This window comes from Phascolarctos cinereus, unplaced genomic scaffold, assembly GCF_003287225.1.
Source record: "Phascolarctos cinereus isolate Bilbo 61053 unplaced genomic scaffold, phaCin_HiC Scaffold_2;HRSCAF=192, whole genome shotgun sequence".
Lineage (NCBI taxonomy): Eukaryota > Metazoa > Chordata > Mammalia > Diprotodontia > Phascolarctidae > Phascolarctos > Phascolarctos cinereus.
This window is the reverse complement of record NW_027555625.1, coordinates 76,539,119-76,602,322: the sequence shown is the minus strand read 5'-3', so window position 1 is coordinate 76,602,322 and position 63,204 is coordinate 76,539,119. Positions and strand designations below refer to the sequence as shown.

Here is a 63,204-nt window from a genome sequence, read left to right as displayed (position 1 = left end):
CTTGGTTTGACTCCTTTGCTACCAAATCTCTTCTTGAACTGTTTTGCAGGGGATTTACCTTTTATAACAGAAATATTTTCCCCATTCTTTTCATTTTGTGCTATTGTTTCTTGTTCTTTCATGAAGTTACTGATATCTGTTTTGTCTCTTTTCATTTTCAAGGAATCTCTTACTTTTCAGTCAGTCAATAAACACATTAAGTGCCAATCCCTGTGCTGAGCACCAGGCATACAAATAAAAAAAACAGTCCCTGACTTCAAAGAGTTTATAATCTAACAGGGAAAGACAATACACAAAAGGAAGATAAAAAAGGGAAGGATGGAGGAAGTATGCAGCACAGGAGCATGCTGGATTGTAGTTTAAGGAATGTAGCTGGTGGGAAATGATAAATTTGCTGACTTGTGAACCTTCTTTAAAATGGAGACTTTGGGAGTTCCTAGCTCTGGCCTCCAGAGAGGCAAAGGGTACTGAAAAGGTATAAATAATGACTACTATGCTTTAGCATATAAAGCTAACGCAATCTCTCAAAATGATTAGTTTACTGGCAAAGATCTCTTAGAAGCATGATGATGGTGGAGGCCAAGGAGTACAGCTGGTGGGAAATGAAGAGTGTGCTATGTTGAGGTTTAGTACCATTTCCCCTAAGCTAGTTACTCTCCTTCTAGGACTAGGTATTCATGGAGAGGTCTTGTGGAAAGTCCATTTTCCCCCTATGAATCTGCTTGTGGCTCATATGGAGTCACTCATTCCTTATTTTGGGGGACCTCTAGATCCGCAATAATTTTTATAATGGTTGTTTTCTTTGTTTTAGATTTAGTTGTGTAATTGGAACTTTGTGCTAAGTCAAGGCTCTACCCCAGCTGTGCTTTTGGAAGGAGTGGTTGGCCCTGCTTGGTTGCTCTGAAAATTAGAATGGATCAAAACAGAAAACCAAGAGTAGAGAACAAACCTAACTTATATGGTAGTGGAGTGGAGGGGGACTATGGTACATACTGATCCCATCACAACTCATCCTTCAAAATTCAAGGAAGTAAGGCAATAGTTTATTACATACTGTGTCCTGAATCACTTGGGTTATTCCCTTTCACTACAGTCCACAAAATTTGAGCAAGCTAGATCCTGCATTTTCTTAGATTTGATTGCCAATCCTTTGTCTCTCTGGTTGATAACCATCATATTATGTCATCAGTGTAGTAGTAGATATCAGTGCTCTCAGGAAGAGAAGCCTTTTTCAGATCTCTGCCCACCAGAAGGTACCAGTAGTATTAGACAATTCAGTTAGCCCTGAGAAAAGATGGGGAAGATATACTAGATTCCTTCTTAAGTGTAAAGAAACTACTCCAGTCTATCCTCAGCCACAGAAATAGAGAAAAATGTTTGTGAAATTCATAAAGCCATAAAGATTTACCTTCCTTGTAAGAAACCAGTTGCTATCTGCCTTCTTCAAAAGCCACACAGAGTTGTCAGTAAAGCAAAGTATTCCAGTTTCCTGTATGTCCCCTTTAGTCAGAACAAGTCAACACATTTATTAAGTATCTACCACGTGCCAGACACTGTGCTGAAGGATAAAGAAAGGCAAAAACAGTCCTTGCTCTCAAGGAGAGGGGAGACATCATGCAAGCAACTATATATATATATATATATATATATATATATATATATATATATGTGTGTGTGTGTGTGTGTGTGTGTGTGTGTGTGTGTGTGTGTGTATGTGTGTGTATATATATATATACACACACACATAAATATATCAACATATATACTGTATATGCTGTATATACTGTAAATGGGAGATAATACTAGAAGAAAGGATCTAGCAATTAGGAGTCAATGGAAAAGGCCTCTTGCAAATTTGATCTGAGTCTTCAAGACAGGGAAGCAGGAAATAGAAGGAAGAAGAGCATTCCATGAATAGTGGACAGCCAGTGAAAATTAAATGGAGTTGAGGAGATGGAGTATCATGTGCAAAGAACAGCAAGTAAGCCACTGTAGCTGGGTTATAGAGTACATGGAAAGAAGTGTAAGAAAACTGAAAAAGAAAGAAAGGGTCAAGTTGTGAAGGTATTTTATTATTTAACAAGGTAATATGCATGGTAACTGCTGCTTCTGATTCCTTTGAAGAGTTACATTATATAGCTTTTGTTGCTACAAATTCTATTCTCACAAACGCCAAAAAATGAAACAGCCTAATGTAAACAGTCTTAATCCCCTTTAAGACTCAATGCCCTTCAGTTAAAGATCAGAACTTAAAACTTTTCCCCAGACCACATATGTTTATATTTTTACAAAGTGTATATAGAGGAGCAGCTAGGTGATGCAGTGAATAGAGCTCCAGGGTTGGAGTCAGGAGGACCTGACTTCAAATATAGCCTCAGACACTTGACACTTACTAGCTGTGTGACCCTGGGCAAGTCACTTAACCCTAATTTCCTCTTCCCTTCCCCCCCAAAAAGCAAAGAAAGTATATGTAGAAAGCTTATATGATTACAGCAGACTATACTACTAAACATACCTTAGTCAGAAGGAAGAAATTACTTAACAGCTCTAGTTCCAGAAATAAACCACGTATTTCCTTTTTTAAAAAATTTATTGTCTTTTATTTTTTTACATCATCATAGTTTTCCCCTGTATCTCTCTCTCTTCTCCTCTGAGGCAGCCATTCCATATAACAAGATAGTATTTTTTAAAGACAGAAAAAAAAGAAAAAATCAGCACAAGCAATTAATACTTTGAAAAAATTTTGAAAACATGTTCAATGTGCAACATTTACGGACTTCCTATCCCCATAAAGGTTGTCTATGAAGGAGTGGATTGGGATTGTCCTCTCATATCTATTCTTTTGAGCCAAACATTTTTTAAAATAATTTCATAACATTCACTTTTGACTTTTTTTATGTGATTACCTTTCCATTTATATTGTAATCATTGTGTACATTGTTTTCTTGGCTCTGCTTACTTCATTCTACATCACTTTACATAGATCTTCCCATGCTTCTTTGTATTCTGTATTAAATCACATTCATAATTTCTTATAGCACAGTAATATTCCATTACATTCATGTACCACGATTTGTTTAGCCATTCCCCAACTGATGAGTATATACTTTGTTTCCAATTCTTTGCTATCACAAAAAGTGCTGTTATAAATATTTTGCTTTATATGGCATCTTTTTTTCTCATCAGTGGCTTCTTTGAGGTATAAGTTAGTAATGGAGTTTCTGGTTCAAAGGGTATGGCCATTTTAGTTATTTTATTTGCATAATTCCACTGTACCATTCCACAGCTCCACCAACAATGTATCAGTGTGCCTATCTTCCCTAAACCTCTCCAACATTGACTTTTGCCATTTTTAGTCACTGCTGCCAATTTGCAGAGAGTGAAGTGAAACTTCAGAGTTGTTTAGATTTGCATTTCTCTTACTATTAGTGATTTGCAGAATTCTTTCATGTAGATGTGAATACTTATCAATTTTTCTTTTGAGAATTGTTTGTTCATATATTTTGACCACTTGTGTAAGTGGAGAATGGCTGTTGTTCTAATATATATTTATTGTTTGTATATCTTGGGGAATTCCTAAACCCAGCAACCCTTGTATCCTCCCAGAATTCTTTCCACTTAGGTCAATTTAACTGGAGGTCAGTAAATCAAGAGGCAAGTTTAGAAGAATAGGTGACTTGGGGGAGGGAACAGAATGTCTTAACCATGTGATATAATTTGTTAATCTTGGGTCACCCAAGATCAGGTCTGTTCCTCTCATTGGAAGATCTAGGTGGGCCTGAGATCTAAGATGGTGGAGGCTTCCCTTTGAGATGGAATCAGAATGGACTATAGACTGAGAGTCTGGTCACTATACAACCTTTGAGGCTCCATTTCTTTGACCTGTAAGACAACTGTTTTGGGGAGATGTTATCCCCAAACTCACAGAACACAGGTTTTGTCCATTTCTTCTATAATACCAAGGCCTTCTTAGAGAAATTTGATAAAAAGACTTCTTTCCTATTCAATTACTTATCCTCTATCTAGTTTAGCCCTTCTGCCAAAATAGTTTACTGGGGTGTGGCCGCTGAGCATGCTACAGTTTCCTAGAGTTACAGGTGAGAACTGGGTGGATCAGGTGGACACCACATGTAGAAAGCAGCCCTGAAATGGGTGGGGCAGCCCTCACACCAGTGGTGTGAAGGAAGTCTTCCATCACTTCCTGCAAGATTAGAACAGAGGGATGTCCTTGAAGTAGGTAATGGGCACCGCAGAGCAAGGTAAGCCTTTGTTGGCCTTTGTGCTTCTGAGAATGCTTTTGGTGATGTCTCTAAAGTTGGTGGTTTCTCACTGTGAGGAAGTTTATTTTGCTATGTTGTGCACAACTAGTTCACTTGGCTATAGAGCCTACCTAGGGCCTAGGATTTCCCAATCACCTGATGAATCAAGACCAGCTTGATTTTCTATCTCGAATGCGCACTGACGAGACGGGAGGCAGGATGGAAGAAACTCCGTTTATTTTTAGCAAAGCACTTATATAGTAAAATAACAGGAACTCTTTCTCAAGATACAATGACTTATAGCCCATGCTGTGCTCAAGGACAGTGCATGCATGTCCTATGCACTTATCTGACTCCAATCCCAGAATAGACTGCTAATGACCATACAATAACTAGGGGAGTTAAAGATTGTTAAAGATCCATACAATGGAGCACCAAACCAGGCGACCTTTGCTCAAAGATCAGCACCTGAGAGGGGCCTTCACCCATCAGTGAGACCTCTTGAACAGCCTGTGGCCCTCTACATCCTTACAGATCCCTAACATTGCTAGACTTAGAATAAACTGCCTGTGGTTTTCAGCAATAAGAGACCAATGTGACTAAGTTCTGCATCCTTCAGAACTGTACCTTGAATATGATTATGATAAGCTGTCTTTTAGGCTCACCTGCAATACTGATTCTACATTTTCCAGGCTAAGAATTTTATCATTTTCCAAACTGTACTAGAGGATTTCCTCACAGCACAATTTGCCTTTAAGCTACATGGAGGGACTGAATTTTGGGAGTCTGAAAGAGAGTTAGCCTTTTAGAAGATGTCATATTGAGAAGAATGAATTGTGCTCTGCATACTTAGGACTTTATGTCTTTGTATTGCTAGTGGTCATCATCACCCAATGCCTCAAAGTAGGCCCAATGCAAATGTCTTTTAGGGCAGAGGTTCCCAACTTTTTGTTGTTGTTCTGAGAACTCTTTTCAACAACAAAAATATAATTTAATATACTACTCATAATATTATTTTAAATTTATTCATTAAGTGCTTACAATAACTACAACGACAACTTTTGCTCCTCTCCCCATTCCAAATTAAATCAATCAGTAATCAATCAGTAAATATTTATTAAGCACCTCATAAGTATTAGGCATCATGCTAAGCACTGGCAATAAAAAAGAGGCAAAAGACAGTCTCTGCCCTCAAAGAGCTTAGAATCTAATGGGCATGATAACTTGCAAACAAATATATACAAAGTGAGCTGTATACAAGACAAATTAAGAAAGGGAAGGCACTAGAATTAAAATATAATGATAAATTTTTATTCTACCTATAACTATGAAAAAATATGAATTTAAAATTATAAAACTCTAACTGTAATTACAAATATCTTATATGAGACATTCTATAAGAAGTAATCCAGCAAGTCCTTATATGCTCACTATTACTATTATCTGCAAGATTTCATATAGTTATAGGAAAAATATCTCCCATTGAGTTCATGTGGTAGGTTACTGCTGCCAAACAAATCTATCAAAACACAGAAATTAGAGAGATTAAAACTTAGGTTTTATTATGCTTAAGCACAGGTTCAGGAGGTAAACGAATAACTCTGAACCCCAATTGGGGTTTGGACCAAATTAAAGAGAAAAATTATGTTAGAGAGGCAGAGGTTTGGGTTTTTTTTTTTAAACATATCAATTCAAGGTTGCCTAATCAGATTCATTATCTCATGTCTCCTTCAATTCAGGTTGAACTAAGAACAAATCAGTAAACAGACCAAGTTATGGATTTAAACAGAGTTTATAAAATCCTATACTTAGAAAACTATTGTTCATTCTTTTCAGTTGTGTCTGACTTTATATGACCGGGGTTTTCTTGGCAAAGATACTGGAGTGGTTTGCCATTTCCTTCTCCAATTCATTTGACAGATGAGTCCAAATTTCAACTCAGGTCTTCCTGACTCCAAAGCCAATACTCTACCCACTGCATCACCCATCTACCCTACACTTAGCAAACTACAAGGCCACATTTTAAAGAAGTCACAAGGGGCTGATTATGGGGGGGATATTTACATATCAAAAGATAAGTAAAGGGTCTACTTTCCTGGGAATCCTTCCACCAACCAAACCAGTCAAAAACATTAGTAAGCTCTGACTCCCTTTTTTGGCTGCTTATTTGAGGAATGTTTGAGACCTAAGTAAATTTTCACATCCCATGGGGCAGGTTTCTGTCAGCTCAATAATCTCCTAACTAGGAAAAACAGCCCTAATCTCCAAATAAAAATTAATTTACAATAGTAAATTTTAAAAACTGTCATATTATAAAATTTATTTTTTAAAACAAATTTTGTTGAATATAAATATCTTAATGGGAAGGTATAGTGGTCTGGAGTCATGAAGACTCATCTTCCTGAGTTCAAATCTGGCCTCAGACACTTACTAGCTGTGTGATGCTGGGCAAGTCACTTAACCATGTTTGCCTCAGTTTCTTCATCTGTAAAATGAGCTGGAGAAGGAAATAGCAAAGTACTGCAGTACCTTTACCAAGAAAATCCCAAATGGGGTCATGAAGAGTTGGACATGACTAAAACAACTGAACAACAATAACAAACCATTTTAATGAAATGAGTTACCACTTAAAATAATAATCTTATATAAATTTAATTTCAATGTTGGACTTTTTTGTTTGAACAAAGGTTTGCAATATTTGGTTCAACTCAAGACAAACAGTCTTAAATCTGGTTCCACATCTAATTTATTTCTGTATTTTGATTTAAAACAAGAATGAAATGAAAATGTTCATGCATACAACTATGTGCTGGGAAAACGTACAAGAATTTTATGACCTCTCTTACTATGAAATGGAAATTCATTTTTTTATTTTTACTCAAAAATTTATAAGATTGTCATTTTTAATGATGTTTATAGTACAAAATCCATTGATATATCAATAAAATTTTCTTTTTTTTTTTTTACCATTGTCAATACATTAGCCAGACATGTAAAAGACATATATCAAATGAGTTATGAATCCAATTCAGTTTATTGGAAATGTCAGGCATTAAAAGTCATTTCTAAAAATATTTCATTTGATCACTGATATCTTTCTTGAGAGCCTGTTCCAAAGACAATTCATTTCTTTTTTTATAATTAATTTATTTTTAGTTTTCAACATTCACTTCCATAAGATTTTGAGTTTTAAGTTTTCTCTCCCTCCTTCTCCTCCCCCCTCCCCAAGATGGCATGCAATCTGATACAGACTCTACTTATACATTGATATTAAACATATTTTCACATTAGTCATGATTAGAACTAATGGGAGGAACCATGAGAAAGAAAAAACAAAAGAACAAAAGAAAAGTAGAACAAATACTATGCTTCCATCTGCATTCAGACTCCAAAGTTCTTTCTGTGGATGTGGATAGCATTTTCCATAGTGAGTCTTTTAGAATTGTCTTCAATACTTGCATAGCTGAGAAGAGCTAAGTCTATCAAAGTCAGTCATCACACAATGTGGCTGTTATTGTGTATAATGTTCTCCTGCTTCTGCTCATTTCACTCAGTATCAGTTCATGTAAGTCTTTCCAGGTTTTCCTGAAGTCTGCCTGCTCATCATTTCTTATAGCATGATAGTATTCCATTACATTTGTATACCACAACTTGTTCAGCCATTCCACAATTGATGGACATCCCCTCAATTTCCAATTCTTTGCCACCACAAAAAAGAGTTACTATAAATGTTTTTGTACATGTGGGTCCTTTTCCCATTTTTATGATCTCTTTGGGCTACAGACCTAGAAATGGTATTGCTGGGTCAAAGGGTATGCACAGTTTAATAGCCCTTTGGACATAGTTCCAAATTGCAATCCAGAATGGTTGGATCAGTTCACAACTCCACCAACAATGCATTAGTGTTCCAATTTTCCCACATCTTCTCCAACTTTGCTCATTTTCCTATTTTGTCTTGTTAGCCAATCTGATAGGTATGATGTGATACCTCAGTCATTTGGATTTGCATTTCTCAAATCAACAAGTGATTTAGAGCATTTTTTTCATGACTATAGATAGCTTTAATTTCTTCCTCTGAAAACTGTTTATATCCTTTGACAATTTATCAATTGGGGAATGGCTTGTATTCTTATAAATTCAACTCAGTTCCCACCTTTATCAAAGATGCTGGCTGTAAATATTGTTTCCCGGCTTTCTGCTTCCCTTCTAATCTTGGTTGCATTGGCTTTGTTTGTGCAAAAACTTTTCAATTTAATGTAATCAAAATCATCCATTTTGTGTTTCATAATGTTCTCTATCTCTTGTTTGGTCATATATTCTTCTTTTCTCAGTAGATCTGACAGGTAAACTATTCCTTGCTTTCCTAGTTTGCTTACAGTATCAGCCTTTATATCTAAATCATGTACCTATTCTGAATTTATCTTGGTATAGAGTATAGGGCCTAGTTTCTTTCATACTCTTTTCCAGTTTTCCCAGAAGTTTTTGTTGAATAGTGAGTTCTGACAGTTCATTTTATAATAAGAAATTATGCTGTTGTTTGTCCTTCATTTTCAAAGAGGACCAATGACATTTGACTTTTTTATGAATCAGATTTAAGTAAGGAAGAGTTGCACAAAGTCATCAGCTTCATACTCTCTTCCAGAGTCTAAGATAAGATTACAAAGAAATGATGTAATATGCCACAACCACTCAGTATTGTTCTCAATAGCATGGTTCTAAAATTTTAATTTCTTAATTTTTTTATTTCATCTTGAATATCCAATATGTTTGCATTTTCACCCTGTAATATGCTGAGTTTGTAATTTTTAAAAATGAACTGCAGGAGCCAAGAAAATAATATACATAATAACTAAGACAATGTAAATGGAAAAAACAGCCACACACAGACACACACATACAATCAAAAGTAAATGTTTGATTTTTATAACAAAATTATAAAGATAAGTGTGACTTGAATGAAGAAATATGAGAAAGCATCCTCACATTTTTTCATAGAGGTGGGAGGTTCAGAGGTGTTATACATTGCACATTTTTTTAATGTTTCAATCAGTTGTACTGTTTTTTTCCTCTTTAAAATATTATTTGTTATTTTTTATGGCTCTTTAGGAGGGGCTGAGGGAAGGATATTATGGGAAAATATCTTATTTTTATTAATATTGTTTGACCCTAGCTTTATGTGGCTAAAAAATTGTCTAAGCCAGAGTTTACAGTAGAGGTCATGCTGACCAACTTCAGACACTCTGGGGAAAGCCAGATAGCAGCAGGGAATGCTTAGATTCCATTCATGTCTTATTTTGGGTGTTTTGGGTTGCCCAAATTTGAATATTTATACTTAACTGCTGATATACATCTGCCCTACTGTCCACATGTGGCCAATCAGACAAATATCTTTATGCTCTTGTCTGAACTCTATATAATATAACCTCACAAAGACTTGAGGAGAGAGCTAAAATCTTTTCCTGGCTCTCTTCTGCCAAATGAGTTAATAATAAATGAGTTTCTTTCTAAAACTATTTCACATTTTAGGGTTTGTTCTCAACTAACAATTCTGGTGTCAGCAGTGGGATTCCCTGATGGTCTCCCTGAGAAAATCTGAAGGTTCTCCAAGACCATGGAAGTGTAGTAAGTCTCTGTGATCTTAGGACTGAGAAAAGGTGGGACCTGACCAACATAGGATTAATTGGGATCAAATCAAACACAATGAAAACCTTGTGAGTCCCCTTGGATTCAGGTCACACACAGTCCTGGCTCTTGAGTAGGAGGATTAGTACTGAGGACTCTGGGTGTCCAGAAAATTAAATTTGGCCTTAGCCCAGGAAAAGACTCAGGCATGGTTAGAATTAGCTCAGGTGCCCTGCTTGATTGGCAAACAAATAATTTTGCTGGCATAATCAACTAAAGGCTTGGTAAACAGCTGCTACAATCTGGTTAAAGTTAGACTGGTCCTTTGGTAGAGCTTTCTTTTTCTTTTTTCTTCCTGTATTTCTCAATTGTCCTGTGATACCTTATTTGTGACTGATTTGTAGCCACTCTGATATGTGGATGAACATGGCTTTTTGATCCACCCCTCAAAAGCAAGGGTCATTGGTTAAACCTTGTACCCTACTGAGAAGAAACTGGGAACACTTTATGAGATATCTGTGTCTTGTCTTGTTCTGGTTAATTGATTGACTCTGATGATCCAGTCACCCAACATAAGTCTTACACTCATTCACTTAGGATGACCCTCACGGAGTAAGGGAAACTTGAATTTGGCAGGTAGTAAAGCAGGCTCTGACAAGGGCTTCCACTTCAGAAGATCTATAGTGTGCAAAAGGTCTTATTTACCTTGGAGAATTTTGAAGAGGAATACTCAGTCACCCATAAAGACTACTGTAAACAAGCACAGAAGTGGTACTTAGAATGGGGAAAATTAATTAAGCCTCATACCTAAAACATGTCTCCCAGGTATCAAGCACGGACTTCCTTCCACTGATTCTTTGGTTGGATTTTTTTCAGTGGGAGTTAAGAGGAAAACCTTCAAGTTATTGTCTTTTTCTCTGCCTGCACAACCTGGCTGGAGATTGCAGAGATAAAAGACAAGTATGAGAAGAAAGGAAATCTCTTTCCTGGTTTGTAGAAATTTATTGCATTATAAACTATTAGAGACTAAATCTGTAAGTGAAGTTTAATATCTTTACTGTGAATTTTCAAATTATGGTTTAAAGATTTTTGTAACTGCTAAAACATGGATTTTTGGGAGATTTGAAGCTAGGATTAAGTTTACTGGCAAACAGGCAAAAAATACATGCTTCTATTACTCTCTTCCCTTCCTAGAAGGCAACAGATGCATTGTTTTAGTAGGTAACTTCATTAACTAAAGAATAAACACAACTGAAGCTAGGCTAGTCTGAAATTATTCAACAGAATTTAGTAGTTTAGGTAAATTAGTAACAAAATCACCTAACTTGAAATAGACTATGCAACTAGAGAAGTAAAAATTTAGCAATTAATTGGTATTATATAAGGAAATCTCTACAGGATTGAGTGGAATGTTAGACTAGAGTATGATTGGGAAATAAGATGAAATGGATTTAAATAGTAAAAATCAAGTGTTAAATAAGATTTTAACAAGAAAGATGGAATTTTGAAGTTTGTAGGGCTTTAAAGTCCACTGGGAGGGAAAAAAATGCTACAAAAGAAGTTTAAGCAAGTAGAGATAAGAGGAAAATCAGTGGAACCTTAAAGAAAGGTGAATTCCCTTTATACTGATAATGTGAATGGAAGGTAAAGTGAAGTAAGAGTTTGAAGCTTTGGAAAAGAGATTGGAGAAGGTGTGGTTTTGTTTTGTTTTGTTTTTTGAAATCTCAAGATATGAAAAAACTTTTTGGAGAAATGCCTGTTAGCAATTTCAAACAGAATGTATTCTATCAAGTTAAAACATTTACCAAATAGATACCATATAAATAAATTTGCAGCATGAAATTTTTTAAGTATAACACACTAAAATTCTGGCCTTGAAAGACCATTAGAAAGATATGCCCCAATTTTTAGAGCCTATGGGCTCCAAAAGATGGGGATGGGAACGTAAGACTGCTACCATGAATCTTTGGAAGTAAGCTAATTAATAGCAGTGAGCTCTATAATTTGAAGTACTGGCAGCTAATGGTCCTTGGAAAAACTAAGATTTTGAATATTACCATTTGTGATTGTAAATCCAGTTTCAGTTGTCCTGAAACTAAATTATAACGTGGTCTTTTAAAGTGAGATGTCTTCTTTCATTAGGATAACTGTGGTAGATCAGAACTTAATGTAAAATACACTTGATGTTATATTAAGACCATATGCTTTGAAAACTGCACAGAATAGGAAAAGGTAAGATCCTTTTGACTCAGTTTCTCCATTGTGAGATTTCCTTTCTAAAAAGGAAAATTTCCTACCTGGTTCAAATCTAGCCTCAGACACTGTCTCCTGAGCAAGTCACTTCATTTCTGTTTACCTCAGTTTCCTTATCTGTAAAATGGGAATAATAATAGCACCTACCTTGAAGCATTGTTGTATCAAATAAGAAAATTGTAAAATGGTTAGCACAGTCCTGGCACGTAGTAAACACTATATAAATGTTAGCTATTTTTATTATTAAGTGTAATTAATCTATACTGGTTTTAAATGTGATTAGTTTGGAATGCCAAACTGATAGATAGATGAGGTGATTTTCTATTTAAGAGGATTCAGAAATAAATTCAACTGAGTTGGTGTCATTTGACTGGCAAAAAGTTTGCGTTATGTTCTAAAAATCATATTCTTTATGTCATTGTTAGGCTTCTTTTTCTTGTGTTGTGATTTTTTAAAAAAATGATTGTATGAGAAATGCTGTTCATTTGAAAAATGATACCCAGAGGGTGATACAATTTTATCATTAGAAAAGTAACTACTCTTAGTTCAAACATTGTGAGCAGAAAAACAGGCCTGGAAGGCTGGCGATTGGGCAGGAAATGGCCCAGCTCAGGAGATAGAAGATCCTCTTAGCTTCCCACTTACTTTTCTATTCCTTTAAGGTCAGGAGCAACAAGAAATGGAAGGCCAGAAGACAAAGAAAAGGTGCTCTGGTTTGCAGCAGAGGTTGTTCATGCCATGGTTGAGAAATTAGGCAGGCGGTGAGAGGTCAAAGTTGCCTTGTGCTGGCAGATGGAAGTCTGCCTGGCCCCTTGCTATTTTCCCTCAGGGATATAAGCACAATAGGCAGAAGGTCTGTCTCCTCTTCCCACCTGAGGAAGAGGCTTCTATCTGTGCCCCTTTCATCAAACTCCACCTTTTATCCTTGAAATCTCTTTCTCTAATTGCCCTGTCTTAAAAACAAACAAAAAACCCTTAGCCTTGCATTTTGTCAAACTACTATCAAATATTCTCCTCTCTCTGGTCATCACTTTTTTTTTTAAAGCAACTCTCTTCATTACTGTCTTCACCTCCTCCTTTTCCCTGACTTTTCAACCCTTGGAAGTCAGATTTCCAATCCCCACAATTGAATTAAAATGTTCTTTCCCAGGTTTCCAAGGATCACTTAAATGCTTAGTGTAATATCCTTGTCTCAGTCTTTCTGGACTTCTCTGCATTATTTAATAACATGCACCATTCTCCCCATCCCACCTCCTAAGAATACTTCCTTCTCCCTTAGCACTTCCTGACATTGTTCTCTCTCTCTTAGTGTCTGCTCATGCCTTCTTTAGTAAATTTATTTTGCTGGATCACATTAATAATCCACACAGCAATCATGAGTATCTCCCAAGGCTCTATTCTCAGCACTTTCTTCCCTATATATACCTTCATTTGTTGATTTCTTCAATTCCCAGGGGTTCAATTATCATTTCTATACAGATAACTCCCAGAGTTACATACCCTATATTAATTTGTCTCCTGACTTAATTTCTACATCACCAATGGCCGGCCAGACTATTCAGGCATCTCATAAGAATCTCTTACTCAGTATGTTCTAGATAAACTTTATCTCTGCCCCACTATAAACCCCATCCCTCTATGAAATTCTCCTGTTTCTCTTGAGAGTACCACCATCTTTTTCCAGTCGTAGTTGTGTAATTTTAGTGTCATCCTTGATTATTCCTCTTCTTTTAACCTCCATTTTCTATCAGTTGCTATGCATTTTTAGTCTGAACTCCACATATTTCCTATCCATTCCCTTCTCTTCATTCACTATTCTGGTTCAGGCCCTCATCATCTCTTGTTTGGGCTACTGAACTGGCTCCTCACTAGATTCCCTTCTTTTGGATCCTCTAGTCTCTAATCCAGGGGTTCCCAAAGTGGGTGATACCACCCCCTGGGGTGCACTGGACTGATCCAGAGGGTCTGTAGTAGCCTCAAGTATAACGGGTCCAGGCAATGAATAAAAATAAGGGGGTGGTAGAATCATAAGAAAAGAAAAGAAGAAAAATTTTAAAAACCATTCATATGTTTCATCTGTTGTGTAACAGAGTTAATGTTGTAGTGATTACATTATTTTCCAAATAAACACACAAAATGTAAATTATAACTAATCAGTGGTCAAGTCTGCCAACAGGTCTTAACAAGCAAGTGTTGGCAGGTGAGCATATCTTGCATTGTCAGGAAGTCCAGCATGCAGCAGCAGGGATATCTATGTGTAATGACTTATTTATAATACGATACTATATGTTTATAAGATGCAATACTGCATTATCCAAATTTCAATGCAGGAAAACCCCACACAAATTTATAATAAATTACTAAATTTAAGATGTCATTGAAAAAAATTATATTTTAAAATGATGCAAATTTTTTAAAAATGTTAAAGGGTTAAAGAAAGTAGATTTCCAGAGAAGTGCTGAGTAATTTTTTTAAGGGGGTGGTAGACCAAATAAGTTTGGGAACCTCTGCTCTAATCTTCCTCCAATTAATATTCAATATTCAAATGGATCTATGAACTCATCAACATGGATTTTTCCCCCAGCGTTACAGATTTCAACCTATCCATATCTGCCCATCTAGTATAATCCTTTTCTGTATCTTCCAATAAGTTTGCTAGAGGGAGATTCCATCCAATCTCATAGTCTTTTGGAATCCCATGGTTATAAGTGGAACTATTAGGCTGTGTATTATTTGTTTGTTTTTTCAAATGACCAGACCATCTATTTGGAGGGGGAAAAAAAGTTGTACTGAGGTCTTCTGTCTTTACATCACAGTCATTTCAATTTAGTTAAACAAAAGCATTTGATACAGTGACCCCACTGGGTCCTGTATAAAACATTCTGACCTAGGAGTCCCTTGGAGCAGTACAAATTGGAATTGGTACCGAATAAGATCAGCTGTGCTTTGAATTACAGCTATGGTACAATAAAAGTACCAGCTCTAGTGTACTCCTGATCCTCAAGAGTGTCTGCTAAGGAAATCTTGGCAGGTTCCATAGGTGACAAAGCCTTTATTCTGACCTCTTTCTGCTGGCTGGGAAGAGGTATGAGGAAAGGGAGAATTGATCCAGGCTCCAAGAAACCCTGCAGCTTGCTCTTTGAAAGCTTTTGTAGTTTTTCTTCTGCTAAGTCATCATTTTCTTGTCAGAGGGCCATTAAGAAAAAAGGAAATTGGTAAATCCTATGTATGGAGGAAGTAGGACAGTGAATGAGCAGGGAAGCTTACAAGTGTTGGAACAACGACTGAGAGCACAAATGAATGGGATGTTTAACTTTGTTAATTATCAAGCATATTTCAGGCCATACCTCTTTAGAGCTTGAGCAAAGGGGTACCCGCTGGTACAGAAGACATTAGAGCACAATTCACTGGGCACCAAGTACAACTAACGCTAGCGCAAAAAGAAAACTCTTACTACTCTGTGGAGTACATTGGTTCGGTGGCCTGAGGCTAGTGTCACCTGGTGGGCAAATTCTATACTATACCCCAATCCCAGCCCTCCTGGTGGGTTAATTAAATAACTGCAAGGCAGTCTGGGCACTCTGTAGATTGAAAAAAAAGCAGGGAAAAGACCCACATGTAAATGGCTACACCTTCAATCAGTCATGTTAGAACCTGCTCTAGGTGATGAGAATACAAAAACAAAAAAAGGTCATCTGCTGCTGTCGACTGCAAGACGCTTACATTCTATGGGTCAAAGCAACAAGTACCCACAAGTGAACATACCAAGCAAACACGTGGTCACTTCGGAGTGGGAGAGGGAAAGGCCCCACGTGGGAAGATGCGCTTCAAATGAGCCGGGAAGGAAGCTGGGAATCGATGGATTTGGGTAAAAGTCACAACCCAGCTGTATACTGGAAGCTCCTGGGGTCGAGACAGGGTTTTTGGTGTGGTCTTGGTGTGACCAGGGTCTGGCACAGGGCCTCATCCCAAAAGGAGGCTTAATAAACAGACCCTCGCCGGCGACTGGAAGAGAAAAGAATTTGCCGTCTCCCAGCAGAGCCAGCCTCTGTTCTAGGCATGCGCACAAACCTCCTCAGATCTACGACTCCACTTCCGGAAATCCCAGCCTCAAGATATCGATTCTGTCAAGATAGGGCGGGACCTAGCGGTTGCCACGGAAACATTAAGAGGTACCAAAGTGCAGAATCCTGGGGCTGCGGAGACAATTAAGGGAGCATGGCCGGAAGGGGCGGGAGGAAGGGCGCTCTGACGTCTCTTCCAGTTCCGCTCTGCTGTTACTCAGGTAGCCTGGCCTGATGGACTTGCTTTGTGTGTCTTCCGTCTTCCCTGTCCCGGTCCCGGGAGCTGGGGCTCCTCCGGCCTTCGGGCCTCCCTCCGACCCAACGTCGCCCTTGGCCTGTCCCTGCTCCTGCCTCTGCTGGCGAGCCGAGCTGCCCCCGGGGATCGGGGGTGTGCGCTGAGCGGAGCCGGCTGCCAGGCCCTGTCTCGGGGGTCTTTGTGAGCGCGGGGCCGGGCGATTCTCTCGGCAGGTGCCTGGTCTGGCCCTTTCCTGGGCTCGCCGCCCCGCGCCGGCCCTTGAACCCCTCTCGCTGCTCCGCGTCTGCAGGGAAGGAGAGCTGGGCGCAGCCGCGTGTTCTGCTACGCCTGAGCACCCGCCTGCCACGTCGTGGTCAGGCTCGCCGCGGTCCCCCACGGCGGGTTTGGGGCTGGAGCCGCCAGTGCTCCTCGTGTGCCCGGGCCTTGAACCCCCGGGGTCTGGGTGGTTCGTGAGCTCTGTCTGCGGGGGGAGTGGGGCGGGAGGGGCAAGATAGACTAATGCCTGTCTTGGGTCGTTTTTCTTTGCCAGTTCTGCCTTCTGAGCCCTCTGTCCTTCTCCAAGAGGGTGGGAATGGCCCCTGTATTCCTGACAGCGCCAGGCTGCAAAGTGAGTTCAGTTTGTTCTTGAATAAATAATTTGTTTCTTAATCTTTGGCCTAGAACCTAAGAAATGGGGTCTGTCTTGTTTGAGCCAGGCATTAAATCTCCTTAGGCTTTACTTTCCCCATTTGCAATTGAAGGAGTTGGGCTACATGGTGTCCAAGATCCTTGTCTCTGTTTCTGCATCTATTATTCTGTGATCTTAGCATTATCAGAAGGTAGAATTTTAAGCTAGAGTCTAATTCCCTCATTTTAGAGATGAAGAAAAAGCCCTACAGAGAGAAGTAATAATAATAGTTATTTATGTAACACTTGAAGGTTTACAGAATCTTTTCAGACAGCTCTTTTGGGTCTCGAAATAACAGATGACTCACATTATGTAAGAGGTGAAGTTTCATCCAGGTCTTCTTGACTCCAGTTCAGCACTTAATTCTCAATGTCACTTGACTTTTCTCTGGTTATACTGGTAGCAAGTAGCAGAACCAGGATTCTGTTACTGGTTCCTTGACTCTTGGGGCTCTTTCTCTTTTATATATCATTTTGTGTAACATTCTCCATAGCCAATGTGCTTTATACTTTGCAAGTATCCATTTTGAAGTTGATTAATCTCAGGCCTTTCTTCAAGTATAAATTGTGGGAAATATAAATTGAAAGTACATACCTCACAGGCCCTTTTCAAGATTCAAATGAGATAATATCCATAAAGTAGTTTGCAAACTGAAATTCTGTACAATGTTACCTATTAATGTTAAAGAAGAAAGTGCCATTTAGGGGGTTTTAATGATAGATGTTTGAACTAGTCTGAAATGTTCAAGCTTGGAAGAACTAGCAGTGGAGAATGTTAATCAACAGAAATGGTATTTGACTATTGAAGTATGATTGCTTTTTGCTTCTGATTGGGAATCAATAATACTTGAAATTTGTTACTATTAATATTAGGTATTTAGTTTAAAAAAAACAGTTGCTATCAAATGGACATTTGAAGGAAATGTTGCTTCTCCATTAAGAAGATGATGATGAGTGTGATTGGGAGTATGACAGCTATTCTTAAAAACATTTCTTCATCTGTAAAATAAAAATGATAATTCTTGCCCTGTTTCACAAGAAATTTCTTGAATAAAGTACTTCATAAACTAAATACATCCAACATAGATGTGTTTTATGTATGTATATATGTAAAAACATACACATATAACAGCTGTTGCTGTTGATAAATGGTGAAAGTTACATAGTTGATACTCAGTATGTAATTGTATTAAGCCTTAAACATCAGGAACTTCCCCCTAAAGTTTCTGCCAAATTTAGGTCCGAAAGGAATTGGTGACATTCAAGGATGTGGCTGTGGACTTTACCCAGGAAGAGTGGGGAAACCTGGACCCTTCTCAGAAGGAGTTGTACCGGGATGTGATGCTGGAGAACTATAGAAACCTTGTCTTCCTGGGTAAGGACAACTATCCCCAGTACCTCAGATTCTCTTTATTGTGGTACTTTTCTTCACTTATTAAAATATTCATTTTCTAAGTGGTAAACATTTGAGAGTTATTGTTTGGCATGCAAAGATCAGTTTGTTCTTGTGGCCAATGAAGATATACCTCTGCTCCTTAGTCTTAGATGAGTAGTCTTTTCTGTGTATGCCCAGAAACTAGCTGCTTGTTTGTGTTGCCTCTGAAGTTGTAACTTCCCCCATTCTCTGTCCCTTTAAGTCAAAGATTCTCCCCTCAAGGTCCAGAGCAGATTCTAAAAACAATAAAGTTTCATCTTCTTATGGGGGTGGGTCAAAAGTAATTTTTAATGCCAAATCCTCTGTAGGTAGCCCCAGTATTTGTCAGGAGCATAGTGAAATTGATTCTTCAGAGGCCCAGTAACATCCTTTGAGTGTACCTAGTGTGCTTCTTTGTTCCAGGGACTGAATGAGGGTATGATAGGGGCCTCTGGCTTCAATACTTTTCCATTTCCCATGAACAGGACTTACAGTTTGGAAAGCAGATGTGATCTCCCACTTGGAAGAAGGGGAAGCACCTCAGATCCAGGACAGAGAAGTAGAAAGGGTCCTCTGTCTAGGTAAGTCAATGAAAACCAGACATATGGAAGTTGTAAGCCACCTCTTAACTGGTCTTTCTGTGGAAGAACCAGTGAAATATTAGTATTAAGTCTCCTTAAGGCCTCTCATGTCTTGAGAGAAGAGCTGGAACTATGTCATATGAGCTCTTGATAAAATAGTTTACTTACATTTGTCCTCTCTTGAATTCCTCCATTTTAGGGGAAGAGTTTCCTTCAATGAAAAACAGATCTTTCTCTTCCATTTCTTCCTTGGGGTTATTTAATCTCTGGCAGCTATTCTTTTGCCTCATTTTCCTTCATTACTCCTTTAAAAAAATTATTTTTTCAACTAAGAAATTATTTTCTCTTTGTTTCCCTTCCCTTTGTTGAAACAAAAAAGAAAGAAAACCAGACCTGAAGCAAATTTGCATAGTCAAAATTGAACATGAAATGAAAGCATAAAAACAGACAAAGAGACAACTACCCCTATTTACTGATGAAATGACAACAAAAAAAAAACCTGAGAAAACATCAGCAAATAAACTTATCAAGAAAACACTGACAAAATCTTACTGAAACAGTCAACAGTTTCAGGGAACCAGGTTATAAAATGCACAAAAATCAAAGCACTTTTACAAAGGAGTAATAAAATCCAGGAATTATGAATAGAAAGGGATATCCCATTCAAAGTAACTACAAAAAGCATACAATGTCGGTGAGCCAGTCATTCAAGATCTATATTTGAAGAAATGAAAAATAATTTAAATAATCAAAAGATATTCACTGCTCATATTTTGTGATAATATTAAATGGCAATACTTAAATTAATTCATAGATTTAGTACTCTTAATCAAACTCCCAAGTTGTTACTTGATAAAACCAGACAACATAATTTCTTTAGAGGGACAAAAATTCAGAAATCTGAAGGGAAATTTTTTTTAAGTAGGAAGGAAGGGTGGGGGAGGGGAGAGGAGGGAGTAGCACTTCCACTTGTAATGAAACAGACATCAGCAAAATCACTTGTTTGTTAAAAATTACAAAAGCAATTCAGTGGGCAAGATTAGATGTTTCAGGAATAATCGCAATGAGTGTTAGATAAGCCTAAAAATAAAAATTAGTTGAAGAAAAACACCATTTTGTAAGATCTGCTGGAAAGATGTGAGAGAAATTGGACTGGAATTAGGTTTAGACCATCTTACACATTGCCACAATAAATTAAAAATGGATATAGAGTCATAATATTACAAATCATACTTGAAAACATTAAAAGAACAAGACCCAGGCTTATATCACAGAAATTTCTGGGAGTGGAACTTTAAGCAAATAATAAAGGGAATCACAAACTATAAAATAGATTCTTTCAGTTACATGAAATTGAAAAGCATTAGCATTACCAATCTAAGCAACTAGGATAAGAAAGGGTGCTGTCATTTAGAAAAAACATTTGATAATGGTATGGTATCTAAGTGATGTATGGAACTAACAAAAACATGCAATACCAAAAGCCTTTCCTTAAAGTATAAATGATTGAAGAATATTAAAAAAAAAACTCGAAGAATTATGGACTAGTATCAGAGATTTCCCCAACTGTCTAATAAAATGAGAAATAAAAATAAAAAGAACCGTTCCCTTAAGAAATTAAGAAAGGATAGAAATCTTAACCTAGAGTGAAATTGAGCAAGCCATAATTAAACTTCTAAAGGACAGAACAAAAAACAGCCCAACACGATAGTCTTGGTCAATTTAGAAGTGAATGCTCTCAGATGTTTAAATGCAATATGTACCTCTTATAAGTTTATTGTTTCCAAAAGAGAAAGAAAAGTACTGTACTCAGTTTCTCTTACCAAACAAATAAAATCCTCATGCCAATTCTAGGAAGAAATAAAATAGAGAAAGATGACTAAAGAAAAATAGCCCTGATGAATATTAATACAAAAAATATAAATGTTCTGTCAAATTTAAGCAAAGAATATATAGTAGTACATCAAGAAATGTAGATTTTTTTTTGATAGGGAAGTTGAGATAAGACTTAAGCTTTCAGATTCTACAACTCCCTTATGAATTTACTACCTAGTTCTCCATAGCATCTTTTCCAAACTTTTTCATCTCTTCTCAGACTTCCTGTGGCATCTCCTACTCCCACCCTCTCAAATGAGATCCTTGCTTCATATTTTACTGAAAAAATTGAAGCCATTCCCCAAGAACTCAAAAACCCCTCACTTGATCCTTATATCCCCACTATCCACCATCCTATAGATCTTCTGCCCTTTGTGGCTAAACTCCTTGAGAAGGCCATCTACAACAGATACCTCCCCTTCTCCTCTTACTCTCTTCTTAATTCCCTACAATCCAGCTTCTGATCTCAGCATTCAACTGAAACTACTCTCTCAACAGTTACCAATGATCTCCTAAATGCCTAATCAATGACCTTTTCTCAGTCCTTATTCTTCTTGACCTCTGTATTGTCTTCGACAATGTCAATCACTCTATTCTCCTTAATATTCTCTTCTCTCTAGGTTTCTGGAATACCACTCTCTCTCTGGTTCTCCTACCTATCAGTCCTTTCCTTCTCAATCTCCTCATCCAGGTCATGCCCAGTAATCATGGTTGTCCCACAGGGCTCTGTCCTGGGCCCTCCCTCTGTGCTACATAACTTGGTATTCTCATCACCTCCCATGAATTATTGTCAGCACATCTGTGCTAATGACTTTCAAATCCAGCTCTAACCTCTCTGCTGATCTCTAGTTTTTCATTTCCATCTACCTGTTAGACATCTCAAACTGGAAGTCCTGCAGACATCTTAGACTCAACAAGACTAAAACTAAATTAATTATCCTTCCCTTTAAACTCTCCTCCCTTTTAAACTTCCATATTATGGTTGAGGGTTCCATCATCCTCCAAGTCTTCCAGGCTTACAACCTAGGTGTCAGCTCTGACTCCCCACTCTCCCTCCCCCTATATCCAATCTCTTGCCAAGGTCTGTAGATTTTACCTTTATAAAATTTCTTGAATAAGCCCGTTGTCTCCTCTGATACTGCACCCGCACTGGTCCAGGCCAAGATCACTTTATGCTTATACTATTGTAGTATTCTGTTGGTGGGTCTGCCTGCCACCTATCTCCCCATACCTGTCCATCCTCTGGTAGCCTGTCAAAATGATTTTCTAAAATGCCACTCTGTCCATGTCATCCCCATAGTCAATAAACTCCAGTATTTTCCTACCTCCAGGATCAAACATAAAGTCCTCTGTTTGGTGTTCAAAGCCCTCCATGACCTAGCTCCTCCCTTCACCTTTCCAGTCTTCTTGCATCTTACATACCCTGTCCCACCATGTACTCTTTGATTCAGTGACACTGACCTCCTGCATGTTCCATGAATAAGATACTCCATTTCAGCTCCAGGCATTTTTTCTCCATCCCTGGAATATTCTCCCTCCTTGTCTCCACATCCTGGTTTCCCTGGCTTTCTTCAAGTCTCAGCTGAAATCCCACCTTCTACAGGAATCTTTTCCCATTTCCTCTTAATTCTGATTATTTCCCTCTGGTAATTGTTTCCTATTTATCCTGTACATAGCTAGTTTGTACATATTTATTTGGTTGTTGTCTCCCCTGTTAGACTGTGATCTCCTCAAGAGCAAGGACTGTCTTTTACCTTTCTTTTTATCCCCAGCTCTTAACACAGTACCTGATGTAAGTGCTTAATAAATGCTTGTTGACTGACTTTCAGAATTAATTGAAAACATTTACATTTTTGTTTCTTTCAGATGGGAAAACTAGGCCTGGAACTGAGGCAACTCAGGAAAGACGCAGAAGAAATAGTTTCCATATCTCTAAAGTGGAAGAAACCTGGGAATATTATGTCAGATTGGAGGGACTACAGAGGAACCAAGAGGAGAAACTTTATAGGCAAGTAAAACAGTCACCCAACAGAACTCAAAAAACATGGTGCTATTTTCAGGCAAAATTTAATACCTTAGCAGTTGTCCATATATGAAAATATCTCCATAAATGTGATATACATTAATAGAATTTCTAACAGTATTCAGGTTTAAGCAACTGAAATTTGAATATACTAAATATGAAAATTCCTTTAGTTTATATTTCAAATCTTTTTAATAATTTAGAGCAGTGGCCACTAATCCATACATAAGGATCCCTGAGAGCTCCACATTGACTTAGTTTTAAAATGTATTTTTATTTATTTTATTAAATGTTTCCCTATCACATTTTAATCTGGTTTCAGCCACATGGGAGTACTGTGGGCTGCATGTGGCCAGGGCCACCTGTTTGATACTTCTGGTTTAGAATATCTATATAGTAAATATTTTGTGAATATTGCACATGTAACTACAATTCATCCATTACTTCTCATTATGGAGTTCCTTTTGGAGAAAGTCTTCATAAAAGTAATGAATATAAAAGGGCCAACTGGAATACACATCTTTTTGAACAAAAGATAATTCATAGTAGAGAGAAGCCTTATGAATGTATTAATTGTGGGAATCCTTTTTGGTTCTAGCTTTACTCAACATCAGAGCTTATGTATTGGAGAGAGTCCTTATGAATATGGAAAGGTCTTCTGCTGGTGCTCACAATTTACCCAATATCAGAGATTACATACTGGAGAGAAACCTTATAAATGTCATGTATGTGAAGCAAAATTTCCCTATAACAAATACCTTAATGGCAGTCAGAAAATTCACACTCGAGAGAAGCCATATGAACATAAGGATTATGTGAAGGCCGTTGACCAGAGATTACAGTTATCTCCATATCAGAAACTCAATACTGGAAAGAAACCTTATGAATGTAATGACTGTGGGAAGGCCTTCCGCCAGAGTTCACAGTTAACTGGACATCAGAGAATTCATACTGGAGAGAAGCCTTACAAATGTAATTGTTGTGGTAAAGCCTTCCGGATTAAAATACACCTTACTAGACATCAGAGGCTTCATACCGGAGAGAAACCTTATGAATGTAATTATTGTGCAAAGGCATTTAGCCGGAGTTCACAGTTAACTGGACATCAGAGAATTCATACTGGAGAGAAGCCTTACAAATGTAACTATTGTGGGAAAGCCTTCCGTTGGAGTTCACAGTTAAGTGGACATCAAAGAATTCATACAGGGGAGAAGCCTTATGAATGTAAAGATTGTGGGAAGGCCTTCCGCGGAGTTCACAGTTAACTCGACATCAGAGAATTCATATTGGAGAAAAGCCTTACAAGTGTAGTGATTGTGAGAAGCCTTTCACCAGAATTCACAGTTAACTCTACATCAGAGAATTCATACTGGAGAGAAACCTTACAAATGTAATGATTGTGAAAAGGCTTTCCATCAGAGTTCAGAGTTAACTCTACATCAGAGAATTCATACTGGAGAGAAGCCTTACAAATGTAATAATTGTGGGAAGGCCTATAACCGGAGTTCAGAGTTAACTCGACATCAGAGAATTCATACTGGAGAAAAGCCTTACAAGTGTAATGATTGTGAGAAAGCCTTCCGTATCAAAGTACACCTTACTAGACATCAGAGACTTCATACTGGGGAGAAGCCTTATAAATGTCATGAATGTGGAAAGTTCTTTCGCTGGAGCTCACAGTGGACTGTACATCAAAAAATTCATACTGGAGATGCCCCTTACAAATGTAACAATTGTGGCAAGGTCTTTTGCTGGAGTTCCCAGTTCACTGAACACCAAAGAATCCATACTGGAGAAAAACCCTATAAATGTAATGATTGTGGAAAGGCCTTTGGCTGGTCCTCACAATTTACTCGACACCTGAGAATTCATACAGGAGGAAAAAACCTGTAAAATTAGTAGATGGACATTCCCTGGGAGCATACCCCTTACTCAATATCAGAGGAATCATACTTGAGAGAAGTTTTATAAATGTAATGAAGATAGAAAGAACTTCCACTAGAGCTCTTAGTTTATTCAACATCAGAGACTACACAGTGAGGTGATACTTATATGAAGCAAATTAAGTAATTGAAATGATTATTGCCAAGCTTATTCCTGAAGTATATACTTTAGCAAATATGAGAGACTTTTCATCTCATGAATGTAGTTAATGATTATAAGAAGGCTTTGCATGATAAAAGCAAGACCCTTTTTCAACACTGAAGCACTCATGCTGGAAAAAAATCCTCATGAAGATAGAACTTTTTGAATGTAATTAATGTGAAAAGGCTTTCAGTCAGAGTACTTAATTGAGCTGTCTTTACAAAATGAAGGTTTCCAAGAGGTAGAGGTTTTAAAGAAGAACGCTTTCCAGATATGGGGGTCATGTGTGAGGAAAAGCAAATAGGCCATTGTGATAGGATCAGTATCTACCATGGTGTTTCCTCTTCTTTGCTCTGTAGGTTAGGCTGATTCTTTCTTTAAAGGATGATGAAGGTGTCCTCAAAATTTATTGATTCAGGAAGCCAAGGCTCAACTACTTAGTTGTTGGAGTAGTTTCCTTCTGGACTTAAACTATGTTAAAGTGGCTTCTTGTTCACCTTTTAAAAGCTTAAAACTCTCCCATGTTAAATCTGGCTCTTCAGACTTTCCAGGCTGCTAGAGTCACCACAGGTGACCACTGACCTGACTTTTCTACCTGGAGGTAAAGGATGTTTTGCCTATCCAAACCCAAGTGCTGAAGTCTTACTAAGTGTCCTTTTTTATGCTATGACTGATTAAACATCCTTTTGCTAATTGTTGAATGACCTGAGTTTCTCATTTCACTCCAGTACTGGAACTAAACTACCAGGGACTAGGTTGAATTTGGCTGACGTTTGGCATAGTCAGAAGTAAAGTGGGAATGTAGGAGGAGACTGACAGAGTAAATTAAGTGACATGTTTACTATTTGCTGATTATTGTTAACTTTCATGGAAAATATGAGGTGCTTCAGTAGCTAGAGACAGAGCTTTTTTATTTTTTAAGTACTGTGCAATGAATGAAGAAGAGTACATGCTGGAGCTAGTATTAATAGCATAGGTTGAAAGGGTGATGCTGATGAAGATAGGGAAAGACCAGTCTCAGGAAATGACAGGTCTGGGATGGGAAGTAGTCTTTGATCAAGAAGTTTCACTGGAAAATGTGCTATATCCCACTGAAACTAGTGCTATAGGACATGAGATTATAAGCAGAAATGCAGATGAAACTTGGGAATAGGTGCTTTTAAAAAAAAGGATATGGGCTTATCCTGTTATTTATCTCCTAAAAACAGTATTGCCCCATAGAAAGAGCAGAGGATGGACAGCCTTTAACCACCAAGGAACTGGGAGGGTTTCAAGAGAATCTTAAACTTCACCCTGATGAGATGAGGGAAAATGTGGTTCAATGGAGCTAATTTGGGTATTCACATTAGAGTTCCAAGGGCTTGCAGAACTCCCATACACTTTTTCTGAGTCAGCTGAGTAATTTAGAAAAGCTTTAGATATAGACTGCTCTTTATCCCTTTTTAGGTGGTTCAGATGAGAAGTACTGCATAACTTATCCCATAAAGATGAATTCCCATTGGAACCAGTTCCCTCTTTGGGGAAAGTGGTAGGAAGTATATGCAAGGGAAGGATTGAAGCTCCTAAAGTGAAGGGGTTTAATAGGTTGGATCTGTTGGATCTGTGTGTTCCCAAATGCATTTTAGAAGCAAAATAATTCTAATTAGCCATTTCAACATGTGATTCTATGTAGTGCTTTTAACCTTGTTAGATGATTGGAATGTTATATTATTCAAATACTTTGCTGGCTTTTTCCAGTGTTTCAATATTCACTCTAAGTCACAGTTTTTCATAATAGTACTAAATTTATTATTTATTAAACAAAAGTTTTGCATTTTCATAATAATGTATAAAAATTTTGAAAACTGTTGGAATCTTTCTTTTTCTGCCTAGGCAATGGGGTTAAGTGACTTGCCCAGGGTCACACAGCTAGTAAGTGTTATGTGTCTGAGGCCAGATTTGAACTCAGGTCCTCCTGAATCCAAGGCCAGTGCTCTATCCACTGTGCCACTTAGCTGCCCCTGTTTGGAAATATTTAGAGAAAGAAAAAGGAAAGCAGTTAGCTTGTCAGATTGTTTTAAATCATTGTATAATGGTTAATAATAAAATGAATTTATCATAAAATTTTTTTATGCCATTCTGAGTGTCCACCTAACCCACCGGGCCCTCATCCCATTTCCAGGCAGTAAGTAGGCTGTCTTACCCCTTCTGAGGGTGAGAGATCTGCCCCCTGTTAACAACTTCATTGTCGTACCCCTTACTGACAAAGTCGGATATCCTGTCTCCCAGAAATCATTTCCATTAAGAATCAGTGTCACCCTAGCAAGGGAGGAGGCTCTCTGGTTCAGTAGTTTCTAGGATTTAGCCTTCACACAATTTATCTAATAGGGACACTGCTTTTAGAAGTTCCAGCTGACCAGCTCTTCTGTTTCTTACTCCCTTGCTGGCACAGAGTCACCTAGCATCTAATAGGGACACTGCTTTTAGAAGTTCCAGCTGACCAGCTCTTCTATTTCTTACTCCCTTGCTGGCACAGAGTCACCTAGCATCTTTGAGGTCCTGTGTCCTCAGAGCCACCATACACTCTGAGGAAACAGCTCAGTTCCCTCTCATTTGGTATATCTTACCCCTTGGATGGTTTGGAAAATGTCTAGGAAAAGTCTTGGGGTACCAAAGATGTTTTCTTGGGAGGTACCTTATTTTCCTGACATCACAGGGAGGTGTATCAGTTGCCATATAACCATTGTGAATATGTAATGTAACCTAAAAGAAAGAGGATCTTCTAAAATATGATGGCAAGTCTGAGATCCTAGATGGAGATGAAGGAGAGTCCATGTCTAATTCTTTTGACATAATGTGGGTAGCCCTTCAGCAGAGACTTCAAAAGAGGCAGAAATTTGATATTTCTCCAGTGTGGCTTCTAGAGAGGAGAGTGTCATGGATGCTGGTCTAGGTAACTGAAATGAATGAAAAGCCCAAGAGAGTTGCTGGGTCATTAATAATTTATTAATTATGCTGGCAAGTAATCAAATTGAGGTCAGTGGATTCCCTCTTAACCAAAGTCCCCAAATGGAGGTTGTTGAATATTTAAATACCTTGGGAAAAGTGGTGTCCCTAGGGATGAAAATCAACTCAGATTGGTTTAACAGTTAATGAAGGTGGAGATATTAATGAGAAGGTGGACAAAAAGTTTTCAGCTCTTCCTGCTGAAGATGTGGCTTGATGAAACTCAGCTACCTCCAGCTACCTAGACAAAGGGATCCGTGACTAGGCAGACCACTTAATTGTTGAACAATGGGCTGGAATTCACCTAGATTAGATTTTTTTACACTTTGATCAGAAATAAGCTCTCCCAGTTGGGTGGGAGTCCTGATTGAGAAGAATGTCTTATTGTCAGCCCTGTCCTGCACCAGGACTGGGCTTTAATTGAAGAAGTAAAAAAAGAAAAAGCCCTACTAATAATTAACCAACTAATAATTGGTTATTAATAATCAAAAAGAGGATCTTTGGGTCCCATATATAAAAGGAGTTATTAATGTAATGAGAAAATAATAGTTTTTTCACTCCCCCATTTGATTCAATTGAGAGATGCAGTCTCCTCAATGAATCACTAACTGATATGACAAACACATCATGAAGGGTTTTTAAACTATGGGGCTTATGAGGGGAAACAGCGTGAAGAGAAGAGGGAAAGAGATTGACCAATGCATTGACATAAGCCTTTGGGGGCAGTCCTCTTTGGTAAAAAGACCTTACAGATAAAAGGCACATAGAGAAAAAGCAAATAGACAAAAAATTCATAGGTCTATCAGATTTTAAGGCTCAGACATCTCACCTCATACAGCTGTCTGGTTCTCTGCTCCTCTAGAGATCTTCTCTTAGGCATACTGGAATGGGTAGGACTTCAGAGCACCTTCTAGCTATTCAAGTCACTTGTTGAGATCCCCTTTTTCTTTTAAAATCCTTTACAAACTAGATCTTAATATAATTTTAAAGTTTGTTTTGCCAATAACCAGGTTAAGTATGAGAGCAGAAACATGTTTCTACTTTTAAGAGCATCAAATTGGAACCTTTTAGACCAGAGAATTTACAATTTTGAGTTAGCCAATTGTCATGTTGATATAGCTAAGAAGAAACTCAAATGTAAACCGAAAAATTAGGAAACTCTGAGCCCAATTTTTATACTTGGCATTGTTCGTTCCCCCATTAGGAGGGTAACTCTGCTAAGGAAGTAATAACAGAACACTTTTTATAAGATAACCTCTAATGCACAACTGAATTCTCTTAAAAGTTGCCATATTAACTGCAATTGCAGCAAAAGATGTTGGGATGAAATGTAATTTAAAAACAGTGCTTATTAAATAAGTCATTTATAATAAAACATTTTCAAGTTCTAGCCATGTTTAAATGAATAACCCCAAGTAAAAGTGGATATCTCTTTAAGGCATTTACAAGATAGACCACAAACCAGTCTTCATGTGAAATAACTAATTATGCCAAAATCCTTTTCATTAACGTAGAACAGAAAACAGTTATGACATTAACTTTACTACATAACAGAATTATATCCTGTGCCGTGGGTGCCTGCGTCCACGGCTGTCTTGTAATTCCGGTCAAGTATGAAGAGAGAAATGACATGCGGGCCAGGTGGGAGGTATAGAGAACAGGCTCCATTTTTCAATCTGAGGGTTAAGGTTTTTATACTTCACTCGTGGGAACAGCACTCAGAGTAGCAAAGGCAAAGTATCAACAGTTATTTTTCTCATGAGAACAGTAACCGGGGGAGTCCCCCCTGAACAGTTTCCTTACCTCCTATAATCTTCAAGGTCCTCCTGTTCTCAAGAGAGACAGAGCAAGGGGAGTTGGAGAGCCCACATTTCTGACTTAGGCAGCCATTGGATACAGGAAAACAATAGGTAAAACCTGGATTGGCCTGAATCCTCTGACTTGTCAGTGTTGGCCCTCAGCAATCCTGGTTTCACAAGTCTTTATATCATTGCTTCATTATCCTTATACCCTTGTGAGAAATTTAAAGGTCCTTATACAGGAACATATAACTAGTAACAGACAGATAACAAGACTAGCTACCCATTTACTTAGTTGTTTAGAATATAGAAAGGACTAGAATTCTAGGCTAAATAGCTCAAATCTTATACCTGCATCTTACTATAGTAGTTCAGATGTGCTCCAGTATTAGCCTATGAGATAAAGGTCTAACATTGTGTTTATACTGATCACCTAATATGATTATAGAAATCTGCCATAAAAGAAGAATAGGGTCATAGCTATATGATAAAGGAAGATGTTCCTCTATCTTGATGTCATTTCCAGGCTAGAGTCATATAGATAGCCAATTTCATTGAGCCAGGCATAAATAGTGGGATGCTTTCCATTCAAGAGGGAATATTATTCTGGGGGAAATTGTTAGGAAAATAATATCTCAGCCCATGCCAAGAGTCATTCTCCCAACCTTCCCTATGAGAACTCCACTTATAGTTGATGCATGTCAACACCATAGGGTTGCTGGCATTATGGATCATTGGCTGAATAGCACTCCTTGATGATCATACCTGGAGTCAGACTCAGAATAATATCAGTTAACAATCCTAACACCTATAAGGTCTTAAATGACAAATTCCAGTAAGCATAGCTTTGGGGGATTCAGTTATTAAGGATCACATATCTTTGATAATAAGTATTGACTATAATCTCATATTGGTACCAGTAAGAGATTCATCATAAACAAAATCACAACTTATCTTGCCTTAGTTAGAGAGATTTGCTATTAGAGGAAGAAGCAAGGACATGAATTTAACACATCAGTACTGTTCCTATAAGTAGCCTAGCATGTGGAACCAGGTGAGCAGATTTCTTATATGGAAAAATGGATTAAAAGAGTCCAATCTTAGCCTTCCCAAGGTAACCTTATTCCCAGGGACATATCTATTAGCATTAAATCTCAGATGTCTTTTACATTCAGCTGCTAGAGTTTTTCTTCAGATGCTCATTTAAAGTCGGTCCAAGGATACAACAAACCTAAGAATAAAACTCAAACAGAATATTCAGAATCCCAAAAAGATTTCACCTCAAACAGTAAAGTTTCACTAATCACAGTAGGACTGGACACAATTGCTATGGATACTATGAAGTTGTTGCACTAAATTAGCTAACAAAATTTATTAGGCCTTCTAAGAATTACCCAAAATATTTTTTTTAAACATTCACACAAAATATTTTTAGGTCAGTATTCCTTTCTAAAAGTATTTCTTTCTCAAAAACAGCTTAAAGTTTATCCTGGTGTAAAAAGGCACTTATTAGAGCATAATGAAGTAATATGTGATAACTGTAAGTTCACATAGATGTGAATACATGGTAACTGTAAACCTTTAAACTGACAGATATCTGTAATTAACCCCTTAAAGCAAAAATAAATCTTTAAAATTGGAATTAATCAAAACTAATTTGGTCTAAAATGTCTTTAAGCATTATAAATAAATTCCCAAAGTACTGCAAATAAATTCCTAATTATCACAAATTCCTAATTACCTCTCCTGTCATCAAAAGGTGTTTGCAATGGGGACATTTGTTTTTTTTAGGCAAAGCAATGTCAAAAATATATTCAATCAAATTAGCTTTATCATAATAATCATTAATAATTTAATCAATCATCTGACAACTTTCATAAGTGATAGCCAAATAATTTTAGTTGTCCCTGTTAAATATAGGCCAACTTGGAAGTTTATAATTTCTTAAATTATAGGACTTCAGAATATTATAGCATGTGGTCATCAGGGCTAATAAAATGACATAACAGTTTTGAAACGTTTTTTCACCTTTCAACAGTACAATTCATAATCTAACAACATCCAGATTACAAGAGTAGTTGCTTTTCTAACAGCATCTGATACAATAGTTTCCTAATTTCACAACATAAGAAAATTTAGAAATATAGCAAAACCTAAACAATACTATGTATTTGAAACTTAAAACAAAAGCTATTACCCATCAGGTGACCTCAGTTCAATTGAATATGTCTCCAAATTACTTTATACAGAAAGTCATTCTGAACATATTTTAGTGGAATATATATAAAGTGATCTCTGAACTTCCTACTTATAACCCTGTCAAACATCTTATCAGACGCAAAGAAAAATTTTTTTCATTATTATAATCTATATGAAATGAAATGCCATATTTCACTGCATAATCATTACCTCCACATAATCATCATGCCCTATTTTTTCAGTCAAAAAATTGGTTTATAGCCTTTGATCGTATAGTCATCACATGGTATAATTCTGTTTGTCATGCTGTTTAATAGGTAAACAGAGCAGCAATGCATTCACCAGTGGCATATGGATATGCATTGTGAGCTGCAACCCTAGAATTCTCAGCATATGCTCATTGTCAGTATATTTCTGAAAGCCAACTTACATGGTTTGTTTAGAGCACTGCAGTACTAACAGTATTGTCACTCAACCCAAAGCTGCCATGAGTAAGTCTTATAATATGGTAAGACTTGCATCTTCCCACACTAGCTAAACCATACAGTTACTCTGCCGGTGATACAGTAATGTGCAAAACATTTCTTTCTGATTATGGGTAAATATAAAAATTATTCTGTGGACTTCAAGCTGAAAGTGATTGTGTTCACTGAACAGCATGGAAACAGGGCTGCTGAAAGACAGTTTTCAGTGAGTGAAAAGTTGGTGTAAGACTGGTGGAAACTAAAAGACAAGTAATACTGGCACACATTTATAAAAAGGCTTCACATAACGGTCATACCCCACTTTTTTTGCAAAAAAATTGGCATAAAATCTGTGACAATTATGTAGTGAAATATGATACTCTTAACACTGAATTTATGACCTAACAATATTCAAAGTACAAGAGAATCAAGTTTTCTAACTATGTGAATGCTACCAAGTTTCCCCATGTAGATGTGTACTTAGTTTCACATTTATAATACTAGGAAATATATAGGAAGTTTTACAAACAGAATTCACACCTGTTATCAGGTTAGATTAAGATATGCTGGGCTAAGTACTATAAGTCATTGCTTTTAGATTTTTTTTTTTTTTGGTGGTGAGGCAATTGGGGTTAAGTGACTTGCCCAGAGTCACACAGCTAGCTAGTGAGTGTTATGTTTCTGAGGCTAGATTTGAGCTCAGATCCTTCTGACTCTAGGACTGGTGCTCTATTTACTGCACCACCTAGCTGCCCCATAGTATTTCTTACCCTAAGATTCTGGATGACTGATTTTTGGCTCAGGCATATAGTTCCAAGGAGTTGCTGGTAGGGTGTGTCCAATTTTCTCAGGCAGAAACCTTTGGGTTTTCACAGAAAGAGTTAATTAAATAATTCTCAATTTGAATAATACAAGGAAACATTTAAGGTCCTATATAATAGTTACAGAGCATAATAACCAGCATTTTTACCATAACCAATGTTTATATAGTATTAGATTTGTAATGTAGGCCGCCAACAGATTATCCTGAAAGGTGGGTGGACATGGCAAACCAGATGCTTATCTAACTTCTGCTTTTGCTCTTCCTGGTTTAGGTATCAGCACTATATTTGTTTCATAAAAAGAGTTTGGTAGGATTCTTTCTTTGCCTATTATCCCAAATTATTTAACATTGGAATTAGTTGATCTTTACATGTTTGGTAGAATTCACCTGTAAATCCATCCAGTCCTGATGCTTTTTTTCTTAGGAAGCTCATTTATGGCTTGTGCAATTTCTTTTGCTAAAATAGGTTTATTTAGATCAGAGGTTCCCAAACTTATTTGGCCTACTGCCCCCTTTAAAAAAAAAATTACTCAGCACTCCCCTGGAAATCTACTTTCTTTAACCCTTTAATAGTTTTTTGGAAATTTGTGTCATTTCAAAAAATACATATATAAAATATTTTTTAAATGACATCTTTTTTTTCTTTTTTAATTAACTTCTTTTTAGTTTTCAACAATCACTTCCATATGCTTTTGAGTTTTAAATTTTTCTCCCTCTCCCTCTAACCTCCCTCCCCAAGACACTGTGCAATCTGATATAGGCTCTACATATACATTCCTATTAAATATATTTTCACATTAGCGATATTGTAAGGAAGAATTAGGACCAATAGGAGGAACCACAAGAAAGACGAAACAAAACAAAACAGAAGGAAAAATAGAGCAAACAGTATGATTCGATCTGCATTCAAACTCCATAGTTCTTTCTCTGGATGTGGGTAGCATTTTCCATCATGAGACTTATAAATGTCTTACATCCTTGCATTGCTGAGAGGGGCTGTCTATCAAAGTTAGTCATCGCATCACATGGCTATTACCGTGTATAATATTCTCCTGGTTCTGCTTACTTCACTTAGCATCAGTCCATACAGGTCTTTTCAGGTTTTTCTGAAGTCTGCCTGCTCATCATTTCTTATAGCACAATAGTATTCCATTACATTTGTATACCACAACTTCTTCAGCCATTTCCCAGTTGATGGGCATCCTCTCAATTTCCAATTCTTTGTCACCACAAAAAGAGCTGCTATGAATATTTTCATACATGTGGGTCCTTTTCCCATTTGTATAATCTCTTTGGGATATAACACTATATGTGGTATTGCTGGGTCAAAAAGGGTATGCACATTGCTCTCCAAAATGGTTGGATTAGTTCACAATTCCACCAACAACACATTAGTGTTCCAATTTTCCCACATCTTCTCCAGCATTTATCATTTTCCTGTTTTGTCATGTTGGCCAATCTGATAGGTGTGATGTGGTACCTCAGAGTTGTTTTCATATGCATTTCTCTAATCAATAGTAATTTAGAGCAAAATGACACATCTTAAATTTAATAATTTATTGTAAATTGTAGTATTTGTAAATTTGTAGATTTTTTCTGCACTGAAATTTTGATGATGCAATGTGACCATGTAGTATCATATTGTAAACAATTCATTACACACATATATTTCTGCTGATTCATGCTAGACTTCCTGATAATGTGAGACACACTTGCCTGTCAATACTTGCTTGTTAAGACCTGTTGGCGGATTTGACCACTGATTGGTTATAAATTGTGCTTTGTGTGTTTATTTGGAAAATAATGTAATCACTATGACTTTAATTCTGTTACACAACCGATGAAATATGTACAAATGGTTTTTCAAAATTTTCTTCTCTTCTTTCCTTGTGCTTCCACCACCCCTTATTTTTATTCATGAACACTCCACCTCAATTGCACCCAAGGCTACTACCGCTCCCCTCCTTAGATCAGTCCAGTGCCCCCCAGGGGCAGTATTGCCCACTTTGGGAACTTCTGGTTCTATTTCCTTTTTTCTTATCTGAGCAGTTTATATTTTTGTAAATATTCATCCATTTAACTAAATTGTTAAATTTATTGGCATATAATTGGGCAAAATATCTCCTAATAATTGCTTCAATTTCATCTTCATTAGTGGTGTATTCATCCTTTTCATTTTTGATACTAGTGATTTGATTTTCTTCTCTTTTAAAAAATCACATTAATCAATAGTTTGTCTATTTTACTAATTCTTTTTATAAAACTCAACTCCTATTTTTATTTATCAATTCAGTGGTTTTCTTACATTCATGTTTATTAATATCACTTTTAATTTTCAGTATTTCCAATTTGGTGTTTAATTAGGGATTTTTATTTTTTCTTTTTCTAGTTTTTTAAATTGCATATTCAATTCATTGATCTGCTCTTTCTCTATTTTATTGATGCTTATAAGCATTTTGAGATATAAATTTTCCTCTGATTATTGCTTTTGCTGTGTTTTCTCATTATTATCATTGCCTTTATTAAAAGTATTTATTGTTTCAATAACTTGTTCTTTAACCCACTCATTCTTTAGGATTAGGTTATTTAGTCTCCAATTAATTTTTGATCTATGTTTCCATGGTCCTTTATTAAATAGTTATTTTTATTGCATTATGATCTGAAAAGGATGCATTTAATATTTCTAGTTTTCTGCATTTGACTATAAGGTTTTTATGCCCTAATGTGTGGACAGTTTTTGAAAAGGTGTCATGTACGACTGAGAAAAAGGTACATACCTTTCTATTCCCTTTCAGTTGTCTCCAGATGTCTATCATATCTAGCTTATCTAAGATTCTATTCATCTCCTTGACTTCTTTCTTATTTATTTTTTGTTAGATTTATCTAGTTTTGAGAGGGGAAAGTTGAAGTCTCCCACTATTATAGCTGTGCTATTTCTACATATCATTCATCTTTTATAAATTTGAATGGTATAATATTTGGTGCATATGTGTTTAGTATTGATATTATTTCATTTTAATATAATACAATTTTTCTGCTTGTCTCTTTTAATTAAATTATTTTAGCTTTAACTTTTTCTGAGACCATGATTGCTACACCAGCTTTTTTATATCAGCTGAAGCATAATAAATTCTACTCCAGCCCACTATTTTTACTCTATGTGTATCTCTCATTTTAAAATGTTTTTCTTTTAAACAGCATATTGTTGGGCTCTAGTTTTTATCCATTCTGTATCTGTTTCCATTTTACAAATGAGTCCATCCCATTCACGTTCAAAGTTATAGTTACTGGTCATATATTTCCCTCCACTCTATTTTCCTCCACTGTTGATCCCTCTGTCTCTCTCTTTTTATACTATCCTTCTTCAGGAATCTAATTTACTTCTGACCACTGCCTCCCTAATCTGCACACCCCTCTCAGAGTCCCTTCCTTATCTTATCTTCTTGCCCTCCTTTTTCTTAATCTGCATACCATTTTAAGAGTTTTACATCAATTCAAATAAGTCTTCTTAGGCTTATCTGTTCATCATACTCATTGTTTATTCCATTACATTCAATACTAAGCTTGTTTGGTCCTTCCCTGAATAGTAGACATATACTTGGTCTTCAGTTCTTTGCTTTAAAAAATGCTGCTAAAATACTTGGGTACATATGAGATCTTTCTTTTTACCAATTACTTTCTTGGGGTATATGCTTGACAGTGAAATTTCTGGTTCAAAGAGTGTAGAAATTTCAGTCACCCTAAGTGGTAAACTTTTGAAAAAGTTATTATTTGGCCAGTAGAGCCCAAACTAGCTTGCTAGTTTTTTGTTATCATTAATAGAGTTCTGCCATTTGTTCCCATGTGAAAGTTCTTTGAATGAATGGGAGCTGGCAATGTCATTTTGGTACCCCTGAGGTAGTACATTGTCCATTCTCTGTACCTTTGGGTCAGAAATGCTCCTTTAATGTTCTAGGATGGATGTCTGAAGACTAGAATCTTCCTACCTTTTTAGCTGGGAATGGAACAAATGAACTGATTCTTATTCTGAGGGCAGTCCTTTCTATGACACCCCCACCCAGTAATCCCCAGGAGCCCGGTATAGAAGATCCTTCAGAGGTCCACTGTACCACCCCTTTAGGCTTTCCTAGCATGTCCTCTTTACTTTATAGTAAAGAAAGTAGGATACACTTTTGAGGGGGGCTCTTTATCTAAAGTACCTTCCCATATCTAATTAGTAGAACTTACAGTTTCCAAACCAGATGTGATCTCCTGGTTGGAAGAAGAGGAAGCACCTTGAATACAAAAAGGAAGAAGTTCTCAGAAGCACCTCAGGAATGAAGAAAACCAGGGAGCAACAAGTTGGCTGGTCTTTTGGGGGAAATTCAATTGCACTGTTGTATAGCAAGCACTCTAAAGGCCTCAGAGCTGAGCCTGTCTGGCTCCAGGAGCTGCTTCATGGTAGGTCTCATCTTTGTGTCTACAGATCATTTTTGTGATGTCCCTACAATTTGAAAGAAAGAATTCTCTTTAAAAGAGGATAGAGCTTATTGTTTTCCATTTTTCCTTGGGATTACCTCATTTGGATCCATTTTCTTGTCTCACCTATCTAAACCATTCAATCATTAAACCATTAAACCATTCTGGTTTAATGTGTGTGTAAAACTCAACACAGCAAAAACAATAATGTCTTTTCTTCTGTGTCCCCTTCTACTCTTTTTCTTCTATGGACTTTTAGAATTTTGCTGCTACTTCTTATAATCTATGTATATTCTTAGTCTCCTTCAGTGTACATCACTGGATATAAATCCTCCAATATTTCCTATAACTCTTAAGTAATTATGTAATTATTGTAATTTTGGTTTAGCTTTCTTCACTTTTTGCATTTAAATGGCAGTGGGGGAGAGAGCAGGCAGAGAGGAAGAGAAGTGGCAGTGGTGACCATGAAGGGAAAAAAAGAAGTACACTGAAACATTTACAAAGCAGACAGAGGAGTATAGAAGGTAGGTCTGAAGAAAATGAAGACAAGCAGCACAGTTTTGAAAGTAATGGGTTGAATTTATATGTTTGTTCCCCCCACCCCCCAGAAAGTGGTATGGAATACAGCAACATTCATAGTTTCCTATAAAACAACAACAACAACAACAATTCCTTTTTGTCCTACTTTGTAAATAGAAATATCCTTTTGTTTTGGTGTTGAGATTTATTTTTTATTTTTTAAATAAGGTAGCTGGAGAGATTGTGAGGTTTTTTGGCTGGCCAAAATACAGCACCAAACCAGTGGGACTTTGCAGCTGACAGATATGCAGAATAAAGACACACCAGCTGTAGAACGCAAAGGAAATGGAGATCAAGAAAGAGGTAAATTTACATATTACCTGCTTTGATGTACATCTCGGTTTTCTTTTTAAACTCTCCCCAGCCTAGTTCAAGGAAGTGAAACTTAAAGAGATTTTATTACTATTACTATTTTTCAAGCTTCACCATGTTGCATGACTTCATGGACCATAAGTGTAGAATTTTTGAGAACTACACAGTTTTCTAATGTATTATCCTATGTAGAATACAAGTTGGGTCTAATAATCATGAATTTTCCATCACTTCACTCAGCATCAGACCATATAAGTCTTTCCAGGTTTTTCTGAAGTCAGCCTGTTCATCATTTCTTACAGCATAATAGTATTCCATTACATTCATATGCCACAACTTGATCAGCCGTTCCCCAATTGATGGGCATCCTCTCAATTTCCAATTCTTTGCCACCACAGAAAGAGCTGCTATGAATATTTTTGTACATGTGTGTCCTTTTCCCATTTGTTTGATCTCTTTGGGATATATCCCTAAAAGTGCTATTGCTGGATCAAAGGGTATGTACATTTTTGTAGCCCTTTGGGCATAGTTCCAAATTGCTCTCCAAAATGGTTGGATCATTTCACAACTCCACCAACAATGTATTAGTGTTACAATTTTCCCACATCTTCTCCAACATTTATCATTTTCCTGTTTTGTCATGTTGGCCAGTCTGATAGGTGGGATGTGGTACCTCAGAGTTGTTTTGATTTGCGTTTCTCTAATCAATATTGATTTAGAGCATTTTTTCACATGACTATAGATGGCTTTAATTTCTTCATCTGAGAACTGTCTGTTCATATCTTTGACCATTTATCAATTGGGGAATGGCTTGTGTTCTTATAAATTTGTCTTAATTCTCTATATATTTTAGAAATGAGGCCTTTATTAGACAGACTGGTTGTAAAAATTCTTTCCCAGTTTTCTACCTTCCTTCTAATCTTAGTTGCATTGGCTTTGTTTGTGCAAAAACTTTTCAATTTAATGTAATCAAAATTATCCATTTTGCTTTTCATAATGTTCTCTAAGTCCTCTTTGGTCATGAATTCTTCTGTTCTGATAGGTAAACTATTCCTTGTTCTCCCAGTTTACTTATGGTATCAGCCTTTATATCTAAGTCCTGAACCCATTTTGACTTATTTTGGTATATGGTGTGAGATTTGGGTCTATGCCTAGTTTCTGCCATACTCTTTTCCAGTTTTCCCAGCAGTTTTTTTCAAAGAGTGGGTTCTTATCCCAGAAGCTGGGGTCTTTGGGTTTATCAAATAATAGATTACTACAGTCATTGACTACTTTGTCTTGCATATTTAACCTATTCCACTGATCCACCTCCCTATTTCTTAGCCAGTACCAAGCAGTTTTGATGATTGCTGCTTTATAATACAATTTAAGATCTGGAATTGCTAGGCCACCTTCCCCTGCATTTCTTTTCATTAGTTCTTGCTTGATACTCTGGACCTTTTGTTTTTCCCAAATGAATCTTTGTTATTATTTTTTCTAACTCTATAAAATAATTTTTGGTAGTTTGATTGGTATGGCACTGAATAAGTAAATTAGCTTAGGTAGGATTGTCTTTTTTATATTAGCTCGGCCTACCCATGAGCAACTGATGTTTTTCCAATTTGATTTTATTTGTGTGAAAAGTGTTTTGTAATTGTGTTCATAGAGTTCCTGGGTTTGTTTCGGGAGGTAGACTCCTAAATATTTTATAATGTCTACAGTAAGTTTAAATGGGATTTCTCTTTCTATCTCTTGCTGTTGGGCTTTGTTGGTAATATATAGAAATGCTGATGATTTATGTGGGTTTATTTTATAGCCTGCAACTTTGCTAAAGTTGTTTATTATTTCAAGTAGTTTTTTACTTGATTCTCTAGGATTCTCTAAGTATATCATCATGTCATCTGCAAAGAGTGATAGCTTTGTTTCTTCTTTGCCTATTCTAATGCCTTCAATTTCTTTTTCTTCTCTTATTTCTAAAGCTAAGGTTTCCAGTTGAATAACAGTGGTGATAATGGACATCCTTGTTTCACCCCGATCTTATTGGAAATGCTTCTAGCCTGTCCCCATTACATATAATGCTTGCTGAAGGTTTTAGATAATGCTATTTATTATTTTAAGGAAGACTCCATTTATACCTATGCTTTCTAGTGTTTTTAATAGGAATGGGTGTTGTATTTTATCAAAAGCTTTTTCTGCATCTATTGAGATGATCATGTGGTTTCTGTTGGTTTTGTTGTTGATATGCTCAATGATGCTGATAGTTTTCCTAATATTGAACCAACCCTGCATTCCTGGTATAAATCCTACCTGGTCATAGTGTATTATTCTTGTGATAAGTTGCTGCAATCTACTTGCTAGTATTTTGTTTAAAATTTTTGCATCTATATTCATTAGAGAAATTGGTCTATAATTTTCTTTCTCTATTTTGACTCTTCCTGGTTTAGGTATCAACACCATATTTGTATCATAAAAAGAATTTGGTAAGACTCCTTCTTCACCTATTTTCCCAAATAGTCTATATAGTATTGGAATTAATTGTTCTTTAAATGTTTGATAGAATTCACATGTAAATCCATCTGGCCCTGGAGATTTTTTCCTAGGGAGTTCATCAATGGCTTGTTCAATTTCTTTTTCTGAGATGGGGTTATTTAAGTATTTTACTTCCTCTTCGGTTAATCTGGGCAATTTATTTTTTGTAAATATGTATCCATTTCACTAAGATTGTCAAATTTGTTGGCATATAGTTGGGCAAAATAATTCCTAATTATTGTTTTAATTTCCTCTTCCTTGGTGGTAGCTTCACCCTTTTCATTCTTGATACTAGTAATTTGGTTTTCTTCTTTCTTTTTTTTAATTAAATTAACCAAAGGCTTATCTATTTTATTGGTTTTTTCATAAAACCAGCTCTTAGTTTTATTTATTAGTTCAATAGTTTTCTTAATTTCAATTTTATTAATTTTTCCTTTGGTTTTCAATATTTCTAATTTGGTGTTTAGTTGAGGATTTTTAATTTGTTCTTTTTCTAGTTTTTTTAGTTGTATGCCCAATTCATTAATCTCCTCTTTTTCTATTTTATTTATGTAAGCATTTAGAGATATAAAACTTCCCCTAAGAACTGCTTTCGCTGCATCCCATAGGTTTTGGTATGTTGTCTCATTATTGTCATTCTCTTGAATGAAATTATTGATTGTTTCTATGATTTGTTGTTTGACCCAATCATTTTTTAGGATTAGATTATTTAGTTTCCAATTATTTTTTAGTCTATCTTTCCATGGCCCTTTATTACATATAATTTTTATTGCATCATGATCTGAAAAGGATGCATTTAATATTTCTGCCTTTCTGCATTGGATTGTGAGGTTTTTATGCCCTAGTACATGGTCAATTTTTGTGTATGTGCCATGTACTGCGAGAAAAAAGTATATTCCTTTCTATCCCCATTCAGTTTTCTCCAGAGGTCTATCATACCTAACTTTTCTAATGTTCTATTCACCTCCTTAACTTCTTTCTTGTTTATTTTGTGGTTAGACTTATCTAGTGCGAGAGGGGGAGGTTCAGGTCCCCACTAGTATAGTTTTGCTGTCTATTTCTTCCTGTAACTCCCTGAACTTCTCCTGTAAGAATTTGGATGCTATACCATTTGGTGCATATATTTAGTAATGATATTACTTCATTGTCTATGGTGCCTTTTAGCAGGATGTAGTTTCCTTCCTTATCTCTTTTGATTAGATCTATTTTTGCTTTTGCTTTGTCTGAGATCAGGATTGCTACCCCTGCTTTTTTACTTCAGCTGAGCATAATATATTCTGCTCCAGCCTTTTACCTTTACCCTGTATGTGTCACTCTTTTTCAAATGTGTTTCCTGTAAACAACATATTGTAGGATTATGGTTTTTAATCCATTCTGCAATCTATTTCCGTTTTATGGGAGAGTTCATCCCATTCACATTCACAGTTATGATTACTATCTGTGTCTTTTTCTCCATCCCCCCCATTTATGCTTTTCTTTCTCCTTTTTCCTTTCCCCCTTCACTAGTGTTTTGCTTTTGACCACGCCTCCTTCAGTCCCTTCCCCCTTTTATTATCCCTTTCCCTTTTCTTCCCCTTTAGTCTTACTTCTTCTTCCCTCCCTTCTTTCCCCCGCCCCTTTTCTTTCCTCCCTCCCTTTTCTTTCCCCTTTTCCCTCCTACTGCCTATAGGGCAAGTTAGATTTCTATACCTGATTATATTATGCCCTTCTTGAGCCAAATCTGATGAGAGTAAGGTTCAAACAATGCTCCCCCCCTTCTTTCCCTCTGCTGTAGTAAGATTTTGTGTCTTTTCCTGTAATGTAATTTACCCTTGTCTGCCTCCTCCTTTCTCAGTACATTTTCTAAGATCAGATTGATCCACTTATTTGGATCCATTTAACCCACTTGATTAGATTTTTTTTTATCATTACATCAAAGTCAACTAATATCCACCCTCTTTATGTATACTCCTTTAACAAGGTGTAATAACAATACAGTTCTCAAGGGTTGCAAGTCTCATATTCCCTTGTAGGGGTTTAAACAGCCCCCCCTTATTAACAACATATTGTATCCTTCTGTCCCATTTACCTTTTTAAGTCCTTCTTGAGTCCTGTACTTGAAGATCAAATTTTTTGTTGAGCTCTGGTCTTTTTATCAGGAAAGTTTGGAAGTCTCCTATTTGTTGAATATCCACCTCCTCCCTTGAAAAATGATGCTCATTTTTGCTGGGTAATTGATCCTTGGCTGCATTCCAAGCTCCTTTGCCTTAGGAATATCATGTTCCATGCCCTGCGGTCTTTTAATGTAGAAGCTGCAAGGTCCTGTGTAATCCTGACTGTGGTTCCATGATATTTAAATTGTTTCTTTCTGGCTGCTTGCAGCACCTTCTCTTTCATCTGGTAATTTTGGAATTTTGCTATTATATTCTTGGTTGTCAATTTGGGATCTCTTTCAGGTGGTGATGGTGGATTCTTTCTATGGTTATTTTCCCTTCTGGTTCTAGGACTTCTGGGCAGTTTTCCTTTATGATTTCCTGAAAGATACTGTCCAGGCTCTTTTTTCATCATGATTTTCAGGTAGTCCAATAATTTTTAAATTGTCTCTCCTGAGTTTTTCCAGGTGGTTGTTTTACTGATGAGGTATTTTACATTTTCATCTATTTTTTCATTTTTTTGTTTCTGTTTGACTGATTCTTGCTCTCTCATAGAGACATTAGTTTCCATTTGTCCAATTCTAGTTTTTAACAGATTGTTTTCTTCTGTTAGTTTTTGTACTTCCTTCTTCAACTGGCCAATTGTGTTTTTTAGGGACTTGTTTTCTTCAGTGTACTCTTCTGTTAGTTTTTGTCCTTCCTTCTTCAATTGGCCAATTGTGTTTTTTAGGGACTTGTTTTCTTCAGTGTATTTTTTTTCCAATTGGCCAATTGTATTTTTGAAGGACTCTTCTACCTCTCTCATTTGACTATTAAAATCCTTCTTGAGCTCTTCTAAGAAGGCTTTTTGGGCTTCAGACCAGTTCATATTCCCTTTTGTTGTTGCAGATGTGGGTTTGTTGACAATGTTGTCCTCTTCAGAATTTCTGTCTTGATCTTCAGTCTTCTCATAATATGAATCTGTGTCATGGTGTTTCTTTATTTCCTGTCCTTTAAAGAGATTGAGCTCTCCTGCTGGGGCACAGAGGGTACTGACCCAAGCTTCTTGTGTTGGGAGCCTAGGTCTTGGTCACTGGCTTTGCATGCTGGGGCCTCTTATGCTGGAATTGGAGGCTGTAGGTTTCTGGCAGCTTACCTTGTGTTCGGCTGGAATCAGCAAGGCTGGAACTTTCAGGCAATTCTAGGTTGCCTGCTTTTCCTTTCCTTTAGCTTTCTTCAGCTCCTTTTAGATGGGTGCTGCAGGGTGTTTATCTGCCTGGGGCCCCCTGCAGTTTTGTCCTCCTTTCTGCTAATGCACTGGGAGATTCTTTTGTGGTGGAGTGCCGAGGCACCTGGTGGTTTTCTCAGCTGGTTTCCACCGGTTCCCCCACCCTCACTGAGGCACTCGAAGGTCCACGTGTTGGTGTTTGCCTCCTCTACCACCTGGGCTTCAGAATTTTTTCACAATTGGAGGCTGCAGGGCTCTGACTGCTCACCTCGTATTGGGTTGGAATCAGCAAGGCCGGGGCTTTAGGAAGCCTTTAGTTTGTTTTCTTCATCTCCTTTCAGATGAATGCCACAGGGTACTTAACTTCCTGAGGCCCCTTGTAGTTCTGCCTCCCTTATTTTTGCTGAGGCACTGGGAGCCCCGTTTGCTGGGCTGCTGCACTGCTGCTCCCCATCTTTCTTCTAGTTCAGGTGTTCCAGGGTTTTTTTTTCTGGGGTGATATGTTCTGGGTTTTCAGAGGTTGACAGGGGAGAGTGAGAGCAACTACTTTTTCACTCCACCATCTTGGCTCCTGGAAGCGGAACTCCAATCCAGATATTTGTCATTTCTAAACAGAAGCCCAAGCACCAAGTGCCTACTAGCAAAAATGAAGCAAACTGTGTAGGAAATTTGGTGCTAAAAAACTCACAAATGGCCCAGAAAACTGTCTTAATTCTTAGCTTAACTTGGTCAAAGGAAATCCAATAATATTTTTATAGAGAAAAACCAAGAATAGTGTCCTTTCAATTTATGAGTCAGTCAACAACCATTTTATTGAGGGTCCACCTGTGCCAGGCATTTGCCAAGTCTTGATGTACAAAGAAAGGCCAAAAACCAGTCCCTTCTCTCAAGAAGTTAACAGCCTAGAAGAGGAGGCAACATCCAAACAACTATGTAGGAAAAGATATTTAGTTTAAACTGAGGGTAATTTCAGGAGGAAGACACTAAGATTAAGGAGGACTGGCAAAGTTTCTTGTAGAATGCTGAGTCTTAGCTGAGTCTTAAGTGAAGCCAGTAGGTCTCAAGGAGGGACAGAGTTCCAAGCATGGGGTACAGCCAGTGAAAATGCTTTTGGATTCAAGAGATCAAGTGTTTGAGGTACAGCAGTAAGGCTATTGGATCACAAATTACATAGAGAGGAGTAAGGTGTAAAACAACACAGGAAAAGGAGGAAGAGGACAGGTTAGGAAAGGTGATGATGAAAAAATATATATAATATGACTCCACAGACTATTAGGAATCAAAGAGATTTGAATTTAGTAAAATGTGTATTGCTTTTTATTTTTTATTTTTTTAATTCTCATTCTTCCTATTCGTTGTCTCTCATTTTTCCTCCCCAATTGCTGCCCTTAAACTAGAGGACTTCATATACATACTGATATGCCCTTAAACACCTTCACTTCCCAGTTCCTTAACATACTCAAATGAGCTACTGCTTTACCACATTTCAGCTACATACAAAGATAGATGGTTATACCTTGATCTTACCATCACCCACAAATGTATCTCTTCCATGTCCCTAAAAGTCCCTTATCTGATCATCACCTGTTGGCTTTCAACCTTTCCCTCCTCTTTTCAATACCAATCCCTGTCCTACATCCACACCATAATCTTTGGTCCCTCAATCCTTCAGTTCTCTCCCAGGTCCTCATTCTTTTACTAGCTGAGCTCTCCTCTCCCTCTCTGGGCCCCTTGGTGAACCAGTTCAACTCAATATTGTCCTTTTGAGTACCTGGCCTCTTTGTTTTATTTGTGCCCTGCCAAGACTCAATCTTGGATCACTCCTACCATCTGCTGCCTTCACTCCTCTTTGCGAGGTAGAAGTCCAAGTACCAAGTAGCAAAAATGAAGGAGGCAATTCAAGAAATTTTGGGGTTATTGGTGTCCCCCAAATTCTCAAATTACCCAGAAATCGATTTCAATTCTCTGTTTTACTTAAAGGAAATCAATAAATATTATTATAGAAAAACTGAGTAGTGTCCTATCAATTTATGATGAATAAAAATATGTAACATCTGAATCCATACATTAGGAACTGATCATCATTTAAGATCAGTTGAGCCCCAATGAGGGCCAAAAACCTGAATTAATCTTTTCTCTCTGAGTGAATTAAAAATACCCTTTCCTGTGTCAGCAACTACAGGACCAGATGAAACTGACCAGTATTCCTCCTGTTTGTGATAACTAAGGGACCAGACACTCTCTTGAATAGTGGGATTTTTCTTATCTTGGTATCCTATGGAAATATGTTATGTAGTGGAAATACAGATATCCTGGATCTATAATTTCAATTGACACTTTGACATTCTCCTATTTTATTGTATTTATGACCTATTCAACTAAGAAACTTCCTTTCTCATGCTATATGTTAAAAACCATATGGAGGCTGTATTTTTTTTTAGTAACACAGACAGCCTGAGTCAGGGTTTAAATGTCCTCCTAAAATGGCCTGACGCAGTCAGAGTTAAAGCTCTGGCTCCATGTACATGTCTTTAAGTTAAGGGAATAAACAATATGAATTTAATTATCACCTAGTTTGTTGCCTCTGTAACCAACTTTCAGGTCCACAGAACCAAATAACTTTGTATTTAGTTAAATATACTTTTTATGTTCATTCATCTGAAGGGGGTGGTTGGACCCTAGCCCTAAGACCATATCTCTCCCCAGCCCAAAGACCCTATCTCTGAGAATGACTAATGAATGGATCCAGTGAGGCAAACTATCTCTTCCTGTTCCAAAACCAAGCTGACCTCTGTAGAATTTCCTTTGTATGAACAGGACTATCTTATATCAGCAGAACTATCATGTACTGGTTCCCACAGCTCCCAAGACTATCTTGTTACAGACATAGATGTACAAACTATGGACCCCTTAGATAACTGCTCCCCCACTCTGGGTTTCCAGTAGTGAATGATGCCTGTGCCCAAGGTAGAGAAACTATATGTTACCACTTAATTAGCATAGTTGGCACATAATGCACTAAGTTTTTCTCATATAAGCTTTAGCATCCTGTTAGGTTGCAAGTTCCACAAGGAGCTCTGCTTGCCATATTGTTGTTACAATAAACTTTTTGCCACTTGACTGGAAGACTGCTTAAGTCCTAGAATTCCTTCCAGACAACTGTGTCCTGAACCTTGGTATTTTGGAGGTCGACAGGTGTAAGAAACAAAATGAGCTCCTGGAAAGGGGTTATCCAGAGAAAGCAAAAGTGAAATGATGGATTTCAGCTTTTCCAGAATTTTGAGCCAGTGCTACTTAACAGCTTATTGTGTTAAAAAAAAATATTGCTGTTGGGGCAGCTAGGTGGTGCAGTGGATAGAGCACTGGCCCTGAAGTCAAGAGGACCTGAGTTCAAATCCAGCCTTGGATCAAACACTTGACACTTACTAGCTGTGTGACCCTGGGCAAGTCACTTAACCCAAATTGCCTAAAAAAAATAAAAATTAAGAAAATTAAAAATTAAAAAAACAAGTAGGACAGGAAAGCTCTTAAAAGTGGAGATCTTCATGAGAGGATCTTTGGTAGCATTCAGTCTATTTGGCCAACCTTGTGACTGCTTCTTTGATCTCTAAGGAGCTTCTGTTTTCATCTGGGAAAAGTACCAAGTTTAATTCATATGATGCTAATTTAAAAAGGAGACATTTGTTGGAATAAAGATCGACATTTAAAAAGTTCGAGAGACATTAAGCTTGGGCAATCAATCATTTTATTAATAATGCTAGCATTTTATTAATAAAAAGGTCAGTGGCATTCTTAAACGGTGGTGGTGAGCTCACAGTTTATATGTCTTGGAAGAAGGGTGTTCCTGAGAGTAGCAATCAACTCAGCTTAACAAGTAATAAGAAAGAATGAATAGATTGCCCAACCAAGGCTAGGCAATTTAAAGGAAGTGACGTAATAAAAGTTCATTAGCATAGGTTCGGGCCCCTTGTTGTCAGCCTCTTCACCCTTCTGGGAATAGGGACTAGGTCAGTTTCAGTCAGCTAGCAGTCAGCTGCATTTGACACTACTAATTAACCAAGACAGTGAAGTACTTAAAAATGACAGACAAGTCAACCTGAGAAACACCCCGAAAAACAAAAAAAAAAAGAAAAAACTGTTGAGGGCCAGCTCTAAAGAGTCGGATCTGGCTTTAGGATCCAGGACAGAGTTTGACTCTTGCCCACTCTTAACCCACAGGGCTCAATCATTTAAGATGCTACCTCTCCAAATCTCCCCTGCAAGGGAGGCTCCCAAGACATTCCCTTCTCACTCTTTGAACCTTTAGATATATACACCACTCCTCTATGCAGGTGGCACCAAGGTGCCTTGGAAAGCCTTGGAAAATACAACCCAATCTAGGAACCCTGATAACGAGGAAATGTAGGTTGTCACATCCTCAGCAGATGTTTTGGGGAGTGTCTCACGGGGATTATTCTTTGAAGTTATCTTAGGTTTTTTCTATATATGCTGTACTCTCAGATGAATAAACTGGCTCAGTTCTTCACTGACCCACCTGGCCCACGTCTTTCTTTATTTCGAGCTCTCCCGTTAGGTGCACTGCTTGATTACTGATGACAAAAAAACAAAAACAAAAAAAAACCCAAAACAAAAAAAGATTTCTGACTTCCCAATGTAGAGTTGAGGTTTATCTCAGATTTGCACTCTGTAACCAAACCAGACCATAAGAGATCTCAAAATTGATTGCTGAGCACCCAAAGCAGAGGTGTGTCAGTTTTTAATCAGAACAGGTCAAGACTATCTATGAATGTAGACAGGGAGGGTAACCATGACAGTACAGTGATGGCAAATGAAAGAACATTTTCTTGCTTATTTGACTTAGGGAAAACAAGATGAAAGGGAACAGACTTTGGAAAATACCTAATCTTAGTCTTAGACCAAGTATCCAACCATAAAAAGAAGGGATAGTGGAGACTCTTCTATTTAAGACCCCAAAGTTTCTCAGCCCAGCCCTGGCTTCTAACTCCTTCTGACACTATGCTAATCAGAGAGATCATGAGGCTTCCAGTATAAGCACTCTAAAATTCAACAGTTTATGTGATTATTCAAGAGATAAATACAGACAATACAGACCAGTAACTTGTCTTGTGATTTTCTAGAAAGAATAGCAACTTTATCTGTAGCTGAGTTTTTCTGCTCAGAAGTTTCCCTAAGTAGATTTTACCATGTGTGCTGGGTGGTTACTGGACTAGAAGAATTATTCCTAACCCTTTGTGGTCCATCACTTTGATGTAAATTTATTCAAGGATTCATTTATAGGTACTGCTGCTGACTATACTTATCAACATGCAGGGACATTTTGATGACTGTTTTATTATATGTTTGGAGCAGTTCCAGTGGAGACAAAAATCAATGGGCCCCAAATAAGATTTTCTGCAACCTTTTAAAGGTTTTAGCTACAAGCCAGGATAGAAACAATTAGAATTTTACAGAGGACAAACAGGAAGGTAAAGATTTATATATCAAAGAAGTGACGGCAGAAGAGGAAGATCTGCATTAGGCAAAATAATAGATTGACAAATACTAGGGGATAAAACTGGAATTTGCAGACAGACAGAGCAATAATAACCAGATAGGAGGGTTGTAATTGATGCCTGCTTGGTTTTGCAGACTCTAGCTAGTTGATGTGACTAGCTGTTTTAATGCAATGATGGTCATAAAGGAAATATGGAAAAATCCTCTTGCCACAATACAAAAATATTTATAGCAGCCATGTTTGTGGTAGCAAATAATTGAAAGCTGAGGAGACTGCCATCAATTAGGGAATGGCTGAACAAGTACATGAATGTAATGGCATAAAATTGCACTGTCAAGAAGATGAAGGGGGTGGTTTCAGAAAAACCTTGAGAATCTGTATAAACTGATGTAAAGTAAAATGATCTTAACCAGGGCAAAAATTTACGAAAAAACAATATTGTAGAGATAATCGACTCTGACTTAGTAACTTTGATCATGACTAAGCACAATTTCAAAGAACTTGCAATGAAACAGGCTATTCACCTCCAGACAGAGAAGGAATGGACACAGTGTGTATTGAAACATACTTTCTTTCCTTTTTTATTGTGGGTGTACATGAACATGGTTAATGTGGAAATCTGTTTTGCGGGACCATACATATTTGTAATGGGTTTTGTTTTTCTTGCCCTCTCAATGGTTTGGGGAGGGGCAAGAGAAAAGAGGAATTGAAATTGAAAAAAAAAAGGAATAAAGTATATGTGCTTTAAAAAAAAAGTATAAAAAAAAAGAACCTTTTCTTGGTGATAGGAATACAAAAAGATGGTCTGTTACCCCTGAGAACATACGAGGCAACCACGTGGTCAGGTCTGGGGTGGGAGCGGGAAAGGCCCCACGTGGGAGGAGGGACTTCAACTGAGCAGGGAAGGAAGCTGGGGATCCATGGATTCGGGTGTAAGCGGAACCAGCCACATCCTGGAAGCTTCTTGGGTAGAGACAGGGTTTTCGGTGTGGTCTTGGTGTGCCCAGGGTCTGGCACAGGGCCTCACCCCAAAAGGAGGCTTAATAAACAGACCCCCGACTAAAAAAGACTTTACCATGTCCCAGCAGCAGTCCTGCTTTGTCCTAGGCATGCGCACAAACCTCTTCAGAGTTCCGACTCTACTTCCGGAAATCCGCCCTCGAGACCCTGCTTCCCTCAGGGTGGGGCGGGACCCTCGATAATTGTTGCCAGGCAACATTTGGTGCCAGGCCAGCAAAGTGCAGAATCCTGGGGCTGTGCAGACAGTGGAGGGAGAATGGCCGGAAGGGGCGGGAGGAAGGGCGCTCTGACGTCTCTTCCGGTTCCGCTCTGCTGTCACTCAGGCAACCTGGCCTCATGGACTTGCTTTGTGTGTCTTCCGTCTTCCCTGTCCCGGACCCGGGAGCTGGTGCTCCTCGGGCCTTCGGGCCTCCCTCCAACCCAACGTCGCCCGCGGCCTGTCCCTGCTCCTGCCGCTGCTGGCGAGCCGAGCTGCCCCTGGGGATCGGGGGTGTGCGCTGAGCGGAGCCGGCTGCCAGGCCCTGTCTCGGGGGTCTTTGTGAGCGCGGGGCCGGGCGATTCTCTCGGCAGGTGCCTGGTCGGGCCCTTTCCTGGGCTCGCCGCCCCGCGCCGGCTCTTGAGCCTCTCTCGCTGCTCCGCGTCTGCAGGGAAGGAGAGCTGGGCGCAGCCGCGTGTTCTGCTACGCCTGAGCACCCGCCTGCCACGTCGTGGTCAGGCTCGCCGCGGTCCCCCACGGCGCGTTTGGGGCTGGAGCCGCAAATGCTCCTCGTGTGCCCGGTCCTTAAACCCCCCGGGGTCTGGGTGGTTCGTGACCTCTGTCTGCGGGGGAGTGGGGCAGGAGGGGCAAGGTAGACTAATGCCTGTCTTGGGTCGTTTTTCTTTGCCAGTTCTGCCTTCTGAGCCCTCTGTCTTCCTCCAAGAGGGTGGGAATGGCCCCTGTATTCCTGACAGCGCCAGGCTGCAAAGTGAGTTCAGTTTGTTCTTGAATAAATATTTGTTTCTTAATCTTTGGCCTAGAACCTAAGAAATGGGGTTTATCTTGTTTGAGGCAGGCATTAAGTCTCCTTGTCCCTTAGCTCTTCCTCTGTAAAATTGATTGAGTTGAAGTAGATGGTGTCTGAAGTACTAACAGATTTAGATCTGTGATTCTAATCTCTTCAGAAAGAAGAATATAAAGCTGGAGTTGTTCATCATATATTCCAATCTCATCATTTTAGAGGGAGTTTATTAACTGAAATGCCATAGAAATGTCACCTATTAGTATTAAAGCCTGCCATCTTGGAAGTGCTGTAGTAAGCATGTTTGAATTACCCTGAAATCATGCAAATAGAAAGAAATAGCACTGGACAATATTATCCAACAGATGTTATACTTGATTATTAATGGAAAGGGATTATATTGTTAGCTCTAATTGGGAATCAGTAATATTGATATTAATGTTGGATATTTACAAAATTATATTATATCAAATGTATAAATTGGGCATTTGATGGAAATGTATGAGTTGTGCTCTTGTAATGAGGTAATAGTGTCACTTAGCCTTTCTTAGGACCAGTGTTCCCATGTGTGAAATGAAGATAATAAAGTTTTCTCCTGTCTCATGGAGATTTTGTGGAAGAAGTACTTCCCATATAAAATGTGCAATAAGCTTATGAGTTGCTCTTGTTCTTCTGTGTGCAATGAAAGATACATGGATGGTATTTGATATGAATTTGACTTGGAACCCTAAATATCAAGAACCACCCTTTAAAATTTCTACCATATTTACCACTCCCAGGAGGTCCAAAAGTATTCAGTGACATTCAAGGATGTGGCCGTGTATTTTACCCAGGAAGAATGGGGAAACCTGGACCCTTCCCAGAAAGAGTTGTACAGGGATGTGATGCTGGAGAACTATAGGAACCTTGTCTTTTTGGGTAAGTAGAGTCATCCCCTTATGACTGATTCTTTCATGGTGGAGTCTTACTTAATAAATCAGCATTTTCTGCACAGTAAATATTTGAGAGTTACTGTTTGACATGTAGAAACCAGTTGCTAATCCTCTTGGTGTCATAGATTAATTTCTTCTGCTCTTTAGTCCCTGGTGAAAGGTCTTTACTGTGTTTAGATGGAAAATGGATAGTTATTTGTGAGACATCTGAGTTTGTTTCTTTCCATTCTCTGTCCATTCAGGTCAAAGATTCTCCCCTAAAATTCTAGTGCAGGTGCCTGAAGATGAAAAAATTTCATTCTTCTTAGAAAGGTTGGGTCAAATGTAATTTATTTTGTGTCGGCAAATCATCTGTGTCTTTTCTCCATCCATTTCTGGAAAATAATGTAGAAGATTCTTTAGATGAGTTTTCTACCATCCTTTGCACATCCTTACCATTTCCTTTACCCCAAATAGTGATTGGGAATAAGCTTCTGTTCTCAACCTTTTGCCATTCCAATGAGTAGGACTTATGGTTTGGAAACCAGATGTGATCTCTCAGTTGGAAGAAGGGGATGCATCTTGGGTGCAGAACAGAGAAATACCGAAGAGCACCTATCCAGGTTAGTCATTGAATAGCAGACATAAGGGGACCTCAGAGGCTGTCTAAGCCAACCCCTTTGTTTTACTTATTAGGAAGTTGAGACACAGAGGTTAAGCACCTTGCCCAAGTTTCATGGGTGGTAATTTTCAGAGGCAAGTTCTATACCCAGATTCTCTAATTCCTGAGCCAATGCTCTTTCTGCTATACCATTCTGCCTACAGTATGAAATTAAGAAAGTTGACTGATTTCTTTCTCTAGTTTTAGTGAGGCACTTAAGTGGCAGAGCAGATAAGAATGCTGGACCCAAAGTCAGAAATGTCTGAGTTCAGATCACAAATGTATTAGCTGTGTGGTTCTTTGTTGATTTTCTTGCAATTTCTATATAAACCATCATTTTATCAGTAAATAGGAATGATTGACTCCTTTTTGCTTATTTTTATGTATATTCAGTGCCTGTGGCTTGACAGAGCAATAGAATAAAAATGACAATACTACCTAAATTAATTCAGACATAATACTCTTGCTTATCAAACTACTGATGGGGTACTTTGTAGAAGAAGAAAAAATTTTTTTAAAATTACAGAGGTATAAAAATTCCAGAATATAAAGAGAAGCTTTTAAAAACATGAATGGAAAGGATAGCACTTTTATATCTCCTCTTATGCTAGAAAGAAGTAGTCAATAATAACAATAGCTTACATATATTACTTGCTATATGTGAGGCACTGTACCAAGCACTCTACAATTATCTCATCTGATTCTTACAGTAATCCTGGGAGTTGTCATTTGGTACTTACTAAAAACTGGAAGAGCATCTCAGTGGAAAAAGACTAGATAATAATAGATCAGGAGCAGTAGTACTGGACAATCCAATGTTAGATAAGCCTAAGAACAAAAATAATTGAGGAAAAACTAGCAATTTGTCAAAAACTGCTAGGAGCACCTGAAAGAAAATGGGTTAGCTAGAATTACTTTTAGATCAACATCTACAAAATACTACAGTATGTTCAAAATAACCTTAGTGATTATACTTTTAAACAAAATCAAAAATACGTAGACCAAATAACTCACAGTAATGGCTGGAGACAAAAATCTTATGCACATAACAGATTGAAGCAATCAGAAACTAAAAAATAAATCATTTTGCTTTAGTGAAGTTGAAAAAAGCCTTAGCATTAACAATCAGCAATTAGGATAAAGTGTGATGCCTCACTTGTGTCTAATATCTTGGACAATTGCATGCTATCTGAGATACAGAGAACAAACACAATTATATAAAACAAAAGCCTTTCCTCAAAGTTTGGTTCATTAAAGGTAACAGTAGCAAATATTTCTACAAATCTCTAATAAAATAAGAAATGTAGATCAAAAGAAAGCTGAGAAATGTTAAAAATCTTAACCTTTTTTAAGGAAATTAAACAAGTCATAATTGAACTTCCAAAGACAAAACAAAAAGCAAAACTTAACATACACCCTGGTCCTGATCAAGTTAACTGAATGCTCTTAAAGTGCTTCCAAGCAATTTGTAAATAAATGTTTCCAATGGCAGAGAAAGAAAGTACTGTAATAAACTTACCAAATAAATAGGTTCCTCATACCAATTCCAGTAAGAGATAAAGTAGAGAAAGAAAATTAAAGATAAATAACTATAAATTTAGATGTAGGAAATGTTATGTGAAATTTGAATAGAACTTATAATAACACATTAAAAGTTATATGTGGGTAATTTTTTTTTTGGCAAGGCAGTTGGAGTTAAGTGACTTGCTTAGGGTCACACAGATAGTGAGTGTCAAGTGTCTGGTCTGAGACCAGATTTGAACCCTGGTCCTCCTGACTCCAGCACAGGTGCTCTATCCATTTCACCAGCTAGCTGCCCCTTGGCAATTTTTTAATGGAGAATTAAGGATTTACTTTATGTAGAGGATAAGAATTACTCTATTTTGCTTGCAGAGTCAATAGGGAATATTTATATTTTCATTTCTTTCAGGTTGGGAAACTAGGCCTGGAACCAAGGACACAGTTCAGGAAAGATTCAGAAAGGATGGTTTCCATGACTCTAAATTGGAAGAACCCTGGGAATATTGTGCTAGATTGCAGGGGCTGCAGCATAACAATGCAGAGAAATATTCTAGGCAAGTAAGAAAAATCACTTAAAGGAATTTTCTGGCTAAGCCAAACCATTTATTTTAGATTATATTTGTATATGAAAATATCTTCTTAAATTTGATAACCATTGATAGACCTTTGTACAATATTTAGGCTTAAGCAAATTAAAGTAGAACATAATAAATATGAAAATGTGTTCATTTATAATTTAGATCTTTTCAATTATTTAGAATATTTCTTGGATAGAAACTTTATGAATAATACATGTAGGTAAACCTGCAATCCATAGAGTTCCTATTGGAGAAAATCTCTGTAAAAGCCTTAAAGTGTAAAGATTGTTGAATATCAGATAATTCAGAGTATACTGTATCCTTACTCAAGTAATAATTGTGGGAATGCTTTCCATTCCAGCTCAGACCTTACTCAACAGTTGACTCTGCATACTAGAGAGAACCCTAATAAATATGAAGATGTTTTCTGCTGCTGCTCACAATTTGCCCAACATCAGAGCCTATATACTAGACAGAAGTCTTGTGAATGCCACATATTTGGAACAGCATTCCCCTCTAGCAAATACATTAACCACCATCGGAGAAATAATAGTAGAGAAAAGCCTTATGAACATAAAGACTGTGAGAAGGCCTTGAATAGGAGTTCACAGTTAACTGGTCATCAGAAAATTCTTACTGTAAAAGATCCTTACAAATGTAACATTTGTGGGAAAGCCTTCTGCCAGAGTATGCAATTAACTGTACATCAGAGAATTCATGCTGGAGAGGAGCCTTACAAGTGTAAACTTTGTGGGAAGGTCTTCAGCAGGAGTTCACAATTAAGTGGGCATCATAGAATTCATTCTGGAGAGGAGCCTTCCAATAAATGTAATATTTGTGGGAAGACTTTCCGAAAGAGTTCACAGTTAATTCTACATCAGAGAATTCATACTGGAGAGAAGCCTTTCAAATGTAATTATTGTGAGAAGGCCTTCCGCCGAAGTTCAAGGTTAACTCAACATCAGAGAATTCATACTGGAGAGAAGCCTTATGAATGTAAAGATTGTGGGAAGGCCTTCCACCAGAGTTCAGGGTTAACTCAACATCAGAGAATTCATACAGGAGAGAAACCTTACAAATGTAATGATTGTGGAAAGGCCTTCCGCAGGAGGTCAAAATTAACTCAACATCAAAGAATTCATACTGGAGTGAAGCCTTATGAATGTAAAGATTGTGGGAAAGCTTTTCACCAGAGTTCAGGATTGACTCAACATCAGACAATTCATACTGGAGAAAAACCTTTTAAATGTAATGATTGTGGGAAGGTCTTCCGCCGGAGTTCAAAGTTAATTCAGCATCAGAGAATTCATACAGGAGTGAAGCCTTATGAATGTAAATATTGTGGAAAGGCCTTCCACCAGAGTTCACAGTTAACTCTACATCATCGAATTCACACAGGAGAGAAGCCTTATAAATGTAATGTTTGTGGGAAGGCCTTCCATCAGAGTTCAGAGTTAACTGTACATCAGAGAATTCATACTGGAGAGAAGCCTTACAGATGTAACAGTTGTGGGAAGGCCTTTTGCCGCAGTTCCAAATTAACTGCACATCAGAAAATTCATACTGGAGAGAAACCTTTTAAATGTAATGATTGTGGGAAGGCCTTCCATCAGAGTTCTGAGTTAACTGTACATCTGAGAATTCATAATGGAGAGAAGCCTTACAAATGTAACCATTGTGGGAAAGCCTTCCACCGGAATTCAGAGTTAACTCGACATCAGAGAATTCACACTGGAGAGAAGTCTTATAAATGTAATGATTGTGGAAAGGCCTACTACTGGAGTTCAGGGTTAATTCGACATCGAAGAATTCATACTGGTGAAAAGCCTTATGAATGTAAAGATTGTGGGAAGGCCTTTCATGGAAGTTCACATTTGATTCGACATCAGAGAATTCATACTGGAGAAAAGCCTTATGAATGCAAAGATTGTGGGAAGGCCTTCAGTATCAAAGTACACCTTACTCTGCATCAGAGACTTCACTCTGGGGAGAAACCTTATAAATGTTATGAATGTGGGAAGGGCTTCCACTGGAGCTCACAGTTAACTGTACACCAGAGAATTCACACTGGAGAGAAACCTTACAAATGTAATAGTTGTGGAAAGGCCTTCCCCCAGAGTTCAGAATTAACTCGACATCAGAGAATTCATACTGGAGAGAAGCCTTACAAATGTAATGATTGTGGGAAGGCATACAATCAGAATTCAGAATTAACGCGGCATCAGAGAAGTCATACTGGAGAGAAGCCTTACAAATGTAGTGATTGTGAAAAGGCCTTCATCCGGAATTCAGAATTAACTCGGCATCAGAGAATCCATCTTTGAGAGCAGCCTTATGAAGTTAAGTGTTATGGATAGGTGATCATATCAAAATATACTTTACCAGATATCAGAGACTTCATACAGAGGAGAAGCCTCATACGTCAGAAAATTTATAGTAAAGAGGAACTTTATACAAATGTATTTATTGAAAAAAGTTGTAAAGCCCGTAGTTCATTGAACATCAAATGATTTAAACTGTACAAATGCAATGATTGATGAAGGGCTTTGTGCTGACTTCCAATTTAACCAATATCTGAGAATTTATATGTTAGTGAAACATTCTAAATGATAATAATAATGAAGGATCTGCATAGATAGCAAAATCTTACTGAACATTAGGATTCATATAGGAGAAAAGCCTTACAAATATATAATTGTGGGAAGGTCTTTCATTGGAGTTCATCCTTAATTCAATAATAGGATGCTTATAATGGAGGGAAGCCTTATAAATATAACGAATATGAAAATAACTTCTACCAAAGCTCAGAGTTTATTCATTATCAGAGACTACATAAGGAAAACTAATGCTTTTTAAATGAAATGATTGTGGAAAGACATTCCCTAATAGCATATATCTTAGCAAATATCAGAAACAATACCCTGGAAGGAGGCCCCATGAATGCAATGCAATGATTGTGGGAAGGCCTTCCATGAAAGCATAATTCTGATTTAACATTGGAACTGTTTATACTGGAGAAAACTCTCATGAAGAAAGAACTTTGTGAATGTAAATTAATATGAAAATGCTTTAAGCCAGAATACCTAATTGAGTTTTGACTTAATTGAGTACTCAATTTAGTCTAAACAAAATCAGGGATAAGAAGAGTAAGAGATTTGGAAGAGGCCATTACAGATGTGATTAGTTCATAAGAGAAGTTTCATGTGTGAAGAAAAGCAAGTGGGCCAGTACGATAGGTTCAATATCTACCAAGGTTCTCACACCCCTTTCCCAAGTATATTAGGCTAGTTGTTGGGGTTTTTTCCCACTAAAAGTCTGGGAAGCTGTCCCTAAGACTTGATTGGTGCAGAGGGCTAAGGCTCAAACTGTCCAGCTATCAAGAGTATTTACATGTTGGCCTCAAACCATGTGGAGGTGGTCTCTTGTTCACAGAATAATGTGATCCTGGACAAGTCATTTAACCTCAGTTTCTTCCTTGTAAAATGGGGACAATAATAGCACCCGTATCACGGGGATATTGTGAGGATAAAATGCTGCAGTAGTCATAAAGGATTTAGCACAGTTCCCAGCATGTAATAGGCAATTAATAAATGTTTGTTTTCTACCTAAAGACATAAAAAAAAAGCACATCTATTGTAGCATCTGACCCTTCAGACTCCCAAGGCCACTGGAGTCACCTTGTCTTCTCCTGACCTGACTTATTTCCACATGAAGATATAAGATGTCTTGTTTTTACAAGACAATTGCATTCTTATTGAGCATCCTTTCTGTGTTATGGCTAATTAAACATAATTTTGTTAACTGTTGAATGATCCATTAGTGTCTCATTTGATTCCATTATTAGAGCTAAACCACTAAGGGACTAGCTTGGATCCATCTCTGTTGACAGGATTTGTTTGCTTATTCTTCCTGTCTACTTCTTGACTTTTTGAGCTCTTCAAGTTCCTGACCCAAGTTTGAGTCAGTCAGCTTGTCCTTGTTTGGAAGTTTCAGTAGACTACTTCTAAACTTAGTTTATTTGGAGGCTCTGGAAGTTGAGTGACTGAACTGTGGGATCCCTTTTGGTCTGGGGACTCCTGCCCTGGCTTCACCTGCAGGTTTCCACATTGGGCTAGAGGCTGGAACTGAGTCTCCAGTCTGCTCCTGAGATCAAAGCCACACAGCTACATTTTGCTTCTAGAACTTGTCTTTGCTGAAAACACAGCTAGGGTCCATGTTGTATGCCACTCCTCTCTGCCCTGAATTTGTAACCTGTAAATGGGTAATGGGCAATAAAGCTGCCAAATGGCACCTTTTACACTCTGTACTAGTTCAGGCATCTCTTGGGATCCCTTTTCACTCTGGTGCTTTTTGCCCTGATGCAGTCTCAGCCCTTTTCCAGTACCTGGGCACTGGAATGTTCCTTGTTCAGCAGCTGCTGAACATATCTTGTCTTCAGTGAGCGTAGACAATTTAGTTTCCCTAAGCTTCTGTGGGCTGAAAAGATGACTCATTATGACTTTTTTCCTAGTTTTCCCAATCAGAATTCCATCTGATGTGTTTTCTAGATCTTTGTGGAGATTTAGTGAGGAATTAGGCTTCCTCTTAACTCTGCCATCTTAACTTCACCACCTCAGCTAACGGAATTTGGCATGGTGAGTAGAAAAGTGGCAAGGAAGGCTAACAATGAGGGTAAATTATTTAATTGCCAGATGTGCCATTTCCTGATTAGTTTTAACAGTTACAGAGAATCTGAGGTGTCAGCATAAGGAAACGGCATTTGAAAACTGCATGGCCCAGCACATTCAGTAGCTAGAGTTCTCTGTTTTTGAAGAGAAGGACAGGGCTTAGGTGAGAACTGACAGACCTTCTCTGGAAGTATAGATTCTGATTCAGAGTGTTAGTAGAAAATGTTCTGCATCCAACTGAAATGAGTGCTATAAGGCATGAGATTGGGAACAGAAGTGAGGGTGAAAGTTTGGAATCTGTGGTGAAAAAAAGAAGTCTTGGGTTTCCTATTACTTCTCCCCAAACCATGCAAAAGCTTTTATTCCAGAGAGACCAGAGGGCAGGCAGGTATTCACCAAGTAACTAGGAATGTTGTAAGAAAATCTTAAATGGCATCCTGATGAGATTCTAGAATGAGCTATGGTTTGACATAGCCAATTTGCATATCCACATTTGAGTGTCACGGACTCTGCAAGGTTTTGGAAGTTGTTCTTTTCCCAGACCAGTTATATTAGGTAGATGCTCCATGTGGAGGCTATGCTTTGTCCTTTTTTAGTTAGCTTAGACAGAGAGTAGTGCACAGCTGACCCCATAAAGATAAATTTCTATAGTATCTGGTTCCTGGATGAGGGGTGGGGTGATTCTGCAAAAGAGGGGTTGGAATTCCTGATGGAAAGGGGGTTGATAGATCAAATCTTTGTGTCATGTACCTCCCTAAGGCCTTACATACTCTATTACCAGTCTGAATTGGGGCAATCTGAGCCTGCCTTCTGGACAGAGCCCCATCCAAATAGTGCCATTCTTTAGATATAGATCTCTCTTACCAAAAAAATCATACAGGATAGTGCAGTTCAGGGGTTAAATTTGAGCGGGACATTGGGAAAATGATGAGGGCACATAATTTTATCGTTACAAATAGGTGGTCTGGGAATGTGAGCTAGGCACAGGCCCATTGTTCTAGTCTGGTAGGTAGAGGGGTATGGATGGCATTCTTCCTGAGAGACATTTGGGAGTAACTCTCAAAAGATGGGGTTGTCATGTTTTACAATTTACTGTAAAATGGGTTCAGAACCCCAGTTCTGTTTCTTACTCTTTGTGATCTTGGGCAAGTCAGCTAACCTCTTTGGGCCTCAGTTTTCTCTTTTGTAAAAGGAAAGAATTGAACCAGATGATTACTGAGGTCCCTTCAGATCTAAATCATAAGATTTATCTATAATACCTATTTTTGCTACATAGTTAATCTTGTTAGTACATTTTCAGCAATAAACAATCTTTGCAAATATGAATAAAAATATTTTCAGTATATGGACATCATTTTGTCCACTTTCCTTGTCTTACAGGTGAAGCAGTGAATGCCAAGAAAGGTTAAAGTGACTTGCTGAAGAAATAAAAAATAATTTCATTTATATCAATGAGAAATGCTTACTTTAGCCATTATATTCCTATGTGTTAAAATACTAGTCCTTTGTAAGAACTTACAAAATAGATTTTAATAATCTTATTTAACTTGCCTTTTGTAAACTAAAAAAAAAAAGATAGGGTTGATAAGAAAGTGATCAATTTTCTGTTTATGGATGTGTTAGTAAAATTTCTTTGAAATAAAACACTGGGGCAGTAGGAGCCTTTAGCTCCATGTGAACCTAAGGTGTGTCCCAAAAGCCCCCATTTGTATGACACTGCTAGTCAAGGTACTCATCAACGGGCCAATTGTTTCTCCCCCCCTCCCCAGTTTCCACAGGTAAACCATTAAGAGAAGAGGTAACCAGTTTTTGGAGAGATGGCACTTGTACTGGGGACAGCCAAGTGGCACAGTAGGTAGAGTGCTGGGCCTGGAGTCAAGAAGATTCATCTTCCTGAGTTCAAATCTGACCTCAGACACTAGCTGTGTGATCCTGGGCAAGTCACTTAAACTCTGTTTACCTCAGTTCCCTCATTTATGGAATGAGCTGGAGAAGGGAATGGTGAATCTCTCCAGTATATTTACCAAGAAAAAGCCAAGTGGAGTCATGAAGAGTTGGACACAACAGAAAAATGACCAAAAAGGAAAAGGAAGCTGTACTGGCCCTTTTGGTTACTGTTGGCAGGTGAAATGGAGACCCTTGCAGTTGCTCAAACCATCCCATCATTAGCACCAAATACTATCAAGTGGTATTGGGGTCAGGTCAAAGAGATTTCCTTTCTAATGATGGAGATAAGGTAGATTACTTTGCTTTACTAAAGTCCCTTTGTGGCTCATGAGGAAGGTAGATGACACCTAGTGACTTGTAATAGACAACAGGGAGCTAAACAAGTTGTCATGCCCGTTACTGCAATGGTTCCAGACGACATAAATGTATTGCATCAAGTAGCTTATGTCTAGCATGAGTGGTAGAATGTTATCAACCTTCCCAACACTTTTTTTTTCTGTATTACTGTGGCTGAGACTAGTCAGAAACAGTTGGTTTTCACCTGGGAAAGAGTCCAATATACCTTCACCATCCTTCCTCAGAGCTACCTAAACTTTCCTTTATATTACCACATTCCAGTAGGAAGAGACCTGAAAAAGTCTTCTCCTGAGGGTACTGGTGTCCACCATCACATTGATAACATGTTGACTTGGCCAGATGAGACAGACCCTAGATCAGATGATAACCCATATGAAGGACAAAAAGTGGACAATCAAAGCTAGGAAGATATTGGGTCTAGCCTGTGCAGTTGAGTGCAGGGACTACAGTGAATGGGGAGAGCCC

The 63,204-nt window shown here is 37.7% G+C and overlaps 1 protein-coding gene across 1 annotated transcript; it reads left to right on the top strand.

Moving 5' to 3' along the window:
* The first annotated feature begins 16,577 nt into the window (after positions 1-16,577).
* Positions 16,578-59,577, top strand: LOC110193200 (uncharacterized). The gene is given in 13 exon segments (XM_078149136.1): positions 16,578-16,666; positions 16,984-17,061; positions 18,360-18,495; positions 19,020-19,115; positions 22,857-22,998; positions 23,612-24,258; positions 24,261-24,329; positions 24,332-24,904; positions 38,574-38,708; positions 51,165-51,928; positions 52,877-53,015; positions 55,600-55,744; positions 56,130-59,577. Coding segments are annotated over 12 exon segments (4,878 nt in total). The 5' UTR covers positions 16,578-16,666; positions 16,984-17,025; the 3' UTR covers positions 58,126-59,577.
* Positions 59,578-63,204: the final 3,627 nt, after the last annotated feature.